This window comes from Calonectris borealis, chromosome 1, assembly GCF_964195595.1.
Source record: "Calonectris borealis chromosome 1, bCalBor7.hap1.2, whole genome shotgun sequence".
NCBI lineage: Eukaryota > Metazoa > Chordata > Aves > Procellariiformes > Procellariidae > Calonectris > Calonectris borealis.
In genome coordinates this window covers 110,473,572-110,545,660 of record NC_134312.1, presented here as the reverse complement: position 1 = coordinate 110,545,660, position 72,089 = coordinate 110,473,572, and the positions used below count along the sequence as shown (strand labels likewise).

The 72,089-nt window shown below is 41.3% G+C and overlaps 1 protein-coding gene across 3 annotated transcripts; it reads left to right on the top strand.

Moving 5' to 3' along the window:
* Positions 1 to 41,420: 41,420 nt before the first annotated feature.
* Positions 41,421 to 61,264, top strand: C1H21orf91 (chromosome 1 C21orf91 homolog). Of its 3 annotated transcripts, none has more exons than XM_075170491.1 (5): positions 41,421 to 41,739; positions 42,227 to 42,356; positions 55,769 to 56,302; positions 59,667 to 59,729; positions 60,211 to 61,264. In XM_075170491.1, the coding sequence occupies exons 2-5, from the start codon at positions 42,233 to 42,235 to the stop codon at positions 60,369 to 60,371; spliced, it is 882 nt and encodes a 293-aa protein (XP_075026592.1). In that variant the 5' UTR covers positions 41,421 to 41,739; positions 42,227 to 42,232; the 3' UTR covers positions 60,372 to 61,264. The 3 variants fall into 3 exon arrangements, with proteins under 3 accessions (XP_075026592.1, XP_075026583.1, XP_075026575.1); XM_075170482.1 differs by having other exon boundaries at positions 41,421 to 41,744; XM_075170474.1 differs by having other exon boundaries at positions 41,421 to 41,762.
* Positions 61,265 to 72,089: the final 10,825 nt, after the last annotated feature.

Sequence of the window (72,089 nt, the reverse complement as noted above, 5' to 3'; positions counted from 1 at the left end):
CATCTGGTCTCCTTCACCTAGCAAATGCGACACACCAGAGAGACTTATTTTGAGCTAATCAGGCCCTTAGGCTATGTCTGTACTAGTAAATAAAGGCACAGGCTCAGGCTGAAGCTCTGGCCTGCGATTATCCAGATTGCTTACTGTGTTTGTGTGCTCCCCAGCACAGCTTTTGCCTGCTCCCTCCCAGACAGAGGGGGGTATGTCTGAGGAAATATGCACGCCCAGTGCACTTCCAATATGGAGTATAGAGAGGGTCTACCTGATTTGGGTCCCTCCATCCACTACAATCCTCCAACATTGTCCCATTAGGCTTTGCACCTTTTACGTGTCCTTATGCTTTGTACCAGGGCAGACAATAAATTTTATTAGCATCATAAGACAACACAGCCCTCACGTTATTCCAGATGCTTCAGACTGAAAAATAGTATTATTCTTTTGTCTTAGGACCACAGAGGACCATGTGGAGCTAAAGTGTGGATGCAGCCAGGCCATGCCACTGGCCTAAGAGCCAGAAAATGGTCTCTGGCCTGTTTTGTTTAACAATATGTGCAGGTTAATGCAGTTTACCGTGCATTTTGGTCAATTACAAGTAGTGCTGGCTTCTTGCTGGTTCGTGAGTATACCTTCTTCAGAACTGAGATTTTTCTCTGTGTTGTTTGAGAGTCCCAGGCTCTGACCTTGTAGCTGAGGAAAGCATGAAGTGGCTGCATAGCAAAAATTCAGTTGTCGCAAAGCATATTGCTACAACACCTAACTTTGATCATCTACTTTTCAAGTTCAGAGCACATTCTTGTGAGCAAGACTTAAATATTATGGATGCATGATCAGTATATTGCATGAGTATTAATATCAGTGGTTGCTAGGGTAGTATTTTGGATGTAGTCAAAGGGTCTGCTTTAGCGTAACTCTCTTACCTTCTCCAGCCCATTCATTAAGAAGTTATACAGTGACTTCAACATAACACCTCTGAGTTGAATCCCCTCAGTTTCATCTTAAATTTTTGTAAATACCAAGTTGACATTCCCATCTTTAATATTTACGCTATTATTTACTCTCTCATTGTTAACCTAATTGAAGAGTGTGAGATCCAAATAAAGACTGCAGTGCTCACTTAAGTATTTATACTAGCAATGTAAGAATCTTCTTACAGAAAAGGATCTATCAGCCACCGACATTTTTAACGTCACATGTCTGAAAGATGTGAAGATTATGGCTCTCTGCTACCTCGGAAACAGGGTCCTAGTGAGGTTCTCCCTGCAGCTTAGCAGTGACCAGTGTTCCAGCCCACCACACCATTTGCATTACAGGGAAATATCTTGAAGACATCTTTTTAGGGACCCTTTCTTTCACTGGTCAGGTAAAGCTATAAAGGCAACTAAATGGCTTTATTCAGCACATGCTTCAGCTGAAAACCAGAAGACATCACATTATCTGTCACTGTGCTTACATGAAAATATTAATGGAAAACCTGGAAACCAAGAACATTGTTCCTCATTTTGTGCCATATAAATGGCACACTTTTAATAGGTTCCTAAGCATTATCTCAGATCTTAATTTTTATTGTGGGGAATTGTTAAGCTATGACTATCATTTCAAATCCAGCTCAATAAAATATTGTATTGTAATAGTCAGCATAACCAGAGTGGCAGGAAAAAAGTAAAGAATAAAAGTAGTATCAGTAAGTTTCTTAAATTAAATCACATCTTATGCTTTCCAGATGGGAGCAGGACAGTAATTCCAATCTGGTTATATTTTTTACCTATTCAATATAATTAAAAAGAGTACAAAAATAATGTGTATCTCTCCAGGCATATGTGCTGAAATGAAACTGTTCGATAATTCTTACTTCTCAGCAAGAAAACGCCTCCTTTTCTGATAGCCACTCCGATTGAAATATTTTTAGGCTAAAGAACTCTATATATCTCTCTCATTGTTCAACTAAGAATTAAAGTGGGCTGAAAAATTGCCTTTTCTATTGTAATCATAAATAAAAGATCAGCATTGTTCTTGTAGAATATTTGGAGCATTGTGGACCGTACTTCTCAAGAATCAGATAATTTATAACTTGCAAATGTCTCTCATGGAAACCTGCTGCAGACAATTCACCTGCAATTTAAAATTAATAGCATATACAGTTAGGAAAGATTGACAAAGGGTTGGATTAATTATCTTAATTCTTCCTTTTCTACTCTTTAGTTTAAAAAAAACAACTCAGATCTCAACAAGAGGTCAAAATTTAAAGAAGGTATGATATATCTCTAAATTTCTGATCCTCCCAAAGGAAGGCCAACATCAAACGATTAAAAATTTCAGAGTACATTCCAAAGGAAGAAAATGAGCAATAGCAGTGCAGGAAGTTATGAGGCCAGTTCTGTGCAAGAAATTTGTAGTCTTTGCGCAAGTTCAGAGACACGTGTCTTCTAATCAGGCATCAAGCCAAATCCCAAGTTTATAGTTTCATTTCTGTGTGCCACACTGGTGATACACAGCAGTTTTCAGCTTTTCTAACTGGTCAGCTGAGACTTTCCCCAATACGCCAGTCATGATCCACACTTGAACCGAATTCTCATTTTGCCCTTTGGAGGTAAGGAGGCCATCAAAACTTGTGGCATTTATGTGATCTCCAAGGTGCACTGGAGCCTGAGCCAGGCCACTAGACGTCGGGTGGATAGGGGCCTAGGGAAGCAGAATGATGTTGAAAATTGAATCGAGCTTGTGTCAGTGCTGTACACAGGAGGATACTGTATAAAAGAGGATGACAACTACCAAGGCGTATTTAAAAGAAAGGACTTCTTTGCTGTATTTTGAGGGGATGGAAAAAGAGACCTGCCTAAGCCAAGGTTTCAGGACTGTGGATTGCAAGTGGAGGCGTACCTGCCTGTTCATCCCGAGTTAGATGGCTAGGTTGAGGAGAAGAGAAAGGGTCACTTATTTGGGCGCTCCCATCCAAGGCAGGTTACTCTTCCCAGGCCTTTTAAAGATCAATCAAATACTGTCTCGCAGCCATGGATTTTTTTGAGGACATCAGAACAAGTTAGATGCCGTAACAGCAAGCATCGCAACTCCGAAGTCTTTGTGTGGTACTTACTCTCTTTGATTTATTAACAGTGAGTGAGTAAAATTGATAACCAAATACTGTAAAAAAAGCATAATAGAAGGGAATATGGGGAAACTAATAAATGAAAAAGACGGCTGTAATGTATATCAAAGTGAGTGACTTAAAGTAAATAATAAAGGCAATAAAATCACCAGCGCAATTTTTCCATTAAAGTTATAATTAAAATAAAGGAGTGGTTCATGATACTTAATCTTAAATGTAATTAACATTAGTTGGCAAGGGTTGGCAGAATGATTACTATTTATAAATGTGCCTCTACTATAAAAATGAAAGTGATGGAAAAATTAATCTTTGTGGGCCTGGTAGTCTGCCTTTGAAAATTAGTGTAGCTCCACTGGCGTGAACGGACTCCACATTATGCGAAATCTGTGTGGCTAGCCCTTGCTGAAAGGGACCTGGGGGTCCTGGTGGACAACAAGCTGAAGATGAGTCAGCAGCGCATCGCTGCAGCAACGAAGGCAAAATGGATCTGGGCTGCATCTGCAGGGGCATTACTAGTAGAGATAGAGACGTGACCATCCCACTCTACTCAGCACTTGTCAGGTCACACCTGGAGTACTGTGTCCAGTTCTGGTTCCCACAACTGAGAAAAGACACAGACAGACTGGAGAGGGTCCAAAGGAGGGCCAAGAAGATGATCAAAGGGCTGCCCCATGAGGAAAGAGTGAAGGCATTAGGTCTTTTCACCCCAGAGAAGAGAAGGCTCTGGGGGACCTCATCACAGAATTCCAGTACTTAATCACAGAATTCCAGTACTTAAAGGGTGGCGACAAAGGGGATGGTGGCTCTCTCTTCATAAGAAGCCACATAGAGAGGATAAAGGGCAACAGGTACAAATTGCACCAGGAGGGGTTTCATCTTGATATAGGAAAGAAATTTTTTTTACAGTGAGAACAATCACTCACTGGAACAACCTCCCCAGGTACGTGGTAGAGTCCCCATCACCGGACGTTTTCAAGATGCGACTGGACAGGGTGTTAGATAATCTCATCTAGGCTCCCTTCCCCATGAGAGGCTGGACTAGAGGATCTTTCAAGGTCCCTTCCAACCTGGGCTGTTCTATGATTCTATGATTCTGTTATTTGAAGGTCTAACCCAAAATCTAAAAATGTTTTCTGACAAATCATGTATCTGAATTTCATTGTGAAAATCATGCTGCAAAGCAATGATAAAAACAATCCTGCTGCAATAAAAGCATAGTACTCAACAATATTTGCCAAAAAAAATAGTAAATTTGAGGTGAAAATGTGAATTATATATAGGTACACTAGTCCTGAACAAAAAATAACATGCAGCAGGTTACTCATCATGTCTCACAATGGCAATTTTTTTCTGGGGTGTGTGTTTTTGGAGAATCATTTAAATAGCTGACAACTGAATCTTTTGAAACATCTGTACACCGTTCTGAAGGACCAGTGTTTTCTATAATCTAGCATGAGCAATATAAACATATTTAAAGGTATCACATAGTGTTCACTTGATGAATATTGAATATTAAAAGGATTTTCATTTTTAAAATATCCTACTGTTCTTTTTACAATTCTGAGTAGGCTGAGGTCTCTATCTTTATCTCATAGAAAAAGATTATCCTTTCCCTATTTTCTACTAACTAAAAGTAGAAAGAATCCAAAGAAAACTGTGCTTTAGGGTAAAAGTGACCCTTTTTTGACCAAATCTTCCTTCCTTTCTTAAAGAATTTTGCTGATGCCAAGTCTGATGTGATGGTGTTTGTAGCACAAAGCTATTTTTAAAGCTGGAGGGAATCTGGAGAAGCGATTTCATGCTATTGCTAAGAAAAGATTTGTCTTTTCTCATTCACATGACAAATGCCTAGCAGATGTGAGAGGATTTTTCCCTTAGATTATAAATGAAGATGCTCCCTCATAACCCATAAAATAACAAGATGGCTGAATGAAACCCAAAATACATCTGTATAGTACATCTCCCCCTTTCTAGTGCCCACATTTCAGGCAGGTGACTCACAGTCAATTAGCACCTCAGCACAGCACCCATCCCCTGGCAGGTGGATGGGTAGGAAGGTGCTTCATGCTTCATTTGCAGTTCCTTTTGTCTTGCTGTTCCGTTACACCTCAGAAGTTGACAAGCACAAGCCTAGCCGAATATTTTTTGGCCTTTTCTTCCCCTGAATCCCTTACACTGTTAATCGACAGACAGTGATTTTCAAGCACCCACCTACTATTTATTTTAGGAGCGTTATCCATTTATATAAAACACAAACAGGTTTATATAGCTCTATATGCAGTTTCTTAAACTTGCATTAACTCAGACATGAATTGGCTTTTAAGATATTACTTTTCTGATCATAAGGGAATAAGAATTTGGCAACAGGTACAGAAAATTAGGCTTTGGTATTAAAAAGCAAAACAAAACAAAACAGAGAAAGGGTGAAAAAACCTGAAGACTATATGGCAGTTCAATACCATTTATTTTCCATGGTTGTCTCTCTCAAATATTATTTCATATAACAAGATTCCTAATCACAGTTCATTGTAATGTTAGCTTTGCCCCAGCACCATCTATGAAATGTCTCTTCCTTATATGTGTTTCTTCCCATTTTCATTCTTGTTTGTGTTGTCTACTCAACAAAGCACCAAAAATACTAATTTAAAACGATCAGTTTTAAGGATGAACTATTAATATGCATAAGCATAAATAGATCTGGTTTGGGGAGCTGAGAATCAGGGGGCCTCTCACTTAATAATTAAATAATACATACAATGCCTATGTAGAAACATAGTAAAACATAAGTTCTGGGAACAAGAACAAAACTTTAGGCATTCGTACTTTAATTAATAACATAGATCTCAAAGGTGTCTGTTACAATGTGCTATCAGTTCTCTAACCAAGGCTTTTGTAGATTCTTCGGTCATGATAAGCTGCCCTACATGGGTGTGCAGCCAAGAGAAAGGCTATGTTCAGGCTGTAGCTCAACAATACAATATATCCCACTTGAAAATTCTTTATTCTGCATTAAAACCACCTCAATAACATGATATGAAACTCTGATCCATTATAAACTCACTCCCATGATTCAAGTTTATTCAAAATATTTGTGTAAGTTTAGCATACCATGAGGCTTCATGTGAGGCCAGGTATTGCCTGCCTGTTACGCTATAAGTTTAGACCAAACCAGATGTCATTTGTCCTCCCATATCTGTTGTAGACAACCTGTTACCTCCTCCTCCCCGCTGTGCCCCGTACGTCCTTTAGAATTTCTCCTGTTGCAGCTTGTGACCATAGCCTCTTCTCCTTTCAGTGTGCACTTCTGAGGCGACACTGGCTCTATCTTCTCTTTAATCCGCCCTTTACACACTGAAGGAAGATGTCTGACAAAAGTAAGGAGCACAAAGCCTGGAGAAGGGCAGGAACATGGGATGAGGAAGCAGGTCTTCTCCCTTTCAGCCGTGTCTCACCTGAATGATAGATTCCATTAGATGATTTCCAATTACCTACCTAGAAAGGCTGTTTTAAAAAGAAAGAGAACAATGCCGTAATGACTGAAGACTTTATCGTAAGTGGGAGTTGAACTGTAAATAAACAAGGTTAAAATCAGGATCCTCAAACTTGGAATCATAGAATCATAGAATCATACAGGTTGGAAAAGACCTCTAAGATCATCGTGTCCAACCGTCAACCCAACACACCATGTCCACTAAACCATGTCCCTAAGGGCCTCATCTACACGTCTTTTAAATACCTCCAGGGATGGTGACTCCACCACTTCCCTGGGCAGCCTGTTCCAAGGCCTGACCACTCTTTCAGTAAAGAAATTTTTCCTAATGTCCAATCTAAACCTCCCTTGGCGCAACTTGAGGCCATTTCCTCTTGTCCTATCGCTAGTTACTTGGGAGAAGAGACCAACACCCACCTCGCTACAACCTCCTTTCAGGTAGTTGTAGAGCGCGATGAGGTCTCCCCTCAGCCTCCTCTTCTCCAGACTAAACAACCCCAGTTCCCTCAGCCGCTCCTCATAAGGCTTGTGCTCCAGGCCCTTCACCAGCTTCGTTGCCCTCCTCTGGACACGCTCCAGCACCTCCATGTCCTTCTTGTAGTGAGGGGCCCAAAACTGAACACAGGATTCGAGGTGCGGCCTCACCAGTGCCGAGTACAGGGGCATGATCACCTCCCTGCTCCTGCTGGCCACACTATTTCTGATACAGGCCAGGATGCCGTTGGCCTTCTTGGCCACCATAGCACACTGCCGGCTCATGTTCAGCCGGCTGTCAACCAGCACCCCCAGGTCCTTTTCCTCTGGGCAGCTTTCCAGCCACTCTTCCCCAAGCCTGTATCATTGCCTGGGGTTGTTGTGGCCGAAGTGCAGGACCCGGCACTTGGCCTTTTTGAACCTCATACAATTGGCCTCGGCCCATCGATCCAGCCTGTCCAGGTCCCTCTGCAGAGCCTTCCTACCCTCGAGCAGATCAACACTCCCACCCAACTTGGTGTCATCTGCAAACTTACTGAGGGAGCACTCAATCCCCTCGTCCAGATCGTTGATAAAGATATTGAACAAGACCGGCCCCAGCACTGAGCCCTGGGGAACACTGCTCGTGACCGGCCGCCAACTGGATTTAACTCCGTTGACCACAACTCTCTGGGCTCGGCCGTCCAGCCAGTTTTTTACCCAGCGAAGAGTATCAGGCTGGCTTGCAAACTAGATGTATCAGGCTGGCTTGCAAACTATTTAACTGCATCCATTAGGGCAAGTAATAAGGCTAATGAACTCTGCTAGATTGTTTCCTGTTTCAAGGTTAGCTTGATCATTACCAATTTGATGATCTGTGCACAGCTCTTAAATTCTGCGCAGATACACCTTAAAAACTAGATCCTCAAAGGCATTTAGATACTTAATTCCTATTTGTTTACAACTTAATTCCTATTTGTTTACGTTAAACATGTAAAATTTTTTTAGTTAGATATGTTAATACTACAGAGAAGTTCACCTGAAGGGCTAGAGTCAGGGTCTATAGCTGATTTCCAGCATTAGAGACTGAGGACGGGAGCAGCCGGGAACACTATTTGATAAACGAAAGAATTTGATAAATGAAAACAAACCGTACTTGCTGGAAAAGCTCGGGATTTTTCTCCTGGTAAACATATTAAATGTGGTAGTAACATGAAATATTGCCCAGTGTATGTCCACTTAAAATAAAAAGGGAGGATGTGGTGGTGCATTCATACCCCCCCTTTCTTCCCTGAGCCACTTGTTGATCTGGGCCGCTTGTTGATCTCAAAGGAGGAAGGGAGGAACTGTGGGTTATTTTTCAGATATGATTTTTGTCCCAAAGCCTGGCATTTTACTGCTGGAAATGACTAAAGCTCTAGCAAGGATGACCTGGTAGTTCAAAGGGGAGGAAGTGAATGCAAACAGAGGAAAGAAAAGCCCCACAGCCACTCTCCATCTGGTCACTGCTGTCGAGGCAGAAACAATCTCAGCACCCTGGGATATGACCCATACTCTAGGGAAGTCCTTCCTTTAACTGGCACAGGTAGAAACTCCAGGCTGTCTCAGGCTGATTCCTGTTTCACTTTTTCTGTAAGCTACAGCAACATTGTAAATCAGTTTATAAAACTGGCCTGGGACCCAGGAGTGCTGAATTTGTCCCAGTGGATCAGATCTCACGTCCGTCTGATCAAGAATCCAATTCCTGTCATCAGTATCAGGCATTTTGGAGGAAAGCAAGAATCACAAAGCAGGTCCGTACCTGTGACCTTATATACATATCATCACCTTATATGTCTATCATCACGGTTTCAGCTGATTCAATATTAGTTTAATCGCTGAAGCACAAGGTTTAACATGCTTTCAAATTTGTTATTCTTTTTAATTGTAACAATATTAGAGACACAGGGGAAGAGCATCCTTTTAAAACCACCTAGACAGCAGATTTTGCAGAAATGTGTCAGCTTGATGTGTGAGAAACCCGTTATCCAAACATGCCCGATTTACGAATGCAAGTCGACCTAAATCGACCCCATCCTTTGAGCCCATCACTAGCCAGGACTGTAACACCCACGCACTGTACCGCCGATCCGCACACAAAAGCTACCTACACCCAGCAGAATTCAAAAAAGGGGGCTGGCTCAGGTTTTCCAAACACCGGGGAGCAGAAAGGAGCTCTTTTTCCCCTCGGCAGGCGGCTGCCGGTGCCGCAGCTAAGCGTGGGGTCCTGCTGCCCTCCCGTGGGCGAGCCGCGGCCGCTCCTCCCGCGGGGGGCTGGGCGGGACGGGCCGCGGGCCCCGCGCCTCGGGAAGGCGGGCGAAGGCAGGTGGGCACAGGGAGGTTTGCCGTGCAGAACAAATCTCGTCTGGGGGAGTGCTCTCCGCTCTGCTGTGGCTGTGCTCTGCGTAACAACAGCTTACTTATACGATAGGTGGGTTCATTATTAAAACAAAAAACAAAAACAAACAAACAAACAAAACGCCCAAAAAACCAAAACAAACCAAAAAAATCCCCACAACACAAATCTGTGTTTTAACACTGTTCCTATCTTGGAAACATTCAAGATCTCTTTATGTCATTGATAACAACAAAAGCTATGCATTTTGCTTTCACACCTCTGATTAATCGAGCAGCACCCTTGAAATGATAGAATCCTAGAATCATTTAGGTTGGAAAAGACCCTTAAGATCTTTGAGTCCTAACCTAATACTGCCAAGTCCACCACTAGAACATGTCCCTAAGCACCACATCTACATGAGTAGGAACTTCTTCAAAGTACAATGAACTTCAGCGGATCCAGTCTCCCACCTTTTACATGAAAGACAGGAGAGGCAAGGGGGAGGGAGGGAGGTCGGTCTACATGCCACATTGGCACCTCTTTTAAATACCTCCAGGGATGGTGACTCAACCACTTCCCTGGGCAGCCTGTTCCAGGCCTTGATAACCCTTTCAGTAAAGAAATTTTTCCTAATACCCGATCTAAACCTCCCCTGGCACAACTTGAGGCCATTTCCTCTCGTCCTATCACTTGTTACCACCTCGCTACAACCTCCTTCCAGGTAGTTGTAGAGAGCGATAAGGTCTCCCTCAGCCTCCTCTTCTCCAGGCTAAACAGTCCCAGCTCCCTCAGCCGCTCCTCATAAGACTTGTGCTCCAGGGCCTTCACCAGCTTCGTTGCCCTCCTCTGGACACGCTCCAGCACCTCAATGTCTTTCTTGTTGTGAAGGGCCCAAAACTGAACACAGGATTCGAGGTGCGGCCTCACCAGTGCTGAGCACAGGGGCACGATCACCTCCCTGCTCCTGCTGGCCACACCATTTCTGATACAGGCCAGGATGCCATTGGCCTTCTTGGCCACCTGGGCACACTGCTGGCTCATGTTCAGCCGGCTGTCAATCAGCACCCCCAGGTCCTTTTCCTCTGGGCAGCTTTCCAGCCGCTCTTCCCCAAGCCTGTAGCATTGCCTGGGGTTGTTGTGACCCGAGTGCAGGACCCGGCACTTGGCCTTGTTGAATTTCATACAATTGGCCTCGGCCCATCGATCCAGCCTGATGTTGCCTCTTTCTGTAAGTTTTGTTCAAAGGAACAAAAATGCCCAGTTTTTCCATAGGTACCTGACCTATAAAGATGCCAGAAACTGATCGTAGTGCAGACATCCCAAAATATTTAATCTAATTTTAACTCTGGGAACCTCTACACCTTTATACCTCTAATATTTGAACTACTTCAGCTAAGGTAAGAATCATATCACAACATTTGTGGAAACTCAAAAAAGTTTACTTTTGTTTTCTTTCAGTCTTCTTATATGTTTGCATTTCCTGCTTCTGGAGAAATAACAGATCTGAAATAGTATGGGAAACTTTTCCTGGCCTGGACGACATACAGTTTCACTGGAAAGATAGCAAGAAAATCTTGTTCTTGAGCTGTTTCTAGGCCAAAGGTATCTTTGTTTGTTCCAAGCTTACCTTGATTTTAAACTTCATGGAAATAAACCACTGTAGTACTATAGATGAACCAGATACAGGACCTCCACATCTTTTTGAGAAACACCCCAGGCATTTTACAGCTGGGATGCCATGAGGAAGTGAACCATCTGATAGAAGCTGAAGGACCAGAGTTAGTCGGTGCTTTTAAACAATACAGAAATGCATACCCAATTTTCTTCCTCTTCTTTACTTGTCAGGGAGCCATTGTTGGTTTAAGATCCCAATGCTGCAAACAGAGTGATTTAAACAGTCCATACTGGACTAAAAGTAAAGCTGTGCAGTGTTTAGTAGATTAGCCTGTCGCCTCACTCTTAGTGGGCACACGTCTGACTAAATTGATCCATTCCACATCTCTCTGTGTGTGAAACAATAGGCTTTCCTTAGTTCACAGAGATGTTGCAAGATAAGGGATATTAAAGACTGTGAAATTGTCAGCATAATTAAGGTCACTTACATAGATACTGATGGTGTGAATTCGCAAGAAACATATTCCTTCTGTGTAAACTGTTAAAGCTGAGAGCGGGAATACGCGCTGCTTAGCACACAATGCTACTGAGTACTACTGAGGAAGAAATAATAGGTAGTATTAATTTTCATTGGTCATTAATATATAATGTTAAGGTATTTCCCAAATTATTCTGTTGACTCAGTAAACTGAATCCCTTTATATTAACTTAAATTAGCCCTGCAGGTCTTTTGGCTCAGAGATGCTTCTGCTGGCTTCCTGTGAGTGTTGCCCATTAAAGCGCTTCCGAGTGTGACGCCTGATGCCTGGCCGCGTGACTGCTAATGGAGCACACCTCATCTGCACGTCTGTGCGCGTGCAATTTCTGCTCACACACAAAGCACCCAGAGGAGCATGTGCTTGAAGACATACCTTGTGCTTGTTGCTCATGCCCCGTGGGAGCATTTCCCTGATTGCTTCTTCCACAGGCCGCTTTTTTTCTGAAAAAGAGCGCGCCCTGGTCTGCTCCTGTTGCTCTCCTGAGAAAATAAAGAGCACCCAGGCTTTCCTTCCTGGACCATTGCACACCATGCTCCTGTGCACCCTTCCATGACTTCTTCTTCATTGAGTGATAGGTGCTGGGCGAGTGACAGAGCGCTGGGTGGGCGCTCTGACCTGGCGTCCAGCCAAGGTCAACCCACCACACTACCCAACCTATATTTGTGTTATCCTGTGGTTTTATTTCTTTTATTGCCTTTCCTAAGTTCCCGTTGCAGTGAAAAAAACGCAAAGACTGCCAGAACCACCCATCTTATTATTTTTCTTAAATGCACTTTCAGTTAATAGCAATATATAAACTAATAAATATTTCTATAGCTCTGCGGAGAAGATTGAGTGCAGTAAATATTTCAGCAGAAGGAAATAATACACTCTAACAGATCAGCTTTGACTTTCCCTTATATTTTCTATGAACATCTGACTTTCTCAAATGCTTTTTAAGAGTTTGCAAAATATTGATAATCCTGAGCCATCAAAGTATTCGAGTGTCTGTTCTTTCGCCTTTCGAGGGTTTCTTGGTTTACTTTTTCCTTTCATTTAAAACACCTTTCTAGTAACCTTCACTTTGACATTGCTATTCTTTTGGGTAAAAGGCATCATAGATCAAGGTATAGATAATAACCGTTTTCTAAGGGACCTAAATTAAAAAAAAAAATGCACTGTACCTCAGCTCTAAAGCTTCTGTAAAAAATATTAATTTTATTTTGTTTTGTAGAGTTCTACATGTTTCTATAACGTATGTATGGGATGAGATTAACAAAACAAAAATGCATCTTACAGGACCAGCGATGTTTTATAATAGCGTGGAAACCTGCACTCATTTATGAATTTGTTCTGCTGTAACACATCAGCTTGTTTGTTTGAAACCTGAATGTAGCACCTTGCCTATCCACAGACACAACTCAAAAGACATGTATCAAATTTGTAGATCCAAGTGACAAACTTCAGTCCTGGTTCTCCAGAGTTTGGATCTCAAGTTTTGATGAATCCCAATACCGAAGGAAACCAGTAACCCGCACAACTGACTGTCAAGTTGGACCTTCCCTGAAAATCAGGCAAAATCCCAGCCCCAAAGAATAGAGAGGTGAGAGTCTGGGGCTTTGGATACAACCAGATACATATCCAGATCCACACCAAGTATCTTATGAACATGCCCATAATTCCTAATAACAGGACACTTGCTGCCTCAAGCCTGGTCTTCAGCCCCAGAAAACTGATGTAGTTCCATTTGTGTCTTAGCACAACCCAACCAAATGCCAGGTGACAGGTCTGTATGAGACTCTGAGCAGTGTCAAAGAGATCGGGAACACAAGACCTACAAGCTTACACTCAAGATTTGGGTTCTAAACTCCACAATGTGCTTTAAAAAAATATTGTACAATTTTAGACAAAAATTTTCATGAAGAACTTTACTCTGTTTCATAGGTCCTGTTTTGAATTATGATGTTAGGTATTCTGGCAAATTGTGCCACAGAGTGAAAGTCCTGTCTTTTTGCATAATACCAACTGTGTTACAAGAGATGCTGCCTCTCAAGATTTTTGGACTGGGAAGAAGAAATGTAGAACTGAGGTTGTCTTAGAAAAGGGGGTTTAAGTGGTTAACAGATAAAAAGAGAAAGCAGGTGTTATTTTTCATGACAGGTGAGTTGCCTGTGGTAAAGACGTTCCAGTTTGGTTTTGCTTCTCTTTTTTCCTCTGTTGTTAATTTCAGGGATAACTTCTTGTATCATTTCTCTTCATCTTCTTGTAACAAAGCAATTTGTCAGGAGCTCTAAATCCAGGAATCCCCTGCATCTAAGGTTCAAGATGGCTTTCTAATCAACCCATCCATCCTCCGCTACCGTGACAGAAAAGGAGAACTGAAAACTATTGAACGTCCTGTACGGTAGCCCAACCCTGTATGGTAGCAGTTTTAGGGGTTGCTTAGATTAAGTCCCATGCTTTCTGTCATCCTGGAACTTGTTGGTTGATCACAAGCTTGGTCTACAATCGATGTGCTCCATAAAAATGTTTTGCACTTCTGTCTGGCTTTCTTCTAAGGATTTTAACACACTTTCTTTATTTTATCTTCACAGCCAACCCTCCAGTTGCTAAACTGTTGTCTACATTACACAGAAAAGTGTGATAGAGATTAAATCTGATTTGCCTGATTTCAACAGTTTTCTTGAGGAGCAGAATCAGCATTCATGTCCCAAGACAATAGATCTTATTAATTTATCTGGAATTTACCTTCTACTAAGACAGTCATTTCCCTGGTGGGTTGTTTTTTTCCCATGTTGTTACTGAAGTAATTATTCATTTCATCCACAGGAGGGCAGCAAGAAGTTTAAAATCCCATATGATACGTATTTGTGATGTTCCAGGGAGCTATTCAAACTTCCAATTTACATTGCAAGGAAAATTTCATCCCAAATCAGCATGAGGAGTCAAAACATCATTCTTTTTTCCTGAAATGAAAATTTCTGAGAAAATTGAATTTTAAAATGTTGAAATGTTTCATTCCATCTTGGTCTGACAGTTTCTCCTTTTGGGCACGTCACAGTTTGAGTGCTTGGAGTCACAGTCTTCCATGTGGAACAGATATTCTGACTTTTTTTCCCATGTTGTTTTAACAAGAAAAGAAATGCAACCAACGCAATTAAGACCATAGATCATAAAGGCCCACAGAAGCACAGGAACCCAGGCTTGCCTTTCACGAGGCATTTCATCAGGTCACACAAAATGGATCATCGGAAACTGTCTAAGAATCCAAAATGCTTTAGCTCAATCTGTTCCAATCCAGCATTAAATATTTTCTGGAGAGACAATTTAAAAATGGAAGAAAAATAAAAATGTGCCTTAAAGAAAGCCTCAGTCAGTGAAAAGTGCCCTGCCCATTGAAAAATATGATTATACAAAATCCCTAAAGATGTCCATTGCAGAAGATGATTTTCACCAATATTCAGCTAACTGTACTTTGCAAAGGCTGTGAGATCCTGTGACCACCAATGTTTAGGTTTATTTTAATACATGTGCATTCATAATTCATATTCATGCTGTTGTACTAACATAAAGGAAGAAATTGAGACATTATGGTATGCTGGGATAAAAGGTTTAATCCACTTGGGATTATAAAACATCCTCAGTTATACATGTATGTTTTTTAAGGAAAATTAGACTGGCAGGGGATTGTTCAAATGGCTTAGACTACAATTTTTATTTGCATCTAATTACTTCAGGTTTATGTGGTATTTTTAATGAAAGAATATTTGCTTTACTGGTTCTGGTAAGTCAGAAATTATATATCATGCTATAGCTCAGTCAAGCCATAGCTCAGTCAAGCCATAGCTCAGACTATCTTAGTTTACCTTTGGTGCCTCTCATTTTTGTCAGTAAGTTGAGGCAAAGTAACTTATGATATACTTAAAGGAACACTGATGGCTTCTCAGAACCAAAATCCGTATTATAAATATGTCAGAGTGCTATCAAATCACTTATTCAATCAATAAGTACACAAGTTAGAAAGGGCTATGGTTTATATATTCTTCCATATTATCCAAACAAATATTATATGAATTGCAATGGAAGTAAAACCACTCCACAAAGAAGAGTTATGGAAACTGAGCTGCATTTTTTATATTGCTGTAAAAATTTGAGCTTCTGTTTGGTTGCTGAGCTTCAGAAAAGTCACAAGCCGTATTGATTCATCTGCTTGATCAGGAGGGACTTTTTTAAGTAAATTGGGCACAGACAGGTTGTCCCTTAGCACCAAGGTTTGTCACAGCTCTTGAGCATTCCTGGATGCTGTAACATATCCCCTCTTACAAGATCTGATATTGGAGAAAAAGCACTTTGCTTTTGCTCTTAGGTATACAATAGTTAATCCTTTTTACAGAGGTCTTGCATTTATCTCCAGACTAATTACCATTAGCTGCAGTGTATTACTGGAAGGTAACTCACAGTGCAGAAATAATGTACCTGGATGGCTGAAATGCAATGTGGTTATGTCAACAGCAAATGAGCAATGTTCAACCCCAAGAGCGGTAATGCTACAAATGTACTATACAGTACAAAATAATTCTACAGATAGTTTGGATCAAGCTCTGCTTGCATTTGCATAATTTTTGCGATGGTGACATCCTGGCATCAGAAGAAATGAAAACAGATTCACTTATCTCCTGATAGATGGTTAGTAATAAACAAACTAATGAAGCCCATGTATGCATCACTGTGCTTTCATTCATTGAATGCCTATGAAGGAACATCTGCATTCAAGCCAAGATCTTTGCTTGAATGAAAAATTATCCCCACTGGAATCAAATGAGGCTATTTGATATAAGTATAGAAATCAATTTAATATCTCTCTCTGCCGAGGGACTCTGGGCCTGGGCCTGCTGCTGTTGAACTCATTGGGTAGATAGGGCTCATTATCCTGTCCTTGTAGGAGATTATGGACTACTACTACAGAAGTCCTGCAGTCCTGCAGAAGGCTTCTCATTGGCACTAAGACCTAAATGCTCTGATAAGTGACTTTCATTTCTGCACAGGCACAATATTACACACTTTTCTAATGCTATTTCCAATGCCAGAGCAAAATCCTGCCCTCAGGCTTTTGGGCTACAGGATCATGCTGCGGCTGTGTGAAGAGAGTTTATCCTCGATATGAATTTTTTCTCTTCCCACTGTTTCAGTGAGAGAAAATTGCAATTAATCTACTTCAATTTCAAAAGATAAAAAAGTAATTACAAAAATTATAGTAATTGGGGCATTCAGCTGCGCTTCAAAGGATATTCTTTTCTTTAGCATCCTTGCTGAAATGTAGTTCAGACTTCCTAACGAAACGCCTCCCCTCCCCCATCATTAGTCTTCTTAAAAAATGAATCTTAAAAAATTATTATGGCATGAGTATGAAGTCACTGAAATCAATGGCTCTGTTATATTCAATGGTCCTTGATCTTAAGAAAAAAACAGCAGGGGGTTACATAAAATTAGATCCATATAGTTGATGTTGAAAATGAAAGTATCTTTGAGCTTCCTGCAAACCTAGGGCCTGAACTGAAATTTCACTGAAATTACGGGAAATTTTTCCTTAAGTTAAATGACTTAATGTAATGTAATGTAATGTAACGTCCAAAAGTGTCATGAGAATAGTGCTTCCATGAGCAATAGAACTATTAAGCCAGGTTTCCTACGGAATATGTCCTTTTCCTTTAAATAATCTCTTCTCACTCTTACAATCCCAGTGCCTCCCCCATTTCTTTCCAGTTCCCTGTGCCAGTCCACTGGGCAGGAGATAACGTGTGCTGCAACAGTGCACTGATTGCTGCCAAAGAAAACAGATAACAACACTGTTCTCTTGCATTTTCCTTGGTGGGAGAATGAAGGTCTCTCCTATTTTTGAGCACCGGTTTTCACCAAGGTAGTAGGGGCATGGTATATTTGAGACTTTGAGACTTTTTTCCTTCATTTTGGTCTCAGTTAGTAGGTTCAGAAATTACTTAATGATGATGATGATGATAATGACGATGATGATAATAATAATAATAACGATGTAATACAGTTAAAAATGCTATACACACACTTCTAATATCTACCCCTTTTTTTTTCTGGTGTTATGCTACACTGTCACTGCCCCTCTGATTCGCAAGGTCAGTGGCTTCGGTCTGGGTGGAGGGGTATAGTGAGCCATCAGCATCCTGACTCCTTCGCCAGGCGGAGTTGGATGTTGATGGTGTCTTCCTCCTCCCCTTAGGATCTGCTTAGGGTCATGTTTATACGTTTGCTAACACTTTCAAACCTTGCTTTTTCTTCATTGGTCTGCAGTTCATGTTACATTTCAATTTACTATATATAGTGTGGTTTACACAGTTTAGACGTTTTTTCTTTGTGCTTTTTGTTACGCCCAAAACAGTTTTGTTTAGCTCCAGATCTGTATTTCTGTGGGTGGGCTGTGTACAGCTGCAGGATCTCCAGGGCCCCCCTGCGTCCCATCTCTGACCATCCCACGCCTGTGCACCTCTAAGCAGCGTCCTGTGCTCCACTTCTCAAGGCCTCTGCTGCCGTACCAGGGCTGAGTTTCCCTATACTGTGTCTTTGTGTTAGTCGTAAATATCTTGTTCTGTGCAGAATAACTGCTTGTGACTACTGTCTATGTAAAATTACAGTCATACCATACAAAGATAACCAAAGACAAAAAACATGAGCACAGCCTCCTGGTCATTAGAAAGATTGCTGTTACATCTAAAACATGTGAAGACAAAGCTCCAGGCAGGTCAAGACAAGTTTAAGCAAAACAAATCTGACAAGCCTTCGTCCTGAGGTCTTGCAAAATCAGCACAAATCCTGTGGCCAGTTACTAGCAACAGGGTTTTTACCAAGCTACTAGGCTGCAGTACAGTCACTGAAAACTTTTTTCTTTAGAAAACCAAGGTAACATGGAGAAAAGGAAGTAGTTAATTTCCTTTGTGAATTGCCTGTTTTCTTTACCATAGCTCTATATATCTTTCATTTGTAAGTGACTTTCAGTGGGAAAAAAGCATTTAAAAGGCTGGCACGGGTAGGAAGCTAGCCTGAGTGCAAAACAGAAAGCAATGTCTAACGGAGGTCTCAGAGGCATGGCAATGAGATGTAGAACAGCCAGAAAAGTCACTGCAGCCCTTCTCCTCACTTTTCCTTACATTTAGTGTTTGCAGGTTCCCAGTCAGCTACGCTCCTCTGGTTTCACCTGCAGGTGCTGCTCCCTGGTTTCGCAGAGGTGCCACACAACATCAGAGACGACTTCTGGGAACTGCAGATCTTACTGGACCACCTTCACTCACCCCACTCAGGCTAACTTCCTAGATCCGATTTTTTCACGTATTCAGGTATAGCCCAGACCACACGGGTCATGTCTGAACCTGCCAGAGGGCCCACAGGGATGCAGGATGCCCAGGGAAGAGAGAGCAGGAGAAGCCGTGAGATGTCCCTGGCTTGCTTTAGGACTGCGGGCAGGCTACTGCAGCCCAGAAAAGGCTGCGGAGCCCAGGTGTGCCTAGAGGTGTTTTGAAACACAGGGAAATACTCCAGCACGTAAGAGCTTGCGTATCAGGTGATCACGCTGTAAACATGTCTTGGGTGCGGGGAGCCAGTGGAAACAGGAACCGACCCTCCTCTTCCACTGCACCGGTATCCATAAACCCCCCTGACACCAGACCGAGCCAGTGAGACTGCCTTTTTTTCCCACCTAAGGCATAACTGGCTGCCAGCTGGAGCTGCCATCGCCTGAGCTGCTTTTAGCCTTTCTGCTGCTGACCCACCGCACTCGCTGGCTGATCGCTGCTCCACGCTGGGCAACGGGACCTTCCCTGTGAGACAACACCTCTGCACTGCCAGGGGGGTGTTAAAAAAGGAGGCATGACCAAGCATCGGCCTCCTGGGGAAGAGGCACGGGCAAAAAGCTCCCCAGAGGCTCAGCCCTTGAAGAGACCTTTGAATCAGGAGGGCATTGCAATTGCATGCTATTAATTTCCTGCTGATCCCATTTCCATAATTGGAAGACAGATCTGTTGGCCCTTAATACGGATTTTTATGCTAATCCTTCACAGAGACTCAGGCAGCTGTATAAACACTTTAGGTAGATGAGGGCAAAGGAACTGGTCTGGGAGAGATCCCTGGCAGAAAGAAGCTGCGTATTTCCTTGGCATTTATTTCATTTCCTACCTGGAATGTACTTAAGGACTAATAGGAAATAAACATAGTTATAGGAAGGAGCGGTTGACTGTGAAACTACTTAAAATTAATAGAGGCTGCTTTTCATGGCCTTTTGTGAGATGTAAGTAACATTGTTGAGGTTTCCCGTATCCTCAGAAGGTCCATTTAGACTGAGAGCTAACTCCCTGCAGTTTTACGGGCTCTAAAACCTCATCTCCAAAACTAGCGAATTGCCAATTAAAAGCAATGGCAACTGCAGCAAAGAAGCCATGACAGGTAGTAATAAGATCTTCCTTGTTTAAAGAAGAAAATGAAAAGTGCATTTGGTTTCAAGAAATGGTGATCCTCATAAGACGTTAAGAATAGCTTACCTCAAGCTCCATGTGGAGCAGATGGAAAGAAAAATAATACTTAAGCTTTGGGAATAAGTCCCCTGTGGGGCCGGTCTGCTGACAAGATCTAGTTCATCATCTGTGGAAATGTAAAAGTTATGTCACCACTACAGGGAAAAAATGGAGTGAGCCCCTGTTTTAGAAGGCAGAGCCTTGCATGTTCTCTAATTTAGCTGCAGTAAAATTAGCTGCAGTCTTTATTCTCTCATATAAAGTTGTGCTCCAAAATCTAAAGCTTTTATCTAAAACAACAGATTATGTTTCTGCACCTCTGCTGTGAAGAAAGTCTTTAAAATGTCACTTTAGTCTAAACCAATAGAATATCATTCTCCTTAAGCAGTAAATATGATTTGAAAAACAGACCCGATTTTCAGTTTTACTGATTTTTTTTCACACTGCTGAGGTGTTGTAAAGGTTCCTTAGAGGGCAAGGACATGGTCCATGCACAGAAGATTTCCTGTTTTGAGCTCGGCTAACTGTTTTCTGCCGGCTTTCCCTCAGTCATCCGTGTCTGACGCAGAACTAAAGTACGGTGCATAATGACCACGCATGCTTCCAGGAGTCCACAAGCCTTTCCTTTGCAAATAGATATCACGAGACACATCATTGTTAAAGTTTCTTGTACACAAAACATGAATTAAATTAAGATTTGGGGTTTTTGGTCTCTTGCTCCTGTTCTTTGCCTCTAAACCATTCACCACAGTCTGCCCTTCACCAGCTTCAGGAAAAAAAAAAAGATCGCATTGGTCTATCTACTCTTGCAACTTACCCTACCAGTAGCTGATAGTTAACTGTATGACTCTATGACCAATTTTGAAATGCAGTAATCACTTCTCCTGTGCTCTTATTTTTATTCACTATATTATGCAGAAAATGTGTCGTGCTGAATTTGTACATCATTTTCACAGGCAATTTGATGTAAATTCATCACTTTAAAGTAAAAATTAATAAATAAAATATATTGCTATATTAAAATTCAGCTCAGAATTTCCTGATGTTGTAAGCATTAAATTTAAAGCTCCTTCATAATAAGTTTTTTTGATTTAATTACATGTGATGTTGTTTAAACAATTAATTTTTATTTCTCCACGAAGGCCATGTTCATAAAAGGATGTTTATTACGTCCCCAGCCTGGTGCCATGCAGAATAGGAGGAAAACAGTGTGAATGACAATTGCAGTGTTATGCTTACAGGAAAACACTATAAATAGAGCAGCTAAACTCAGGAACACACCTGCTGCTGTGCTTTCAGAATTTAATCCTCGTACAAGGTGCTGAGTACGATGAAGTTGAAAGCTCATAGAAATCACTACACATTAAGATGATCCATGCCTATATTGCAGAGTGAGGCACGGTGAGGGTAATGCCAGTGTTCCTGCAAAACCCCTGAAATGTGTTATTTCAAAGCATACTGAAACATTGTGTGCTGAACTTCATGGCGTGTCTCACAGTGCTTCCTCCTGCATGCTAAAAATAGAAGACCAGAAGACGGCTAGTGAACCATGCCACTGTCTCCAGTGCAATATAAGAGGTGCATAAATGTGAATTTCTCCCATAACGCTTCCAAAAGCACCAGCTCTTCCCAAGAGTAAGTTCCTTTGGTAACTGTCAGAGCAGAAATTCCCTCAAAACCAATATTTAAAGCCACTATGTAGACCTTCACAGAAAAATCTCCATCTAGGTACCTTCAAAAGTTCAAAATTTTCTTTTCTTGCCTGCCAGTTTTTCAACCGGTACAGTGCACTCATGCTCTTCATTAGGATTTGTAAGCCTGCCCTTTAGCTTAAAGAAAAAACAATATCACATCAATTCCCAGGAACTGGGAATTAAATAAAAATGTCAGGTGGTATGAGAAAAGGGAGGCTGAAATGTGAAAAAGAAAAATTGGTGAAAGGGAAACATATATTGCCTGCATCATATAGCTTCATCTCCTTTTGTGTGTTTGCGTATGTGTATGACATGACGATGTTAAGGACAAAGGACCTCAGAAATAAGACAAGAATGGAAAACTTCAGTCACTGAATCCAACACCCTGCTCTCACAGATATTTATATCATTTCTTCCGTAAACTTGTGAAACTTCCATCTGAAAACTGTCTAGGTTTCTCGTCACACTGCTTTAAGTAACTTATTTTTTCTGATTATTAGAAACATTCTGCTAGGCTTCAAGCCAAAATGTACTGTGTCAGTTTATATACGTTTGTTTTTATATAACCACCGTTCTTCGGTGTTTGAGCCTTTTCCATCACATTCATCTGTTCACTGTACTAAAAAGGAGCAATCCTACCCCTTCAGGCCTTCCTATTGCAAGCTGAACAGAACAAAAGCTTACCTTCATACTTTTTAAGAAAGGACAGTATAATTAATAGGAAGAGAGACATATAGGGCAAAATCCTAGTTCTGCCTGGAATAATGGCAAAACTACTGTTTAGTTTACTAGGATCAGAATATTATCCACCACAGCCAGTCAGGTGGTCCATAAAACACTCATGGTCAAATAATCAAAGAAGGACAAACCAGAGAGACTGTTAAATGCAGAGTAACATATTAATCTTATTATGAGGTTGTGTTCAGTAATTTCTAAGGGTATGAAAGGGGAAGTGTAACCAGGACTTCTCTGCCAAGTTAGAGGCTAAAACCCTTATGAACCATATGAGACAAGGGAGCTGTGAATGCTTTCTGTTAGTTTTTTCCCAGGATGGAAGCAGGGTTGGAGCCTTTCATTCTCAAAAGAAGACGGGGTATGGGTACAGGTGGCTCTGCATGGAGACTATGGGCTGCCGCACATGTGTGGGGCACACAACAACTACATTCAGTCTTAGGATCTGCTCACACTTGAGCTACAGGCAATGTAAATGCACCGAGTTCATCACTGTGCGAGTATTTCTCTCATTTCCAAAGATTTGTTGTATTTTCTGGTAGTTGCATTGGGTAATTTTTAGAAAAAAGAAGAATTTTCAATACCTTAAACTTTTTGATTTGTAAAAAAGAACAGCTGGAAAACATGTCTTGCATGTCCCATAAAAAGAGGGTGGCATGTTCCAAATAAAGAGTTGATAAATAATAGCATGCAAATATTCCATAAATAATAACAGCAGCTCTCCAAATCTAGTTTTCTTTTGTTATAGTTAGTCTGGCCTTCATTGCAGTAGTGAAGATTGTCACTAGGAACTGTAAATTCACTCAGGAGCTAAAGAGTGTCTGAGAGTTTTACAGTATTGATTGGCTGTTTTGTGGCGATCACTAGTATATCAAGCCCAACAGCTATTACGCCTTCCCTTACTTGACAGGGTCCCGTGAAACCTATCTGGAAGTTTACCGAGTTCTCATTTCCTAAGATGGAAGAAATCACATTTAGAAGAAACCCACAAGGGACTTCCAAACTTGAGGAAATAGCACAAGTCAGGCAGTTAAGAAATAAAGCAAGAAAAGGGGGACATAAATAAAAAGCTGCTGGCAGAGCTGGGTGCTATTGTGCTTCATTATCAGTTTCCCAGTGCGGCAGGTCAGAGTTGAAGGAGGAAGAGAAGGCAGGTTACTCTGACTGTCATCCCATGAGTACGCATGTGTCATCTCGATTTAAAATTAACATCATTTGGGGAGATTAATTTGTAAGTTACACAGTGCTTTACCCTAATCAAAATATGTGAAGAAAATTAACACAAAGTCTTTAGTTCTCCTCAAGGGAGACATTTTTTTAGTGTTGTTTCCAGTTGATTTAGCTTTTAAATGAGTAAGGTTATAATTGGTAATTAAGCTGGCTGCATTTTGGGCATACAAATGAAGATGAAAAGTGGAGTTGCAGCTTCTGAGGGGAAAACGAGAGTAAGCATATGGGAAGCAAATGAGGGTAATATGACACAACTCACAGCTTCATTAACATCAGCATGCAAGTCAGGCAGGCTCTCCTTGATGTTAACACTGTATTTGCTGAACTTCATCATCGGGTGACAAGTTCTGTAACAAGCCTAAAGAAAATAAAGCGGTAAAGCATAGTTACTAGATGACAAAAAGCCTAAAAATTAGATACTCACAAGCCTCACGCATATTCTGAAATGTAAAGATGAGCCAGAGTCACACTACTGAGATATGGAAGAAGATCTGGAGCTCTGCAAAGCTTAGACGACATACGAATCAGGGTTGTGTCTGCTAAGTTATAAAGCAGCCGCAGATACCGCTATTCCTTCTGTTTCGTCCAAAAAAACATTTTAATTTTCCAGCTTTGGTCAAATTTTCTGCATTAACACACTGATTGAGAAGCCAGGTGATTTGCAGCAAGAAACAGCAAGCTCCCATACATCCAAGTGACAGAGCATACAGAAAACTGAGAAAGATAACAACTGAATAGACTGCTACCCTTTGGGCCAAAATCCACTGAAATGAATAGGTGTCTTTCCATTGGCTTCATGAGGTTTTACATGAGTGGGCTGTATGTGTATCTGGCAGCACCAAAATTTGGGATACTCGCGATAGGAGAAGTCACTTCCCAATAGCGGACTGTGATCTTCACTTTCTTCCAGCTATACCTTACTAGTCCTTCCAACTATGTTCTAGTAATTTTGGTTCATTCTACCGTTGTTCAGGCAGGCAGTTCTCTCCAGATTTTGGCATTAATGTCTCTTGGGTGCTTTTCCCAACGTCAGCAGTCAGGAACAGCTGCATTCCGGATCCGGCTATGTGCAAAACCTGTAGCAATTCAGAGGACGAACACAGTACCTTGGCCTCTCCTACACTTAGTAATAGTTTGATTCTACTTATGAAATAGATTTCTAAATGCTAAAAATCCAGAGAGTCTCCAGGTCAACAATCTTTTTCTGCTAGGTTTTTTATAGCTTGTACAAAAATATGCCCTAGATAAATATATCAGGAAGGATATGTGAATGAGTGAACTAGATTTTTAAAAAAGCTCTAACCAGACATATTAAAACCCGTCAGAGCATCAGGCAGACTTGTGAAATGTTAGGTCTGAATCCTGCATGTCTTGTGAATATAAACAGCATCTAAGTAAACCTGCACTGAAAACTAAGAGAAGTTTCATTCAGATTTTGTTCACAGTCCTCAAGATTTCATCAAGCCTGTTGTTACCTTTCCCTTCAAAAAAAAAGAGTGGCAGTGCTATTTGACACACCTGTTCACTAGTTTACTTTGCCAACAAACATCCTAAGGATTAAATTTCAAATAGTTTCTCATAGTAAGACCATTTCACAGGGCTAGCATGTATCATTCCACTTTTTTTTTTGTCCCAATAAAGTTATGCTTTAAGGTTTTTTTCTGTATGGGCAGATGGGAGAGAGAAAGAGAGAGAGAGTAGCAAAGAGGGATGGCAGTAGAGTAAGGAAGCCAGAGGAAGAAATAATGAAAATATCTCACCCCTGGACACATTTGTGTCTGCTTTTTGCAGCCAGTGTCCTTGGCTGGTACAGAATTGACTTTCAATTAGTAGATGTTGCATCACTGTGATGTAAGAGGTGGCCTTGAGGGTTGCAGATAATGTTAACAAGTTAATAACTGTGTTGCCAAAAGATATGTCTGGTCATTTTATGGTTCAAATTACGTGCCGATTTGGGAGGTCACATACTGTTTTACTGAAAAAGAGCCAGAGCTGCATGCTAGTTACTGCACAGCTTGCTCAAATAGGTCAGCACTACAGTGCTATCACTGTGGCATGTCTATCCTTTCCATACAAGTATACCTTTTGTTTACTGAAATATAACTTTATACATGACATATATTTACAGCTAGAAATCTCCCATAGTTCCATCTACCTCTAAGTCTTCTGATAATCATGACAACCCAGCATTTGCAAACTTTTATTCTTTTCTGAATGTTCTGAATGTATATCATAGTAGCATGGAGAATTGTTATGCTTCTGCTTCATCCATCCAAAATGGTGTGCCTTTTAAGTTGTTGCACAGAAGAAGGAAGGATCATTCAAACTATACAGAAAATTAGCAATGATTCGGGATGATGATAAATATCTTTATCGTATCGGCCACATGTGTGAGTCACTGATCACAACATGCAAAATCTGAAATGCATGAAAAATATAAAAATTGGTCTGCTGTCAATTATGTGGTGAAGTGACTGAATGCACTAGCCTTATTTAACGGATCTTTAAAGGAGAAGTCATAAATTTCCTATTCATGACACCCAGTGTTATTAGGACATCATGTATTTTGCAAATATGCTACTGCAAATACCCTGCTATTGAGCAGACTCTTTTGGCTGCTTGTATATACGAATGGGCTGCCCTGGCTTGAAGATTAAACAAATAAACCAATAGGGGATGCTGAGGGCATCTAGGCTGAAGAGGATGTTGAACTAATTGTTACTGCAGACATTCCCTTACAGAGACAGCTGTGTATGTAGGCAACAATTTTTTAATTAAGTCTCTACCCATTTTAACATGTTCTATGTTATTTTAATGTATTTCTAGGTGACTTCTAAGATAAAGACATTTTGGGCAATAAGGATAGTTTTTTCTCCCAGAAATTCTGAAACAGACAGAAAATTAATGACAATATAGTAGATGCTGAGAGCAGGATGATAGCTGATGTCTGAAAGAAATTTCAAACTACTGTCTTAAGATGCAGAGGCAGGGAGCTTTGTGGTATGGTAGTTTCATGAAGGAACTTGGTGCTTATTCTGCCCCTTCCCTGACAATTGGTGAGACGGTACTTGGAGAAACACGGCTCTCAGCTGGCTGCTCCCCAGCCAGGAAAAATAAAACAGAAACCCCCGCCCCAGCAGAGATGTAGTCACTCTTGCTTTATTTGAGGAGCTTTGCTGCTGATGGAAGTGGAGCTGGATGGCAAACATTAAAGAAACAGCTCAAAGAAGCTGTGTCACAGCAGAAGTTTGATCAGTTCAAGAAGGGGCCTTGAATTGAAGTTTTCCTCAGCGTAAAAAAGCCTACAACTTTAACAACACATGCTCCTATTCTCTGAAATATCTTTTTTCAACTAATGCATATATAGTGATACAGTTCTGTTCTAGAAAACTTATCTTTGATGAGTGCCAATACACAAATATAACATTTTTACGTGTATTTTAATATTACATGCTTTACACATTACACAATAAACTACATTAGATAATAGACATTACATAAATATATTTCTATGTCCCCTAATATCAATATATAGCTATGGGACTAATATCAAGCTAATATCCATAATCAATTGAACCAGATCATGTAAGCCTAATTCTTCATTACCCTGGACTGTGTGCAAGCACTGGTATCAATGGATGTAAACACTGCCAAATTAAAATGGTACATTAAGCACTCACTCATTTTGATGACAAAGCCTTTGGCACAAGGTAATGAAAAATGCCTTCCCAGTATTGTTAATATTTGTTGTAGATCGCCTACTATTTATTGTTTTGTACTATTTGTTAATGTTTATAAGACAGCAAGTATGGTGTGATGACTAGACAAGCAACATTCAAACACTGCTAAAGTCCTGGGGATTTTGTAGTTTAAGTCCTTTGCTGGGGTTCCATGTACAAATGAGTGAAATTATTATCATTTTCGATACACTGAATCCACCCAACAATATCCAAAAACTAAACATAGGCATTTTAGACTAGAAATAATTTGCATATTGTTGACAGTGATGATGATTAAACACTGGTGTGTTTACTAAGTGATACTTCTCTATAATAAGGGGAAAATGGCCATCTTAATAAAAATTGACAGTCTTTCTAAAGCCCACAGCTCTAGCAACTAATCAATCCACACGCTTGAGAAAAGCATTTCTGGATTTCATTCCCCAGCCTGGGCTGTGCACGATGTCAGGCTGGAGTACCGCAAGCATCTTTCTTAGCACTGAAGATCCTACAGAGAACTGATCTGTCACAAACAACGGGAATGACCTATAGCTGATATTTCTCCAATGACCTGAGTATTATTCTCCGTATTTTAGATGGTCTGTGCTTTAATGCATTATCTTCCCAAATCACCTGGTATGCAAGAATATTAAGCTTGTTAAGTAGATATATGATATTAGCTTTGTTTTTTTAAAATTTCTCTTCCAAAAAAAGTGAAACTTATGTGATCTGGAAATCTATCAATCCTAATGGTTTTAGTAGCCCTAAGTATAGTATTTAATATAATATTGGAAATAGGGTATAGTAACCACCAGTGATAGCATGTAAATAGTGCTATAGCTTTTAAGAGTGACTAAGACAATCGAGCATTAGCTAACATAAGCAAAAGTTATAGTAACAGAAAATATCCGAGCTGCAAGACAAATGTGAGTTCAGGCTTCCCACACGCACAAGATAGATCAGAAGCAACAGCCTGAAGGCCAAGTAGCAAATAAACTTGCCACCAGTTTGGCAGGGGTGAATTTATCTTATTTATATTAAGACAGAATCATAGAAAAGAATCATAGAATAGTTTGAGTTGGAAGGGACCTTTAAAGGTCATCTAGTCCAACCGCCCTGCAATGAGCAGGGACATCTTCAACTAGATCAGGTTGCTCAGAGCCCCGTCCAACCTGACCTTGGAGGTTTCCAGGGATGGGGCATCTACAACGTCTCTGGGCAACCTGTGCCAGTGTCTCACCACCCTCATTGTAAAAACAAAATTATTCCTTATATCTAGTCTAAATCTACTCTCTTTTAGTTTAAAACCATTACCCCTTGTCCTGTCGCAACAGGCCCTATTAAAAAGTTTGTCCCCGTCTTTGTTATAAGCCCCCTTTAAGTACTGAAAGGCTACAATAAGGTCTCCCCGAAGCTTTCTCTTCTCCAGGCTGAATAACCCCAACTCTCTCAGCCTTTCTTCATAGGAGAGGCGTTCCATCCCCCTGATCGTTTTTGTGGCCCTCCTCTGGACCCACTCCAACAGGTCCATGTCTGTCTTGTGCTGAGGGCTCCAGATCTGGACGCAGTACTCCAGGTGGGGTCTCACCAGAGCAGAGTAGGGGGGCAGAATCACCTCCCTCGACCTGCTGGCCACACTTCTTTTGATGCAGGCCAGGATACAGTTGGCCTTCTGGGCTGCGAGCGCACATTGCTGGCTCATGTCCAGCTTTTCATCCACCAGTACCCCAAGTCCTTCTCGGTAGGCCTGCTCTCAATCCCTTCATCCCCCAGCCTGTATTGATACTGGGGGTTGCCCCAACCCAGGTGCAGGACCCTGCACTTGGTGTTGTTGAACCTCATGAAGTTCACATGGGTGCATTTCTCGAGCTTGTCCAGGTCCCTCTGGATGGCATCCTGTCCCTCAGGCGTGTCAACCGCACCACCCAGCTTGGTGTCATCTGCAAACTTGCTGAGGGTGCACTTGATCCCACTGTCTATGTCTATGTCTATCAATGAAGATATTAAACAGTACTGCTCCCAGTATGGACCCCTGAGGGACACCACTCGTCACTGATCTCCATCCAGACATTGAGCCATTGACCACTACCCTCTGCATGTGACCATCCAACCAACTCCTCATCCACCGAACAGTCCATCCATCAAATCCATATCTCTCCAATTTAGAGAAAAGGATGTTGTGGGGGACCATGTCAAAGGCCTTACAGAATCCAGATAGATGACATCCGTAGCTCTTTCCTTGTCCACTGATGTAGATAGTATAATCATATCTGATTACTCTATACAAATTAAGATATTTTTATATTATTGATTAAGACAATATAAGGACAAGTGAAGTACCCCAGGTTTTCCTCTGTTCTTAAACGTAAAGTTCATGCAGAGGTTCCCAACTGCAGATGCCCAATCCTGTCTGACGTCTGGTCATTGAACTTAAGAGAAATTAGATCAGATTTCTGTCCCAGTGGGTAATTTTCTTGTCAGTGTTTTACTGGAATTAAAATTTTTACTTTACTAAATAATACAACTTTTACTTTACTCTTGGCCTACTTTTCTTCTTTCATGTTTTGTTTTTATTTTCATTCTAATTTCACATAGTCATCATTTGTTTACATTTCATAGTACTGAAGCACATTAATTTCTTATGTCATATCTGTATCACATTTCATTATATTGCATGATAAGTAAAAAACTTTTCATCTGTTACCACAAGAGCCAGAGCTCTCCAGGGAAAGTTTCCAGGTCACATGTGATTTCCTGATTAACTTCTGGGGACCAACAGATCAGAGTGCCTCACCACATGTTTGTGAGTAGCTATGCTGGTCTGTTCAAAGAATGCATCTGTCTATTCATCCTCCATAACCCCTGATAATAATTTTTAGATCTTTCTCCAATTTCAGCCATATTTGTCAGAGAGACAAAAGTCTCACATTTTGGGGGAATTTAATGAAAGGGGGCACCTAGGGTGGAGAGATCTTAACAGTGCCCCTACACAGAAAAAGAGTACAGTGTGAGATTATAAAGCATTTATCAAGTACTAGTGATGTGTGAGGAGAGAGATGTTTTGAATGTTTCATCGCTAAGCGCAGAGCTTTATTCCTTCCTACACACCAGAGTTTACTCACAAGGTACAAAGCTGTAGGAAATTTCCTTAGTACCAATGCTCACAGAACTCTACGCTAATTCTATTTTCTGGGTATTTCAGTATGAATGAAGTTTGGCATGAGGTCTGGCGGTAAAGATGGTAGTTAGCAATCCATCTTTGGTCCAGTTATAGAAGCAAGTACCTTACCCAAATAGATCAAAAGTATAATGCAAGAAATAAAGCAAATTAATTTCATTTTATCTCAGAAATCTGTCTGTGATGTGACAAGGCAAGCGGGTACAGTTACCCGTGCTGAGGCTTTTCTTATCTCCTAAAAGTGTTCTCAGAGCTGTTCAAGAAGTACAAGTATCGCTACAGACTAAATTATTAAACTAGATGTTTCCAGACTTCCTAACCTGAGGTATCTTTTGTTTTCTTCAGTAGTCTGGCTTGCGCTTCATCGGATATACCTATTCTGAGTGTCTGCTCAACAAATAAAAATTTGTTCAACAAAAGCCTAAGGCATGTGTTGAAGGATAAATTTAGCAGCCATCACTTCAGAAAGGTTGAACCACATGACACTTCCAAAATGACAAGGAGAGTAGTAGGTGTCTGTTGCTGCTTCTGAGAGACGAATCAAATATTAATTTGATTAGGAGGGCAAGACTGTGTAACACGGGATTTCCACTCTTGGATCACACAGCTACTTGAGGAGACAGACGTACACGTAGCAACCACAGCCTCTTCTCTGCTTTGGAGAACTCTACAGAGCAAGAGCAAGGAGAGCCAAGAACTCGGCACCCCTGGCGCCTGTAGTCTCTTCCCTGAGGCTACGATGGTCATGGTGATGGTCATGGTGATGGTCAGCAAATCTCTTCCCACATGACTGTCAAACATTGCTCTTGGAGCTTCAAGGGAAAGGGTGACCACTAAGTTTCCTTTCCACACCACACATTCTCTTTTGATCTTACTGTGGAGCCCTTCACTCTGTAAAATGGAAGGGGTGGTCAAGCCCCGCACCATTCATATCATAATGTCAGGAACCTAACTGTGACTTCTCAGCAGAAAGACAAGTAGAGAGGCATCCCCAGAAAATGATTCAGATGAATCCAGATTTCTGTAGTTGCATTTAAAAAAAAAATTCAGAATGCTGTTTTAAGATATTTTAGGGTTAAAAAAGAAACAGACATAATGCTCATTAAAGAGAACCAGCAGGCATCTGATTTGAAATGGGATTAGTTCCCCAATCCTGCTGTGCTGTTTTCATGTACATGGATGGATTAACAAAACAGGTTGGGTTTGAGCTTTTTTTTTTCCCCTTCATTTGAGTTCAGGACTATCAGTCACTACTTTTTCCTGACTTTGCTGACTAAAACTTTTAATGAATCCATCAGTGGAAACTAGGCCACTGTCAACAATGAGCCTAATACTAACTGACACTCTTTGGAGATTAAGGCTTAGCCCATACATACAGTGATGTGTCATTTTAATTTTAATTAAGTAAAAAGACACAACCAAACACAGCCTTTACTTCTCATTAAGTTTAATAGAGACAACATGTATATTGGGCAGCTGCATGGGGTACCACCTGCATTTTTCAGAAGCTGATAAATTGAATCAGTAAGATAGAAATTTAGTGTGTTCAGGGATGGGGTTAGGAAAGCCAACAACCACCTGGAGTTGAATCTGGTGAGGGATGTGAAGGGCAACAAGAAGAGCTTCTACAGGTACATCAGTAGCAAAAAGACGACCAGGGAAAATGAGGGCCCACTACTTAACGGGGCGGGCGATCTGGTGACAAAGGACATGGAAAAGGTCATGGTATGCAATGCCTTCGAGTACCAGTAAAGACCAGCCTGCAGGAATCCCAGGCCCATGAGACTAGTAGGAAAGTCTAGAGCAAGAAGGGCTTAACCCTCAGTGGAGGAGAATCAACCTGAACATACCCAAGTCTCTGCAACCTGATGGGATGCACCCATGACTGCTGAGGTAGCTGGTCCATGTCACTGTGAGGCCACTGTCAATCATCCTTGAAAGGTTGTGGCAATCAGGAGTGTTTCTGAGGACTGGAAGAAAGCAAATGTCACTCCTATCTTCAAGAAGGGCCAGAAGGAGCATCAAAAGAACTACAGGCTGATCAGCCTCACCTTGATGCCTGGGAAGGTGATGGGACAAATAATCCTGGAAACCATTTCCAAACACATGAAGGACAGGAAGGTGACTAGGACCAGGAAGGATTTATGAAGGGAGAATCATGCCTTACCAACCTGAGAGCCTTCTTCAATAAAATAACTAGTTCAGTGGATGAGGGAAAAGCAGTGATGTTCTTTATCTTGACTTTAACAAGGCTTTCAACACTGTCTCTGATAACATCCTTATAGAGAAACTGATGAAATATGGACTAGATAAAAGTACGTGAAGTAGACTGAAAACTGGCAGAACTGAGCTCAAAGAGTTGTGATCAGCAGCATGAAGTTTGGCTGGAAACGAATCCCTAATGGCGTACCCCAGGGGTTGACGCTGGGCCAATATTGTTTAACATCTTCATTAGTTACCTGGATGATGGGACAGAGTGCATCTTCAGCCAGTTTGCAGTTGGCACAAAACCAGGAGGTGTGGCTGAAGCATGAGAGGCCCTTCAGATGGTCCTCAACGGGCTGGAGAAATCGGCTGATGAGAACCTCATGAAGTTCAACAAAAAGAAGTGTAAAGTCCTGCACCTCTGGAGGAATAACCCCATGCACCAGTACAAGCTGGGGGCCGGCTGCCTGGAAAGCAGCTTTGTATAAAAGAAGCTGAGGTTTCTGGTGGACAACAAGTGCGCCATAATCCAGCAACGTGCCCTTGTGGAGGGGAGAAGGCCAACAGCCGTCTGAGCTGGATTAGGCAGAGTATTGACAGCAGGTCAAGGGAGGCAATCCTTCCCCTCTGCTCAGCCCTGGTGAGACACACTGACAGTCCTGGGTCCGGTGCTGGGCGCCCCAATACAAGAGAGATATAGAGCTACTGGAGAGAGTCCAGCGGAGTACCACAATGACTGAGGGCATCTGTCCTATGAGGAAAGGCTGAGAGAGCTGGGACTGTTCATCCTGGAGCAGACAAGGCTCAGGGGGGTTCTTACCAATGTGTATAAATACCTGATGGGGGGAGTAAAGAAGAGGGAGCCAGGCTCTTCGCAGTGGTATCCAGTGACGAGACAAGAGGCAATGGTTACTAACTGAAATATGGGAAGTTCCACTGAAACATAAGGAAAACCTTTTTTTACTGTGAGGGTGGTCGAACACTGGCACAGGTTGCCCAGAGAAACTGTGGAGTCTCCGACCTTGGAGATATTCAAAACCCAGCTGGACACAGCCCTGAGCATCCTGCTCTGGCTGACTCCCCCCGAGCAGGGGCTGGACCAGGTGATCTCCCGAGGCGCCCTCCTGCCTCAGCCGCTCCCTGGCCGTGTGTGTTTTAGACGAGAAATGCTGCAGAGTGTCGTACCCAGAGGACTCTAAAATTGACAGCCCACATCTATTGCACAAATTCTCGTGATGGGGTTTTCCTTTCTCACTTTCCATCTTCTCTTCTGTTCAGGCATCTAGACTGAATTAGTAGTGGTCTCTTCTAACATTGTAGCATGGCACTACCTCTTCCTCCTGCTGATGTAAGTAGTTTCTGAGTGTACAGTTTCTGCAAATGCACCAAAACATACCCATCAGAGTTGAAAGAAGGCAAGGCTATACCAAAAACCTGGACACAGTGATCCTAACAGCCATGCTACAGTGAAACTCTCTTTGTATGATAGACAAAAAGTCTTTATAACAAGGAACGTCAGTGAAGCAAGTATTCTGGTAGGTTCACTATCTGCACTAGTGCAAATTCATATTGCTGCAAAGTGCTGCTTGCTACATTTCCTCTGATGCCCTACTGATTTTTTTCACCGAAGCAAAAACTTGTAAGTATGTGTGTGCGTTTGTATATACACATATATATATATAAAAACACATAAATGGTGACAGCAACAAGAGGCAGGAGTAGCAGCAAACAGTGTCACTGAATAAATGAGTTTCCAAAGAGGATGTTTCTGCTGCTGCAGTAATTGGAATTAGTGTCGCAGTGAACAATTTAGGTACTTCAATCACGTATATGTTTCTTGAGGCAAGCATTACCATCACAAAGGCATCCTACCACTTGGAGAATTATTATCACCAGAATACAGAGTGTAGAGAAGAAACAATCCAAAAAATGGTATTCACAAAATAAAGCGGCTTTCATTTTTCACAAGTTTCATTAAATGTTTTTAGTGTGTTGTACAATTTTACACAGGTAGTTGATTTTTCCATCTTTTTTTTCTTTTTGGTCTACTGAACTTTAACTCTAGGAAATAAAAGGGGGAAGGAACCACTTAATGGATCGGCCCCTTCTGAGGGGTAAAAGAGCAGTTCCAGGATTAAAAAAAAAAATGGGAGGACAGTAGCATGAAGATGCTGTTCTCCTTGTGTTTGCTGCTACCGAAGACTGTAGTACAAAGGCAGTATACTCTGTATTCTGATAGCACAACTAATGCTATCAGTTCTCCAGGTGAGTACAGAGCATTTGCTAAGATACTGAAACACCGACATTCTTCCGAAGACGCACCTTAATCTGTATAGCGAATAGTGATATACATCTTTCTGCTCTCTCAGATAGGTAACTATCTTGTTGTATACTTTTCAGGTGGATATTTCAACATGTGGAAAGCCATTAAAGACCACAAAAGTTTTATAACGCTGTAGGTATATATGTAGGTTTCATAACGCTGCGTTGATGTTGTTATAATATATTATTACAAAAATTCTCCTTATCAAAAATCAGGGCTTTCTGTGCTACTCAGTGGCCCTCACGTTTGGGGAGCCAGTGGCACTCTGGCACTCCCCAAAATTTCTCATGTAATATAATGTATCGATTAGCCAAAACTTTAATGAAACTTTTACTCAAGCAACATGAGACTGCAGACTACTTAAGGTGGTTTTCAGCAGACCACAGTTTGGCAACCATAAGGCTTTGATAACAACTGCATAAGCATTTGTAATAAAAGGAAGACTAGAGTTTACAGGTTTGCAAAAATACAAGGAGTAGAAGAACTGGGTAAATAGCATTGGTGAAGAGAATGAAGGGTACAGAGCACAATGACTGCACGTTACATGTTCAGCTCTGGGCAACAGCTCTAGGCAACAATGCAGAGATCAGTCTTGGGTGAGATAACAGCATGAATTCCTTGAAAGTTTGCGAGGAACTTCCCCCAAAGGAGGAGGTATTTTGTAAATAGGCCAAAGGTGATTGTATGAGAAATACACTAATGAGACAGTGAAGACTAGTATTACTGACAGAGAGTACATGAGGGCTGATGCTCAATGCCACAATAAAGCTGATTCAGTACAGAGTCAATTGATCAGAAACTCTGAAGAGGACAATGAGTTTGCCTTTGATGCTGATGAAATGGAAAGCCAGGAGAGAGACGTAGACACTGCGTCAGCAAAGAAGATAATCCTCACAGTGCAATTCTGAATGAGCTTTCGGAGAACGCAGTGGAAGTCGCAGGAGTTAGAGAGAGAAGTTGGTAACAGCCAAGGTGTGAAGTGACGGGGGCGCTCAGACAGTCAACAAGGCTGAATCTCCTAATGGACACGTAGGAAGAAACAAGATACTATAGACACAGTCTTCATGTATGGATCCAGAGACACTGTTATGCTGCAAGCGGTATTCAAATTAAAGGCCTAAATGGCTGGAAGGGCAGCATGGCATTCACAATAAAAAGAGGGAGAAAAAGAGGTTTGTGAGAGAAAAACCAGGACCTGAATGTACTGTGCCGAGCATAAGCTGTGGTAGCTGCCCTCAAGGAGGTGGCAAAAAGATTCTGATTTGGATTGGGCGCAGAAAGACAGGCCAGCAATAGAGATGAAGAACCATGAATCACCAGAATAAGATGTGAGTCAATGCCAAGTTCACGGGTAAGAGAACTAGAGACAGGGCTCACAGCTGTGAGGACTCTGGGGGATGTATTACAGATCCTGATGAAAAGCTGATTTACAAGAGAAATAGCCAAGAATTACAAGGCACATTAGACAAAACCCAAAAGCCAATATGAAGTCTTGATTTTAGAAACGATGGAATGACTTAAACTGTCAGATGATACTGAGGGATCAAGGGGGATTAAGGTGGAATAGAAGGGCTGGGATTTGGGCAGGAGGAAAGTGTGCTCCATTTGGGACAGCACTTTCAGTGACTTGTAGGCATCCACAAATTCGTAGATTGTGGTGACGATCAAGGAGGAAAACAAGGCTGTGCCAGAAACAAGGCTGTGGCAGTAGACAACACATTCAGTTAACCTTGAAAGAAAAAGCGTAAAGAGCTTTAAAGAGCGTTGTTGATCATTAAAGGGGCAAGAGGCATTGTAAAGGATATTTAAATATATGGATGAAGAAGGAATGCATAAACACCACTTAGAAATTAAGTGCTATTTCATCATTATAATTAATCAATGAGATCTTGTTAGGATTAGGAAATCTTGTGTGTTCTTCCAAATAGAAAATCAGGATAAACTAGTTACTAGGAAGTCTTTTACCAGAATGTGAAGGCAGAGAAGTCACCCCCCTCCTCTGTCTCCCATTCATGATTGTTTGAATAGCCACATACTGATTTATCATGTCTCTGATCCACTGTAGCCAGCAAACTGCTGTAAGTTTTTGTTTATAAGACACGAATTGTTGTTGCTCCACCCTCGCATGCTGTGACTCAAGGAGGAATTTTAGGCTGGCTCAGCTTCCTCCATTTTGTGGCTTATTAGATGTACACAGTTGCAGATTTGTTTTTCTAACCTCAGAAAATATAGGACATGACTTTTCAAGGAATAATTTTTCACACTAGTTGGATATTTAATTTCAGGGCCAATCATGAAGCCAAAAAACTTAACAATGAGCAACCTCTCCTTTTCTAGCTGGTTTACTGAGATGACATCTGTGAATTAGACCAGTGATACCATGGTTAGCTTTTAAAATTTTCCTTAGCAGTGTCTCTTCAAGTTTGGTGCTGAGTCTACCGAGTGTCCAGAACAGGCCTACACCTTCGTCTGTCACTGATTAAGGAACAAAACTAAATTTCCACAGGAGAAGATCTCAGCTGAACGAAGGCACGCAATTCAGTGAGTGCAAGAAGAAGAAGAAGAAGGTATAAGAGATGAAGACTGGTGGTGTGCCATAGCATAGACAGGAATGCTTTACAGAATGAGCAGTGGAGAAACGGGGTGGCTTCATACAGCAGAACAGGATGGACATGGAGGAAAGGGACAGAAGGAAAATGGTCGTAAGGGGAAGAAGAAAAGAAAAAACGAAAAAGGCAGGAGAAGAAAGACTTAGGCTGTCTTTACCCACATAGTCATGCAGTTGGCTTAAATAGTCTCTACTACTGCTTTCTACTCCTCCTGCCATCTTGACACAACCCCTGCTGTACCACAATGAATGTCCGGGCAACCATGCAGTGAACTGGACAGGAATCTGACTGATATTGGTTACTTTTCAGCACATAACCCAACAAAAATTAAAAAAACAGGGGAAAAAATGATCCTGCCAAAAGGAGGATCACGGGATCATAGCCTGGAGGGAAGGTATAGCAAAGGGACTGGATAAATGAACAGAAGGACTAGGAGCAAGAGATAAGACTGGTGATGTTACATCGAGTTTGACACAATTTCAGCCTGCTGGAAGGTCAGTCGCATTCCCACCCCAAAAATCCTTACACCAAATCTAGCAATAATGTAGCTGAAGAGATGGTCATTTCAATAAGCTGATCAAGAAAAGTTCTGGGGGTTTTTTTAGGATTTTTTTTCTTTTGGATCACCTCAGTGACTCAGGTCACCTTGCAGCAGCCATAAGGTCATCAGATCCAACACAAAGAAAACAGCAGGGAGAGGGAAAGTGGAACTACCTCTCTTCAATTAGGTTTTACACCACACACTAAGGGGACTAAGACTAGTCAATAAGGTTTCAAATAATACGTTATAGAAAAGGTTGCACACTCAGTGAAGTCGAAAGAGGACTAGGAAAATAAGAAGACACAACAGATCACAAAATAGAGGAGTAAAGACAGGGGGTACAGCAAAATATTCCTATCTATATTTGTTCAGTCTTCCAGGGGTGAAAGATAAAACAAACTAGGAGAGGTTAATGAACACAGAAACAAGAAATCTGTAAAAAAAGATAGCAACAAGTAAAAGAAATGAGGAAAAAACCAGCAGAATACAATAAAACCCAGAAGAGTTGGAGAAAATATAGGTGTTTATTAGCTTCAGAGAGAGAACTGCCTGAAGAACATGAAGATCTGCCAGAGTGCCTGGAAAAGCCTCAGTTGCCTGACTTACAGAGGGGAAAAAACGTCCCCAAGCCCAGGGGCAAGCAGAGTGAAGAGAGCAGAGAGGGAAGAAAAAGAAGCCAGGCTGATTTTGAAATGTTACTTTTTAGATGTTTTCAGGGCGGCAGACCTACCTCACCTAGACTGTGAGTTTCAAATTCAAATTCTTTATAAACTTTTCTTTCCTGAGTCTCTTTTAATATACACACAGAAACCTGCACAGATACTTTCATTTGAGCAGTGCCAATTCGTTAGCTCTGCTGGGGATTTGCTGCAGTATTTCTGATAATGCCCAAGCCACCCCACCTCTCCCTGGACTCTTGTTTAACACTGTGTATTTCACTAAAAATGTCTTTTAGCTTTAGAACTTCTAAACCTTCACTCAGGAAACTGGGAGCAAGTATGTCTGTAAAACACTGACACAAGCTTTAATTTCTAATTTTTAGCTGTTTGGAGTGAAGATCCTAATGAAGCTTAAGCCATGATTTCATGATACTCATTTGCATCTATGCATTACCCCTTCAGCTGCCTTGCCACCAGTGCTTACAGGGCTGCACTGTGAAGAAAAGGAGTGAATCGATCTGAGGTAGAATTAATTTTTTTTCTTTTAAATCGGTGATCCAGTCCCCTGTGTCATCTCACAAACACTGAAACACAGCGAGAAAATAGTGTGGGAACACGACGAAGCAGCTGGGGGAAGGTGAAGCAGTGGGAATTATTAAAACATGATCACTGCCAAAGCCTTCCTAATGAAAATGCAAACTCAGTAGGGAAAAAGAAACATAAAAAGACAGAACAGATTTGTTTGCTACTAAAAGAACTTTCCAATGTAATAAACTGTTAGCTAAAATAACGTGCACTGATGAAACAAGGATCTTGGGAGGAAATACGCATGTGTCTGTATTCATATAAACCACATCACAGGCAGCAGTTAAGATTGCACAGACAATCTTCATCTTGGCATTTACTAGTTTTTTTTCATAACTTCGCACCTGAAACATTAGTTTTCTTTCATTGTTTGTAATGCAATGACCTCTGTATTTTAGGGTAATTTTTTACAAGAAAAGCAAGCTCAGTTACCAAGAGCCATACTGTCTCCCATATGTCATTTATTAACAAGATTCATGACCTTTTTGCCATTGCATTTCACAACTGCTGCTGCACTGCGGCAAAGGGCTATTGAGACTCAATAGCCTTTGTGTCTACATCAGATTCTGGAGGGGAAAACACTCCAGTATGTATAGATTTACCATCTGTCCAGACTCTCCTTTCTGTTTTTAAATCCTCTATCCCAGGCTCACATCTTTTTTTCTCTCTTAATATTGCTTTTGCAATGAAGTCAAGCTGCTGCTGCTGCTTTGCCACGCTTCATGCATATCAAAAAAGCGGACAAGGATGGGGCAAAGGAAATGCAACCCCTCTCCCAAGTCCAGTGTCAGCCAGTGAGAGAAACAATTTGAGGAAGCTCTGGGATGAAATATACTCCGTCATCCTCCAAAAGAAGCAAATCTAAAGCTGAATCGCTACTTAAGAGCTGTGAAGGAAGGGACTCTAACACACCATGGGATTTCTTTTTTCTTTCTTTTTGATAAAATTGAAGAAAATGCCCCAAGAAAATACAGTGAAAGAAACAATAAAAACTGTAGAGAGACATGTGTTTTGACAGAGGAGATTCTGGAAGATTACTTTGCTCTTTCGTAAGTCATCCTACTTTGACACGTAGGAATGTGTGTACGTAATTTCCGTCAGTTGTGGAAATTCCCAGGGCGATACCATCTGCCAGTTGTGGCTTCACCCACCAGGCGCAAGCACAGACCTGGCCTGGTTTTACTTTCCATTCAGATCATCCTTACAGCCTGCACTTGGTATTTTCCATCACGTGGAATACATATACGTGGGACCTCAAGACTGCTCCTCTCTCGTCCACATTCTCCCTTCTCCTCCTCCTCCTCCTCTTCTTCCTTTCACGTGCACCAACTTTCAATCCTGTTCAACTTTTCTCTTTCCTTCCTCCGTCGGTACCTGACGTGAAAAACAACAACAATCCCCGAGGAGCAACTTTTATCTCCTAGAAAGCTCGGGTCAGAGGAATCCCACCCTGCGCCACGACAGGGCACAAGCTGAAGTCCAGCCCGGACCGGCCAGCCCTGCGCGCGCCGGGCAGCCCAGCCCGCCCCCGCCCCCCAGCACGCCGCCCTGCCCTCGCCTCCCCTGCGCAACCCGCCTTCGCGCTTCTAACAAAACCTCATCTGCGCGAATCCCACGCGTACGCCCTACCACGTACCACCAGCTAATTAACCGTGAGCGTACGCGGGGACACCCGCACGACGAGGCCCCAAAGGCGGTACGAACACCCCCACGCCCCTTACTCCCACCCCCCGGGGCGGGGCGGGGCGAGGGGGCGGGACGGACACGCCCCGCCGTGCGGCGGGGGCGGGGCTGCCGCGGCACCGGGCGGACTTCCCCTCACCCCTCCCGCCCCGCCCCGGTTCCCCCGCGCGGGGGAGGTGCCGCAGCCGCGCTCTGGGAGAGCCCAACTGCTGCCGGGGCGTAGGGGAGCTCCCGGCCCCTGTGGCCGCACGGAGGGGCGGGGAGGCGGCAGCCACTAGCTCCTCCCGCCTCGCCGCCCGCCACCGCTCCGCTCTGAGGCCGCGCCAGCCGTCGAGGTGCGGCGGAGCGCGGCTCCAGGATCCCACGCCCCCCCCCGTCCCGGAGGAGCCGTGGTCTCGGCCGGAAGCGGGGGGCGGCGCCTGGCGCCGAGCTCAGGCGGCGGAGGCGCTGGCGGCCGAACAATAGTGGAGCGCGGCGCTGGGGCGGGCGGCAGCGGCACGGCACGGCGTGGCACGGCGGTGAGCGGGGCCGGGGCCGGGGCCGGGGCCGGGGCCGGGGCCGGGGCCGGGGCCGGGGCCGGGGCCGGGGCCGGGGCGTTCTGGCGGGGGCGGAGGAGCGAGGGATGAGGAGCCTCGGGATGGAGCTGGGGGAGCGGCACGGGACGGGGCAGCGTCCGGGGGAGGGAAGGGGTGCGCGGGCGGAGGGGCGGCGGGAGGGCTCGGTCCCTGCCGGCCCCGGCCCCGCCGAGCGGCCTGGCCGCTGCCTGCACCGCGCCCCCCGCGCTCTGCGGCAGAAACTTTGCCGGGACGCTCCTTCCCTCGTTTCCCCCCGCCCTGGCCCGGCGTGTCGGGGCGGGCGGGACCGGGGCTTTCGGCGAGGGGCCAGAGCGGTGGCGGGGGTCGGCGTGTGGTGCTGCCCGCCGCCTTGGTGGCGGTTGCAGTAAAGGGTCCCGTCCCTTGTCGCCCCCTCTCTCCCCCCTAAGGGCACCATGAACGAGGAGCAGTTTGTGAGCATCGACCTGGACGATGACAACGTCTGCAGCGTCTGCAAGCTGGGGACCGAGAAGGAAACGCTCTCGTTCTGCCACGTGTGTTTTGAGCTGAACATCGAAGGTAACGTTTCAGTAGGAGTCATCTGGCGCAAGCTTCATCCGTAGACCGCCTAGCTTGGAGCTGAACACAAACGGATCTTGCCTGAAAGCTTTCGTAAAGGCTTAGGTTTGAAAACATGTATAATTATATTTAGAGAGTTTTGTTGCTGGCCAAACTAGTTTGTTAGGTTCTTAAATAGCTCATTGCCTGTAAAGGTGGGTGCCCTAGGTGCACTCGCGCCTGCTCCTCTAGGTGTGAAGATGTACCCCCCTTTCAGGAGCGTCTGAAATGCCCTGGTGTTACTTTCACCCTCTGGAATTAGACCTCTGGTGTTAGTTGAGATCGGAAGGAGTTTTTGTTCTGCCTTTATTCAGGGTTTTTGTTCAATAGTTAGAGGGGTCTATGTATAAAACTTATTTTAAATTGCAAGTGTAATAGGATTTTTTGGAAGCAGATGAACGTTTCACTTTCACTAGGAATACTCAGAGGATTATTTATTTTTGCTTTCATAAGGTAATAATAATTGATAATACTAATATGGTAAAACAGGGTTCATTGTCAAAGCTTCTTAAAGTTTGCAAATTATAAAGTAGGAATTTTGTCCGTTTTTTAAAAGACTAATCTCGTAAGCATCGTCTCTGGCCTCCAAAATGGTATTTTCAGAATTTCAAACCTTGTTTTGCTAAAGAATTTACTCATCTTGTTGCTCTTATTCATGTATGAATCAAGTGTTGGGCATGAATGAGCAGTAGATTGGTTATTTCCCTTTTTTAAGTCAAGTAAGATATGTAAGTATTGTTGCTTGATTTTTCGGGCAACAGAGTGATTTGTTCCAGTTATATAAAGTGGTATTTGCCAATTGTACGTGCATGTGACTACCTAGAGTAATCTGTATTGGTATGGAGCAATTGAATATGAAGATCTTAATACTGTTATATGAATAGTCCCACTTCTCGATGATAGTAAGATTTGCCGTGTCTCTGATATGTATGAGAGTACACTAAAGGTCTTAAGATCAAGTCTTTCTGAGGGTAAAATGCTACGACTTGTGAGCACTGTACCCGGTGATCTAGTTGCTTATTCTGAACCCTAGAAGCATAAAACTGACTGGATTGTAGAGGGCTGGAAGGATATGTATGCCATACACTATTTCTGCTGTGCATCTGGCTTTTAATGCATATATAGATAATAAAATGTTATTCTTACCTTACAGAAATCTGAAAAATGCACTAGCAAATTGGAATTGCTTTTAAATACTGACTCAGTACTGTGTTTTGATTTAAAAAGAAAAAAAAAGTGATGCCTTTAAGGTCTTTGTTGCTGCTAGAGGCAATATATTTTAATCTGAACACTACTTTCATACTTCAGTAGTAATTTGCCTGCTTTATGCTTTTGTTTAGAAGAGACATGCTTGTGTATTTGCACTTTTTTCTAAAACTCAGAGCAGCTATCTAGCCTAAGACAACCTGTCAGTCTGCTTGAGTTTTCTTACTGCTTTAAAGTGATAGGCTTATGGTTCTCAGTATAAACTGGAGTTAAGATGTTTCTCTCTACAGGCTTTAAAATTAGAAAAAAACATATTGCCGTAATGAGAATTATGTACTTAGATTACATTCAGCATCTAGTTTTGTTTTGGAAGTGTTGAAAAAAATAAAACAGGATGGATTAAAAAATTGCTGGATGGTTTCTATGCTCCGTTTGAGATAAGCTGTGGATTTGTCCAAGTTACTTGTTATGGATATTACTTTACAAAATTATCATGTGTTTTAGCTGGAACAGCTTTTTTTTTTTCCCCCTGGAACTCTAAGTAGACTTGATAATAGTAAAGACTTAATCTGTGCAGCAGACTACTATGCATAATCTTCTAAAGTTTCAGTTAATTTAAAAGAAGACTACTTGAACAGAATACTGATGAAAGCTCACCTGAAATTACATGAACCATTATATTCTTAATCTTTTATTTTGCATAGTAAAAGAAAAGTGTTAATATCTTTGATCAGTGTAGCATCAAAATACCTCAATTTCTGATATTCTCTTTTCTGCGTACCACTTTGAAGAGATGTACTGTTACTGCTTTTATAGGGAGAGGAGGCTTAAGGGTGGCAGAGGTTGTGTAAGTGACTTTATAAAAAATCATTATAAGACTTTTTAGCTGAACCACTGCGTGAGCCAGCCCTTTACCATATCCATGGTCACGCTCTTACTACTTTTGTCATACCTATTGCATTCCTGTATTTTCCTGTGACAAAGACTATGGTTTATATACATCTAAAATAACAATCTTCTGGCAGCCCTGCATAGGGAATGAAATGGATAATTCACTAACTCAGAATGTTTTACTAGATGTTTTCATACTAACCTCCTGCATATATTTTAATGAAGTTCAGGTGCATTACAACATAGCTACTTGTTGAACGGAATCAACTCTAAGTTGCACGAACTCTGTAGATGTGCTATCCCACACTTACAAATAAGTGTCATTCTCACTAATAGTTTGTCTTTTTATTTAACATCATATTTAAAAATCCAAGCAATTAAAATATGTATATGTATTTTTAAGTAATTCAGGAAGTGAAATAGGCTATTCTAAAAAGACACTCGTGCAACAGCTAGGACAGTGCTTAAGGCTTGCGCATTTTTCGTGTTGATGTGTGTGCGTAACTCCTCCCTCAGTGAAGTAGGAAGTAGCTGCTGTTCAAGAACAGGCAGGCTGTTTGTCACAGCTCAGCATCTTGCAGGATGCTTAAGTATTCCCACTGTTTGCAGCACCCTGTTAACTTCCATGTGTTAAGAACTGTCTGACTTAAGGGGAATGTGTGGCAGCTCTTCCATCTTTCCTGACCATCCAGTCCTCACTAGGAGGTGGGTCAGGATAGAAGGGAGCATTGCAGATGCGTGTGCAAGGGCAAGTGGTGGACCTGGCAGTGTTAGGCTTACGGTTGGACCTGATGATCTTAAAGATCTTTAACAACCTAAATGATTCTATGAGTCTATACATGAAATTCTGGAAGTAGGTTTCCCAATTTCCTTTTTTAAAAGGGTGTCATATTCTGGTGCTTTAACAAAACTCATGAGAGGAATTCTGTTCCCCTTTGTGCCAGCATCTGGTTGCTTAAAGCTGTCTATGGTAAATCCACGTACTTGAAACTGATCTAGCCCAAGGCTTAACCACCTGAACCCCTTCCGAAACAAGACTTTCTCAAATGTATATAAACATAACACTACAGAAATATAATTTACGTAGCTGCACTTAATTGCATTATAGTTTAGTATTGGTGAATCTTTGTATCTTCTGACATCTGTGAGTTCAACAGATGTTGAACAGCTGTACAAGTTTGCTTGTGTGTAGATGGTAATGTTGTTGATAGTCTTGGTTAAGTAAGATGAGTAATTAGAAATGAGCAAATCAGAGACCATCCCCATCTGTAATGACTCAACAGACTTCTTCCTGGATCAGTATTGTGATGTGTCTCAGCCCTTACCTTTCTGACATTGGGGTGTTTTTTTGTAACCTTTATGACGTTTGGACACTAGCTCAATAATGATACATAACTGGGGGGGGGGGGGGGGGGGGGGGGACGCGGAAATTGAGTTATTCTTATAGTCCTTTATAGAGAAGACTGCTATACAGAAAGCTTAATCTATGATCTGCTTTAACTAAATAACTGCTGAGTTTCTGAATGAGGAAGTTAGTTACTGTGTCATAAAACCTTTGTTTTTTATCAGAAATCAGGTCTCCATCATAATTGTTTTTAATAATAGATTTTTAGTCTTTTAATGAAATAAAATGATAGCTTAGCCTAAAATGTGATTATGCTTCTCACTAAGTTCAGTTAATTCACAGAAACCACTGGTTTGGATGCAGTTTGGAGTTCAGCTATGGTGTCCATCCCAGAATTTATTCAGGAGTGATATATATGGATTATAAGGTCTGTTTCCCTGAAGTTGACTGAAAGAGTGATAGCAAAGGGAGGACAAAAGGGAAAATGAGCATGTAGAATAAACAGAAAGCCAAGATGCACGTTTAAGCTTTCTCCTATTACACATCATCAGCCTTTCTTGAACAATGAAAGATTAACTTTCTTAGAGTTTAGTAGTGCTAATCTTCAGTCTAAACGGTGGAGGGGGGGAGGTGGCGTCTCTTGAAAGGACGGTATTTTTGTCCCTGTTGCACTTGCTCTTTCAGCTCACTTAGTTTGAGGGTTCATGTTCAGGGAAGCTGAGTGGACTAAGCTACAGATAAATACTTCTATTGCAAAACTAGCTTTTGTGTCTGAAGGATTACTGTTGGGTGATTTAGCACAACAGAATACTAATATGATTCTTAAACTTTAAAATATGCAAACTACTTACATAGAAAATACTAAACTAACATTTTGAGAAATGAAGCTGATTCTGTACAGTGGTTTTAAAGTTCTAGATGGGGTTTAGAATATCCTGGTGGTGTGGGTCTGCTGGAGTTTAATGTTGGTTTTTGTTTGCCTTGTGCAGGCGAGGTGAACATCAGCAGAGATTGTTGTGTACTGTTTTGTTTTTCTGAGTAGGTGTCACATTAGTAATCTATGGATTGAAACAGGAAACGTTTTAAATTCATATGTAACTAGATTGCATAAGCCAGGAAATCATGTTGTGCATTAGTTTGAGACAAACAACTTCTTCTTCTTAATTTCATTATATGGGAAAATTATTAACTGAACTCTGATAGCAAATGTATAATACTAACAACAGATCTGCAGTTATAACTGGAGGGTGGGGGGAAAAATATATGAACACATAAAAATATATGTGTGTGTATGTATAAAAGCTGTCTGTATGTGTATATATCCACAAAACAACCCCCTGTGCCTGAATACGGTGTCCCTGCAAGCTGCTTTGAAATTCTAGTTGTAGGGTTTCCACATAAGAATGCGGTGCCGTGCGGAGATACCTGGCTGTGCTCTAATTCTCCTGAGGAGGCTGTAACCATCTAGCCGTGTTTCGCAGAGCACGCGGCGGCGGCTAGAGGGCTAAGCAGTTGTGCTGCCTGTGGTGCTGCTTGGAGTTGTTTAGATATCTTCACGAGGAAATGCATTGTGCAATGCTGATGCGTCCTTCGTTGATGCACGCTTTGTGACCCTCTGTGGGAATGTGACCCAATGCCTGTGGAAATCCCAGCTTCAGGAACTTAATACTTGAATGTATTTGTTCAAACATCGGAGTTGTCTCTAAAGGTTTCAAAGTTGACAGTCTGTAATAATTATGGTGTAGCTTTACATTATTTGTCACAGATAATGTATCTATCTTAACCTGGTTTTATGCTGGTGTGTCTTAATGCAGAATTATTTAAAAATCTGTGAGTTTCCTGAAATTCAAGGGTTTGTAACGGAGACAAAACCATAATAGAAGGGGAAAATCTGATTGTTTGAGCTGATTTTTATTCACTCTTTTGCTTATCTGATGCTGCTAACCACGATAATGTCTTGGAGAATGCTAGGTGACAAGCAAACTGGCTTGCTTCCATTTCTGTTTAGAGTTGAACAACAGCTGAATACTAAATGACAGTCTGTATCCCAGGTCTTGCAATATAAAAAAAGAGATAGTGTAAGTACTGGGCGTCTATTCTCCTGATTTATGTTAGGATAGTTACATTTCCATGGTCCTTTAAAGTGCTGATAGACTCATAGCATTTGAGGCAATTTCAGGATCAGGTTGGTGCATCCCAGTCTCCAGGTTGAGACAAAGATGCTATAAATAAATCTGTCTTATTGCATAGCTTGTTTCCTGTCAAGTTCTATAAAATCTTGTGTAATATCCTCACTCTGTGTTTTTTTTTTAAAAAAAAAGTTTTAACTGTTAAAAGCTGTAAGCCCTCAAATTTTACTTTTTTCCTTCTTACACCCTGCAGAAGAATATCTCACTAAAATAAAATGGGTTGTAAGGTGTAGCTGAAAAGATTGGAAACTGCTGTTTTAATTTCATTCTGTTCCAAAATATTACACATCCTTATTTTTTTCAATGTTAATGAAATAATAACCAATATGATATATTATTCTGGCAACAAAAGCTAAAAAATTTCATCATCGCCCTTTAGGCTAGACAGATGAGAACTTGTTTTAAGGTAGCATTTGCAGTCCAGGGGTATGACTCATTTCTGCGAACTTGAAGGGACTTGGGGAACTAGCTGCAGTTTCCAGTAAACCACTTAACTATAAATTCGAGTCCAAACATAGTTGGAGATGCTATTCTTAATCTTCTAAGGGCCGTATAAGTACCGCTGAGTAATAGTAGAGCTGTGTGGCTACTAAAAGTACATTTTTTAATTATCTGTGTGTAAATTTGGGAGGTTTGTACATGCAAACAAGTAGATTGAGCAGTTACGTTACTTACCTGGCATCTTCCAGAATGCAGAAATACTGTCTCATGGCTTCCACTCTCTTCTAGGTCAGTTTATTTGATTTTTCTTACAAAGTGTGAGACATCTTTAACATAGTGTTCTTGCAGTAAAGTTTTCATCAGAATGTATTGGCTTGTCTAATGCAGTAGTAAACTCTCTTCTTAGATAGTAAAGTAGTTTATAGGGAACATGAATTTTGAAAATGTGTTTAAAGGGTCAATTGGATCTCTGTTCTGTCTTATATAGGATGTCTTTGCTATGTGCTAAAATACAAAGGAGCTAATAGAAATGCTGTGGGAGATGATTTGTGTGCACACCTCATGTATGGAATGCACTGGCTTTATCATATGAAAGTGAGGAGAGAACTTTAATTTATGAACAAGATAATATCTAGTCTTTACCATGTATCTGGTTTTGGAAGTTAATGAATGGCACTGGCATTTTCCTTCTAGCCAGTCTAATAAATCGTAAGATTTAACTCTCAAATGAAACTGCATGCATACACTTAAGAATAGCAGTTGGCTTTAAGACTTGTCAGGCAGATGTATTGGAGATATATGTCTCTAATGATCCCATTTTTCAGTGTTGGCAGAATTGTACAACTGAAGAATATCAGTTTTCCCCACCCTTTGTCATTTAGATGTGTGGATGACTTGCTATCTTAGGTCATCATGGGCTGGTTTTATTTAATGTATTTTGAACAGGTCTTGGGAGCTGCTCTTCTGTTATAAGAACCCCCCCTCTTTCAGCACTTCTAACGAGCAGACTAATACGCAGCAGTGGCTTAAAAGAGATGAACACAAGCATTTAATGTTTTCTGAAGCATTTCCCTGTCTGCTGCAGGTCTTAGCCCTGTACACTAGGTAAACCAAACTTGAGCTGGTCTGGTCTTAGCGTTCCGCGTGGACACTAGCAGTTGTTCAGGAGCTGTTCCGTGAGCGGGCTAACATCCCTGTTTCACGAGCGGCACTGTATGTGTGCGGGGTGGACGGTGGAGGGGAGCAGCAGCTGGAATGTGTAGTGAAAGCCGGGGCTCTTAAAGTAGGCACTTTTCACAAGGGCTCTTGCTTACTTGTAGGATTAAAGGAGAAAGCATAGGTTCCTATAACAAATCTTTCTAGAGTTAACTATTTAGGATGAGGTGAATTGTGCCTGAGAAGCATTTCTTCACTGGCTATGAAGGCAGCCTCCACAACTAGCTAAAACTAGAGGTGGACCTTGTCTAACTGTTCTGACTTAAACAGATAATTTCACCCATGTTACCAGTACTGTACAAATTTGTATTATGAAGTGCATTCACCCTCCTTTGACTGTCCTTAATAACCACATATACTTTACACATTTATGGAAGCTGTATGTATGGTGGACGTTAGCATTGTACTGAGAAGGCAGCTTTTCCTTTTCCTATGGTCAGGTATAAATCTTACCTATAAGTATTTGTAAATTCTTTAAACGAATTTTAATGTGGCTTTAGTTAATGAATGTCATCGTACAAACTTACAATTGACTATTCATGTGTCTAGAAGTATTCCTGTTAATTTTAGTTTACTCCATCTTAAATTCTGGGGTTTTTTTTTCCTCTTCAGCTGCTCAAGCTATGATTGTTCACCATTGCAAAAACAATTAGTTTCCAGCATTGCATTATAAATTGCTAAGAAGGGAATGCAGGCTTTCTTTGACATTATTTTCAACTGATGGAGCTGAAAGACCAAATAAGAATGTTTTTAAAAAAGGAATAACAAACAAATGAAAAAACCCAATGTGGAAGGTAAACAAGCAGGCTAATGATCACTGTTTTTTTAATGAAAACATTTGGTTTTGAGGGGATGTGAAGTAGTCTTGGTATTCAAGAGCATTCCTTTTGAATTGAACTTGTTCATTATTATTATAATCTCCAAATAAGACAACTATTCTAGCCAGCTTTATATATAAATGTGAGCAAACATTTCAACTTAGTTCTGTATCTTTATCATGAAGGAAAGTTATACATAGTCCTCGAAGAATCAGTTGCAAAGGCAGAAATAAAGTCTTTGTAGATTTCTTCCCTTCAAAAAAAAAAAAAAACCCAGAACTTTAATATGATGGAAACTGATTTACTTTCAAGTACAAATGCTTTAAAATGGGGTAGAATTTATTAAGATGTGATCACACACCTGGTTATATGGTAAATATTCTCCCTGCTGTCTGCTACTTTGCACTTACGAATAACTAGAAGTTACAAAAATGTGTATTACTTCATAAACTGCCTGATTGCTAGTCATTCATTTACAAAATTATTTTGCACGAGTGGATTAGGACTCACAATGTTGAGAACTGTACCGGTATAGAGGAAGAGTTTCTGCCTTGCATAGCTTACAAATTGAAATATTCAGAAATTTTTTTTTGCCTAAATACTAGGCTCTTAAATAAGCAGCCATGTTCTTAGAAGTGCTCAACATACAAAGATATTGCTGGGTAAAGTGATACCATTCATATTTCATCTAGGAGACATGAGTTACCAGAATCGGAAGCAAATAATGGATGGTAAACACTTACTTACATTCTTTTATGATTTGTCTTGAGGTTTGGCATCATCCTGTGAATCTTGCTCACTTGAGGAATGATCTCTGGTGTGAGCTTGTTTCCCAACAGCATCTGCTGTCTTAAGTTAGTTAGATACGGTCTTCTAGGTGTTATTGAATTTTGGTGGGGTTTTTTTCCCTGCAGATGAAAGTTTCCTGCTCTAGATGGTTGTGGGCTTCTTGCTGCTTTTTCAGGTTCTTTTTCCTTCTCTGAAAAAATACGTAAAGGGTAGGGCATACTTGGACGTAGTCTGCAATCCTATTCTTGGGAAGTAAGACATGGGACAAATGTACACATACATACAATTGTGAAAAAAAAAAAATGTTGATGGTTGTAGGATTGCTGACTTGAAGAGCCAGCCAAAAAATAAAAAGGTTGAGATGGGTATTAGCAAACAGGAACATTGAGACAGAACTGAAACCCTGTGAAAATCCCCAGAACTGACAATAACTGTTTATCAAAATTACGATACTACTTCTTGTAATGCACAGAGGTCTCATCTTGCTTTATTCGTCTCGTTGAGTACAGTGTTAAATAAAGTAATGTGTCTTCTAAAACTGAATCATCTTTATATATCATTTGTTTGATCCATGCCAGTTTACGAGCTGGTAGATTTTTCTGCAGTTGTGATGAAGGGAAAAATATTAAGTAATCTGAGTGGAGTATTAAGTCTTACTGAAAAGAAATAGGCATCTTTTCCCACCTCATAAAGCTGGTGGTATTGCCCACAGAAGGATTTGTCTAAAAAAATGTACTCTTACTTGCTGTAATACTGGTACGTCATTACTAGTTTGTGCTGGCACAGCAGCTGCTGTGAACGCTCAGCTCTTGGGATGCAATTCCAGAAGGTTAGTGGCTGATGTTATTCACATCCTCTGGAAAGGACTAATTGTCACCTTGGTACGAAAGAAAGATTGAGGGTTGTTTTGTTGTTGGTTTTTTTGTTTTTGCATATGTTTGTAACAGTAGAAATCCAAACCAGTTATGTGAAAGCTGAAGCAAGTCTGTCAGCAATTCTGCAAAAAAAACGGTTTGGTTTGGTACGTTTTCTGTGCCTTACTATATTGAAGAGTATTTAGATAGACCCTTTTTTGTTTATCTTCAGTGGAGTAAGAGATGGGGAAGGCTGTAAATTCTGGTCTTGGCCGGGGGGGTGGCATATTCTTGTATACTGGAAGTGTTTTGTAATAACTTGGTCTATGTTCAGAAATAGTGACATTGTGGCTAATATGTGACACATAAATAGCAAAACTTAGGCTTTTGAAGTAACATTTTTTTCTTCTGTAGTAGTTGCTAATTTCAGGCATACCCGATATTACTGAGTTCTGATAAAATAGATTTCTTTGAGCAGCATGCCTCTGGAGTGGGGAAGTTAACAGTGTTCAGAACTCTTTTAAAAAAGATAAATTTGTCAGAAGGAAAGACTTGAGTAACCTTGAGCTTATGGCTTAAAAATGAGATGGGGCTTCATAAAGTCATGCTGCACTTCTTTTTTTGTATAACTGAAACTATGTGGTGTTTATTTTGTGTGGTCTCACATCCTTGTCCTATTGGACAAGTAACATGTTATTCTCATGGAAATAATGAAGCAGAAAAAGCCTCAAACAAATTTTTTTTAAGTGAGACTGCAGTATTCTATCATTTGTTGTGCAGGTGTTTCTTTTGTGATTGCCACAGAAGTGATAGTGTGTATATGTGAGGAAATGTAGTCTGACCTGCTTCTTCAGATGTGCCAGGCAGAGGACTTAACTGCAAGAGGCCATGCCTCTAGAACCAGCTCTGGAAATACTTCATTACACTTGCAAGATTCAGGTTTTTTCTGTTTTTAATTGAAACAGTGCAGTAGTTCTTTCCCTAGTTTTGGGGAAAGAGGAGATGCAGGGAAGAATAAGAAGTGAAAACTTGGTAGGTATTTTGAGATGGGAGAAGGGTGATATCCTGAGAGCAAAACAGACGTTAGTGCCTGTTAGCAGCCGTGAGCTAGAAACAGTCTGTGCAAAACTGCATTTGTCCCAGATTCACTGTCTGTGCTTTCTGCAGTTCTCTTCCCTCTTCTTCACCGAATCTTCAAGTATTTGCTTTAGACAGGATTACTCTGTCCTGTGATCAGAAGGCATTGGCTTCATTCATTCATCTTACAGTCAAATTGTTAGGTGGGTTCCTGAGCGTTACTGTATAGAAAATTGTGTAAAACTTGTTTTTCGGCCAACCTGATGACGTTTTCTCTAAGTGAAAGAAAGCGCTGTAAGCACCAGCAGCGTAGCATATAGAAGAATCACTTGGGTAAAGCAAGTAACGTTGGACAAATCAGTCTGTTTTTGTAGGGTTTGCAATGTTATGAATATACGCCTTGTAACTTCAGTTGACAGTGTTTGCTCTTCCTTAATGGCTTAAAGATTTAAGGGTTTCCATCATGCTACTTCAGTTAAGCAGACTTGCTGTATTTAAACTGTACTGATAAGTCATGAAAACAAATTACTTGTCTTTCCTTGTTTTCACTAGAAATGTTTATTTTGGTTTTTTAAAGTCTCTGTAGAGATAGAGAGGGAAAATAGCCTTGCAAGTAGGCAGCAGATCATGTAGAGCTTAAGAAAAGTTAGAGAATGTCGATTTGCTGAAAGAGGTTGAAAGGTATTTTGAGGTGTAGAGTGAGAATCTTGACTCTGTACCCATGAAGACAACATCTGTCTTTGTACTTTGCTTGGGAACTTCCTTCTTAAAAGGTGCCTCTGGGTAGGGTATGGTTTTTGTTTGTTCTAATGCTTAGTTCATGGGCAGAAGGAGTGTCTGTTTTCATGACCTTACCTTTCTTCCCTGCTGCTAAGATCAAAATAAATTCCACTGCTGTCCTCTTTCATTTTCCACTCTTTTTGTCATTTTGCCCCATAAAGTTTGTGTACGAGTCTTACAGACTTGATCAAAACAGTAATGCTCTTGAGTTTCCACGCTGCTCAAAGAGTGGAAAATCAAAAATTTGTAATGGCTACTCTCAATGTTTGAACTCTCCAACTTGAAACACCAGTTACCAGCAAGTGAGATAATCAAATTTAAGTGCTTGGATTTGTTTTCAGTAGTTTCCTGTTAAGAGTTTTACCTTTGTAGCTTAGTTTTGAGAGTAGTTTGGGATTTTGCAGAATTTAATCACTTAAAAAAACAACTTATCATTTGTTAATCATTTGGGATGGGGGACTTAAAGTTTACTATTAAGTCAGATACAACTGAGAATTGTTGTAACATGTAGCTTTCTGCTAATTGCTTGGTAAAGTCTCTATTACCAAATCGTTACCTGTTGCATTTCATGGTTTTTCTTTTATTTTCATCACTTTTATCTCCTTCTGTACTAGGAGGTAAAATGGCTGCAGCTTGGTTCATGTCGCCTTTTTTCAAAGATCAAATTACATTATCATATGTTGATTTAAATATTCTGGCTTTAGTAAGCATTGAGCACTTTCAACCAGTGGTTCACAGGTATATTATTTGTTATTTGAAATGAGGAACTTGTTTGACAGAAATGTTTTTCATTATATTGGGAACTTCCCAAGTAGTGTACTGGGTGTTGAGATAAATGTTGAACTGTTCAATATTCTGGAGTTGGATACTGAATCTACTGCGTAGGTGAATCTGAAGAAAAATAAATACCCACTGAAGTTGCAGAAGGTAATTTTGTGCTGGAGTACTATTAACTTTCTGAAATAGTCATTTCTCATGCCATCTGTGTTCACTCACCAACTGTAGATCTTCACAGATTGTGTTCCTTTTTAACATGTCAATCACTATCAATTACTTTGAGTTTTGAGTAAGTTACCTGCTGTAGCTATATGGAAGTCTTTGAAGGAGGACAAGCAAAGAGGAGAATAAGCATCCATCTTACATGAAATTAATTTCAGGACAGTTTAATGTTGGCAAGTGCCCACAGTATTAGAACTTGCTTCTCTAGCTAGGCTACAGGCTCATACCAGTGCAAAATAATAAACTAAGACTGAAGTCTGAATTATGTTTGACCACTTGGATGACACAAGCCCGCACACTGCTGTATTTGTTGAGCAGACGGCTCATAACGTTATCCATAGAAGATGGGAGCACGAATGACTGCTCTCAAAATGCTCTTCAGTATTGTTCTGTAGAACTTTCTGGTATATAGTTGGGATTATTTTACTTCTACATCTTAGACATTTGTGTGTAGGTGTGATGCAATATGTACAGAGTTAGCAATTTGCTTCATCTGTGTTACCATCCGAGAGGCACATGCAGGTAATCTGTAAATCCTGCACTAGAGATAGATTACTGTGTACAAAACACTTTGCATGCTAAGGACTCAAGACTGAGTGGAATTTCAGAAAATTTTAGAGTATGACATATCCTGGTTTACTTCAGTGATTAGGCTGTTAATAGGAAAGCATTAGTTAAGTTTTTGTTTTCTTGGTTGCTTGTGAGTAAAGATTTTGAAAAATTAGTTGAGTATACAGTAAGTGAACTTTTTTCTATTGTGTCTTTACAGGAGTACCAAAGTCAGATCTTCTACATACAAGATCTTTAAGGGGGCACAGAGACTGCTTTGAAAAATTCCACTTAATAGCAAATCAGGACTGCCCACGATCAAAGCTCTCTAAAAGTCCATATGCGGAAGTAAAAAACATCTTGAGCAAAAAAATTAACTGGATCATACAGTATGCACAAAACAAGGATTTAGACTCTGATCCTGAAAGCTCAAAAACATCTCAACACCAGCTTTTTAACTTCAGACATCAGACTGATAGAAAATTACTCCCACAGTTCGACTCCCCAGTACCTAGATACACCGCAAAATGGATAGAGGGGAATTCCGGAGGCATCTCGAGCTGCTCACAAACTCTTTTGGAACAAAGAGAATCCACTGATTTCAGACTTGGTGTGTTACAAGAAACAGGTGCTACCTTCTGTTGCAGCAGTGTTTTGTGGTCTAATCGCAACCAAGCCCAGAAAGCTGAAAAAGCTGAAGGTGGTTCACTCACCAGTGTTCATACAAGGCATCCTCAATACAGCAGGGAAGAACGTAAGTATATATCTATTTACATGCAACCTAGCAGGCAAGTGCATTCTTTGAAATATCTCTTGACCGCTTAATGTCCCCACAGGGCATTAATTCACAGCCTGAAATGCAGCTTTTGACAGTTTGGAGTTACTGTAAAACTTGTGAAGAAAAAGGCTACATAGCTAAGCAAATAGTGTGGAGGGTATGGTTGGTGTGTGGGTTTTGTTTGGTTGTTTTTTTTAATTTTCCTGTTAGTTATATTCCAGTGTGATACAGGACAGGCCTAATATACGCAAAAAAAAATTACTGTTACGGTTGATTGCAGTCACTTTCATGTGTCAGTCCTGGCAGTTGCACAGACCTGCCTGTGGAGATTGCTAAGCCCCTGAAAACAGCTGTTTTATTGAACTTGTACGGTGCCTTGAGTTACGTTTTACAGAGAGCTGCCCTAAGCAATAGGGGAAAGTAGAGGTAAGGTAGCAGAGCAAACTTATGAAACAACATAAAAAATCAAACACTCTTAATAGTAGCAGACTTCCCTTGTGCATTTTACTAGATTTTTTTTTTTTTTTCTTCTGCTTATTGAGCATAAGAAGATGGGAAGGCCCTTATGCCACCATGTCCTCTGAAAGGCTGTGCTGGTAGACCTGAGCAGTTCTTTTGATGACTGTGGTGATACTGAAAGCAGCAGAAAATAAGTTTTACCGTTATTTAAGAAGAAGGTGACTAGAAGAAGTATTTAGAGAAATCTAGGATATTGTAGTGTCTCTGGAATTGGCCTACATGAAATGTGCTAGGAGTAAGCTCCTAAAGATCTCTGCAGTTACCATCCTGCTTTTAGAACGGTGTCTGGCCCTAAACTTGAATACATCCGCTCTTACTTCTGTAGATGAGAAAAGTAGTTGGAGAGGGTTTGTGAATTTCAAAAGACCTGAGAAAGAAGACAAAAAAGCTGGTAAAATATTCAGTGGAAAATGAGGTAATGAAAAAGAAGGTAATAATGGAATTCAGAATGTCGGAGGAGAGAGTAAGAAAGAGGTACTGTAAGAAGTTGGAATCTGTTTCTTTAGGCTCCCATTTTTTTAACAAAGTAACAAACCTGTCCTTGCAAAGTTCGGTCATTTCACATTCTTTGTAAAAGGATTTTATTTAACTGCTGTATGATGCTTCACATTGCATTTGTAGTGAATTAGTAGTCTTAAAGCCGTAAATCAAAACAGATATACTGTGCTGTTTGACCACCTGTCCTCTGGAGTCATAAATTGGGATTACATAAATCAGGAGAGCAGTTAACAGAGGAATTATGAAAGCTTGACCTGGTTTATGGGGTTATCTAACTGAAGTTAGTGACTTGGAATTTCTCTCTCTGATCTCTGATTTTGGGACGGGGGAACATAAAGTTCTTTTGAGCACAATAACAGATTTTTTTTTTATTTCTATCATCACTGCATAATGCACTTCTGAGGCATTTTTGCTTTGCATTATAAGAGTGGTTTTTTTAATCTTTTTACAGTATTTAGCTTTAAAAGACATGCATTTGGAGACTCTATGATTATATAAAGCTTGTATTTTAGAGAAAAACTTAGGCTTTCTCTGCCAGAATTAGGTGCCACCTTATTGCAGTACCTACACTGTAACAATTTAGCATTCTACTAAAAAAATACATTGTTAATGTGGCTGTAAATAGCTTGGTCAATATTTCTTTATAATTTACCTCAGCCATAGATAGAATAATCTTTTATTTAAATTTGGTATTCTGTTCCTTCTCCCTTTCCCTTCTGTATCAGAATTATGCAGCATGAAACAATCCTGTCCCGATACACAGGAAATGTGTGAACCTGCCTATCTGCTACAGTTGATAAAATGTTGATGAAAGTAATGAAGAAATGGGAAGTAACATCCTACCACTGAGTATAGGAAGGGGGGAAAAATTCTTGAATTTCTTTGTAAAGCTGTCAATTACTATATTAAATCCAATCAGGGTTTTCATGGAGCTTAAAAAGTGTTAACTTAAAGGATGGTAAGATGTGAGAAAGGCATCTTCTGTTCTATCGATAGCTGAAGGTAGGAAGGAGCACCACTGTACCTGGCTGTTGGAGGAGAAAGATGGACCTGTTTCTCTCTTAAATGGCCTTATGTCTTGAGTAACAGGTAGGTTATCTTAGCTATTGCCCACTTCTTTGGTTTGGCAATAGCAAGAGAAAGTTAATATCCTGTAACTGCAAGATGTGAGAAGGGTTGAAAGAGAAGGCTTAGAATAATTAAATAGTCCTGTAAGTAAAAACCATCCTTTTCAGAATTTATGCTTTAAACGTACAGTATAGAAAATGCTTGCGCTGAGAAATCTCTGGACAAAAGCTGCACGATTGCAGCAGTTTTTTTTCCTAAGTATGCAGTGAGAGCTTTGCTAAGCTGCAGCATTGTTCAAAAACAAAATTTAAAAATTACTGGGTCTTACAGCTTGTTTCAGTACCCTGTATCCTCCCGTGGTGATCAGGATTGTCATTTTTCACTCTGCTGCCTAGGGCATCTCAGCGGCAGGCATGGCACCAACCTGCACCCACCACTGCTGGCTTGAAGGGTTTCTAGGAAGCAGGCCAGTGCTTCCTTGCTTGCTGCTGTTGGTCAAGGGCAGTGCAGAATACTTGCACAATTCCCTCCTCTGAGGTTGAATGTATATTTTCCATGAGGATGATCAATGTGCTCATAACCTGAGATACAGAAGGGCTTTTGAATGATGCAGAGGGTCTTTTAGTTCTCAATAGGAACATAGCACAAGAAAGTGAGAAGTAAAACCTATTTTTATATGTTGGTCTTTGTATCAAACTAGGATTTTTCTTCATTTGTCACCGAGTCACTCAGTGGAAACTGTATACATTATTATTGTATGTATAAAGCTCAAAACTGATAGCCAAAACAGGTAGCTGTGTGCTGAAAATTCTGTCCAGAAGCCGTTTCCTGTAGGCTTGCAAACGTAGCAGGACTTATCTCAGAATTGTCCGCTTGCCCACAATTGAACAGACATACTTGCAGGGGTTACGCTGTGGAAACCATGTCTTGCAGTCAGAGGAGAGTAAAGCATTTAAAAGCGTCAAGCAATTTACAAACAAGTCCGATTCTGGACATTTCTGTTTTGAGGGCTTGAGTTTCCAGCTTTTTGACGTTGAAGAAAGGGCTTTCCCGTGGAGTAAATCCTTATCTATGTCAACATAAACGAGAATTTTCGAACTTTCCTCAGATGACTGATAAATAATGTTGCCTCTGACTTACTGCCACACATCTGTTGATTGTTGGGTTCAAATGATGACAATTTGAGAAAATGGCAGTCTGCTTAGGGATGCTTATGTGACTTCGGTAGTAGTAATAACTGATTTTACTGTTTCAGTGACTATGATGACTCCTGGAGAGTTAAAGCAACTTAATGAAAAACTGCTCAAGCAAATCCAGGGTGAGAATTTTTCAATACTCTTTTGTTTTGGGTTTGTGTTTCTTTGTAATAAAAGATCTTCTTTAAAAAAGAAATTGCGATGGCTTTCCTGTCAGCTGAGTTTTGAACGGAAATCTCTGTATATCATGTTTCCAGATAAAAAAAACCCAACCTTCTAGGTGCTTTTATTATGTAACCTCCTTGGGCATTGCAAACTGGCGCTTGAATAAAGTATTTTCTTTTAAGTTTTTTGACTGGAATCAACTTCATTTTGAGTTACAAACTGATCCACCTTGGCTCAGGTCACCTAAAACTGTAAACTGGTGATCCTGTTCAGTTTACAGTGCATACACCAAGCTGTGCTGGAACCAGAAAAAGTGGTGTTCTTGTGCATCCGCCCGCTTAAATGTCTGTGCCTCTGTCATAGTAATGTTCAGCGCTGCTTCTTAACTGTGTGAAAAGTACGGGAACCAAGTGCTTTAACCTAATAACGTTCTTGCAGATGTGTTTGAAGAGCTGACGCAGCAAGTTCAAGAAAAGGACTCTTTGGCCTCAGAGCTCAACGTCCGTCACATTGCTATCGAGCAGCTGCTGAAGAACTACTCCAAACTGCCGTGTCTACAGATGGGACGAGCAGGGATGAAATCAAATGTCCCCATATAAAGGGGATACAACTTCTATCTCCCTATAGAGCTAACTTTCCCTAACAGCTTTGATAACCATTAAGTACAGCTGCACAGATATTTAGAAGCTTTTGAGGAAACTTGGGCAGCTTTCTCTTTGCATTCAATAATCCATGAGAAGTCTTATTCCACTTTGGTTTTAACAAAAAAGGCAAATATTTTAGATATTAAAATCTACTGTAATAAGGTTTGTTCACACCTAGGGCTTTTTTTTTCCCATAACTATACATGACCCTTGAAATGAATTCTGTGTTTTGTTGATAATAAAATTGTTTCTAACAAAGAACGACCTGAAGCCTGTAAACCTGCCTCCTTCATACAGAGGAAAAATAAAAATTTGAGTTTTGATCAGGTCTGATCATGTTACATCCAAAAGAGCTTTAAGGGGAGAACAGTATTAATGAAACTCATGTTTTCTTATTTATTATGAGCAATATTTTATTATTGAAATTTTATACTAAATAAATATCACTATTTTAGGTACTTTTCCAGATCTCTTTATAAAGTGTCTGAATTACTCTGTGTAATGTTTATGCCTTGTGTATGATTGTTTATCCTTTTTCAGGTCTGTATCTTTCATGATACAATTAAAAAAAAAAAAAACTTGTTTCCCAAAGAGATGAATTTCACATGTTAAAGAAAAAAAATGTGGTGGTGCATCACTTATTTTTATTAGCTTTATAACTGAAGAATTTGGTTCATGAGATGTTTTAAGGAAAAAAAAAAAAGGCACAGCACTTCCTTTAAATTAAAAAAAAAAAATCCCATACTTTGGTTTTAATGCATAGAAGTTGAAGTTGTTTTATATGTGTGAAATTTTCAATGCTGAAAAATTACTTTGAAGAAACTAAATAAATTTGTAATACTACATTACCTTGTTATGAGGTTTTTTTTATAAAGTTGGATCAGACTATGATAAAGTGTTTTCACTTTGAAATGCAAATAGTAATGACACATTATAAAACAGAACAGCGTCTGCTTTTTTAAAACTTCTGTCAGTTTACCATACTGAGAAATCCTAGTTAATCTTTGCCAAAAAGACTGTAGAGCTGCATTTGTGTAACTGAAAGTTGCTGAGTTGCACTGAAGAAGTCAGGGGTGGGGGGAGAAACTCCCTTCCCCACACACTAATGTTAAAGTCTTCGTGCTTTCTGATTTTATCACTTCAAGTGAAAACAGGGAGTAATTTATATAGCTGAGCTGAAAGAATGACTAGTATGAAGAAAGGTTAAGATTTGATTTTAAAATCAAACTGAGAAGTAAGCTGAAGTTCAGACTAGGTTTGTTGATTGCCCTCCCTATAGTGGTATCTGGACTACATAGGACAGGTTGGTTAATTTTACTTTTTTTTCCATAATGCATTTCTGGAAGGGCCTTGAGAGGGGTTTGGAACAGCTTGAGAGTATGCGTGAGAGGGGACTTGAACTTGTCCATCTCTGAGTGTTTTGTGGTTTAGGAGGGGGAAAAATGGTTAGTGTCGTTGCTTGCATATGCAAGTGGGCCTATAAGCAAATATGCACTAGCTAATCCCTAATTATAGTTGTCAGAAGAGGGATTAATCTCCATCCGCAAGTCTATAAACCTGATTAATGCAGAACTAAGGTAATTGCTAGTGTAAGGTGAGAGGAGAAATACTGTTGTTACTTGTATCTGTGAAGATGACCATCGTACAGTCTGAGTGAGAATTCCCCGGGTGTCTGATCAGACCGATGAGGGGCTCAATTCCACGTCACTGAGAGGGAGGAGAATTAAGCTGTACTTGTACTTTTGCTGTTTGCTCTTGTGGGAACTAAAAGCATAGCATCTACAATTTAAGTCCTTCCTACTACATTTCTGTATTTTATTTTTATTACATTAGGTTTTCGATCCAAACAAGGTTGTCGGGCCTTATTTTCGTTTTAAGATGGATTATAATTAGGAAGGGTAACTTCTGGGGCACATAAGCTGTGGAAGCACAAATTCTTTCTTATCATTTGCCTTCAATACAATTGTGAGTCAGGGGAAAAAGAAAGCATACACCTAGCCTATGTGCTTAAAAGCAAGTAACTATATAGCTGTTTCTTCTTAAGCTTAAGATGCAGAGGGGGTCAGCATGTACCCCAGGTATCTGGCAGCTCTGAACTGGAGTTGCTGCTGCACATCTCCGTAGCCCAGAGGAGTTCCAGAAGATAGAAGTGGCTGTGTTCTTGGGTACTTCAGTTTAACATAATGTGCTGTAAGAAAATGCTGGTACTATCCCACGCATGGGATTTCTTTCCTCATTGCTCTCCTGACTTGCACTGGGAAAGCTGTCTGGTGTAAATCTTGCATTAGATCTGAGTTGTTTCTCTATATGAAATGCTGATCCTTCAGATACGAGATGCGTGTATTTTGAATGAGTAGTGAACAAGATTTATGCAAGGTGTGAGGAGAAGACTTGCTTTTGCAAAAGTGATATTTGAGGCTATGAACACCTATCAAATAAAATCCAATTTGAGACTCTTAACAGCTTAAAACTTAGCAGTTTTCATTTGCATTATAAGCTATCGCTTATTTAAAATGGTAAAAGGAACTGGCCAGAAAATGGCATACTTAAACAGAAGGATCTTAATGAAATGCTCTCTGAAAAGATAGGCAGAATTGCTACAGATGGGGTTTTCTGGGGTTTTTTGCAATTGCAAAGTGGTAAAGGGCAGAAACTGAATTCCGTTTTTTAAGAGAGGAATATATTACCAATAAAAATATTCATCTAAAATGAATCTTAAAACCTTTTGTTACTTCATTTGTATTTCAGTGCCTGGAGACTACAACAGTGAGAACACAGCTGGATCTAAGGCTCAATTAGACAGTAATTAAATTCACAAGGAGGAGTCTTGCTTGATCAAAATGAGATCTGTATGAGTATAAAAGAGCGTACTGCAAAGTTAGATCCGTTTAAGAGCTTAATCTATTATTTCCTTGCAGATTCTTTCTTTTTTAGGAGCAACTCGGTAACTGCATTATAAAAATGTTGCTCTCCCTTTTTCCTATCTTGACATCTCCCGTTGGGCAGGGGTATTCTGTTAGCACCCCCAGTGACAATGCGTGCTCTGGTTTCCATGCCGACAGGCCATTTCCCGAAAGTGGGTAGGGGGCTTGAGGCTTGTTGCTGCTTTTTAATTACTCAAACCCTAGGAACAGAATTGACTTTTTTTGTTTGTTTTTGTTATAAATATTTCTGCCGCATTAACACTCTCTAGATAATGCAACTGTTTATGTCAAAATTGGAAATGCTAATTACATGTAGCAAATATGTAATAGGTTGCACGGGTGGTTAAATTTGTTTTGCAATTACAAGATTTAGGCTGACTTATACATACTTAAATACTGAGATTTAATTTTGAGGGAAATGTAATAAAGCAATCTGTTAATTTCTTTTTCAGATTAACAGATTGCTTACTTTATTAATTTTTCCCCAGGACTTTTGGTTCTAAGAATGAATAAAATGTTGTTTCTGTTTTTTACTGGATATAAAATTAGTGATGTATAACTGAAACAACATTAAGGCAACTGCGTCTCTAGTAATAGCATTGAAGCTATTAAAGTCAGTTGGATCACATGTTAAGAAAACTTTCACACAATAGCTGTGGTTCCAAAAAGTCTCAAAATCATTTTTCTGGCTGAAGAAAGAAAGGGTTTACATTCATAAAGAATACAAGTATATCTATTGGTTTTTAAGACATCCTTTTTATTGTGTTGTGTGAAGCAGCTATCTATTCACTTTTGCAGTGATTAAATATGTTAGCATCTGTTGGCTTAAAGTTTTCAAGTGGTGATTTCATGAGGACGTTATGTTAAGACCGTGTGTTGGAATAAAGGGAAGTAGGAATGCCGGTAGCCTTAGTTCTTTAGGAAGATTAAATTCTGTGGTAGGGTGGAAAAAACAAAGATGCTACAAAATTACTGTTGTTTGGTAGTGTAATGATAACACAAGTCAATCGTGGATCCCACTGTGAAATGAAAGGCAGAACTTCACTGGGTTTTTCGCCTCCGTTTAATTTGTATCCCATGCAGTTCCCATGCATGTGCCATAGAGTCCTGAAACCTGCAATCATTTGTTTATCTACCATTTGCTTAAACGTTTATTTAAAGGACTATTTTCCTCAATTACTGAGAACGAATTGATTTGCCAGTTGAAGGTGTAGTTACGTAGTTAATTCTTTTCCACAGGCCCTTCCTAAGGTAGCCACGTCAGACACCTCCTGGTCCTTGCCTGCAGTAGCATCCTCCTCTGCTCACTGTAGTCTCCACTCCTGAGTCGCCATGAAAAGCCTGAGAAATGCCGTCGTTCTTCTGTGAGCATAAACAACAACAAAAAAACCATAGTTAACTTCTCAGTACTTGTAATAGCTGCAAATTTCCTCTCTGCTCCTCTGACACTCACCTGGCACTCTTGGTCACCCGCCGGTACCTTCCCTGCTCACCCCCTCGCCGTTTGGCCGCCAGCCCTCCGCGGGTCCCGGGCACAGCTGCCTGACCCCAGCTTGGGTTTCAGAAACAGTGCTGCCATGCGAGACAGCGCCGTGAGAAAGAGGAGAGGTAAAATTGCAGGCTGAAGTAGGATTGTTGACAGAGCAATTTACTGGTAGCTCAAGGATTCAAGAGGAAAGCGTGAACATGAAAAGGTAGAAAATGGGGAAAAAACGAAGGGTGTCGAGCCTGCAGCTGGCAGTCAGTCAGGTCATTGGTGTCAACAGCATCGGTGGATTTGGTGCGTGAGTGCGTTTCAGCAGTCCCCAAGGTCTGCGGCCCTGTTCTTATCCCCCATCCCCACCACCCCTCCCCGACCGATGCCTGCCTGCTCGGCAGCGGCTCTTCAAGCATCTCTCGGGGCACCAGCACACAGTAAGCCCTGCTGATCTTGTGCGGGGGGGAGAGAAACAATGAATACTTGCTTTGTACTTGTATATATCTCACTTGCAGAGCCCCTGTGCACGGCTACGGATGGCCAAATTTAGTGACTCAAGCAGTGGAAGATGTCTGCGTTTGTATGGCAAATAGAGTCTTTAGGTAGATGCAGGTATGTTGTTTACGCTGGCTGAACCTGAGATAGATAAGCACACAGCAAACGTCCTTGATACTACATACGAGTATCAATGCTACAGGTCAACTATTTCAGAGAGGAAAAAAAAACTGACTGCTATGTACGGGTCATAAATTTTCAGTGAAGGTGATCACTTATAAAGTTAAGAAAGTTTTGTTTGTGCACAAATGGAGACAAAAAACGTTCCAACTGTGAAATTTAAAGTTAAATGTACACCAGATGTGCTACTGGTACACCTAAAAGAAAAGGAAAAAAAATTGATATTTCATTTGCAATAGCATACCCATGTGCCCCTATGCTAGCAGAAAGAACGAATATGCACATTGGGTTTGCATTTCTCATCTTTTGAAGTTATGTGGGTAAGCTTCAACTTTTTTGTATATTAAAAAGGGTGACAAAAAAAGGCGATACTCCTTCATGTAGTCTGTCTAATGGAGGGGCCTGAGGGAAGATCAGGTCAGGCAACATGCTACCTTTTAATTACGTGCACCTGATTGTGAGGTGAAAAAGAGCCTACCTGCATACCAAAGAAAATGTTCAATATATGTTATTTTAGGGAAGATATTACTTAGCAATGATGAAAAATGTGTGTGAGTCTTAATAATCACCTAATACCTAACAACAAGGGAAGGCTTCTGCCGTTCTATGTGTGTCTGTCCTGTTCTCTCACTCTACCCCAGTAACTCCGGAATCTGTTAATTTTACCTAAACTTGATAAAAATTTGATAGAAAGCTAAAAATCTCAAAATCTTTATAAGATGGTGTGGCTCAAGGAGATTTTATGAAGCCTCCACGGGTGTTCCACTTACGAGGAAAGAAAGAAGTCTGCAGGCCAGGGTGACACCAAAGCGTCGGCAGAGGGAGAGCGGTGCGCGTGTGTGTGTTTGGGAATGCCCCAACCACAAGGAAAGCTTTGCTGGGTGCTTCGGAACAAGGAGGAGTCGCAAGGCTTGGGCAAAAGGGCTTCGCTCCCCCACTGCTGCAACCGTGTTGACTTCTCGAGATGCTCCGATGCTGGTAACGCAATCCGGCGGCGTCCCCTCAAGCCGAGATCAACACGCCGGGTTTCCGACTGATTTCTTGCTGTGGGTTGAGGCGGTGGCAGAGCAGCTCCTGCTGGGTCAATGGGACAACCCCGTGATGTCATCTTTGCAGAATGCATCAGGTCTATAGATCATCACGCCATCAGAGAGAGGCATTGAATGAACCAGTGACGTTTCACTTGAGAGCGGCAGCAATGTCGCTGTTACACTTGTGCAGGGGCACTTGACCAACTGCGTGGAATAGCAGGGAAACACCAACTTACCAGGATGGAAGTTTAGCTGCAAGCTTTTCTTTTTAAAATTACTGATGTCGCACACAAGAAACAAGGTTAACGAGAAGAGCGGTTAATAAATTTTCTGCAAAACCACCAGGAGTCTTTGGAACACTTCTTTAGTACGATCATAACTTCTCAGCAGGTCTAAAATCTGACACAACCCAACAGTGCCTTTCCCAATTCTTTAAAATGTAGTCTGCTATTAGTCTAGCATTTAAAACAGACTCTCATTGTACCGTTCAGTTTCACTCATAACAACAAAAAAATAATGTAAGTTCAGTTCAAACCTTAGTTCCGAAGGTACTATATTGACTCTAGATCAAGATGCCTCTGAGTAAAATCCTCAGCAGTAATAAAAGGCCTACCAAGACTGGTCCTGGAGCAACTTATACGTGAACCTCTGTTGCAACAGCTTCAGGATCTTCATTGTCATCTTCATCCTTATTTCAAAAGTAGATTGCAATGCTGAAAGACTAAGCAGAAATAGGTTTTTGGATAGAGGTAGCTTTTGCAATCTAAGTTGCATGGTGCGTCTGTGTGGCTATATTCATAAAATTGATGAGATGATACATTCACATATATCTAAAATGAGAACATGGCTAAGATTTTTTTCTGCCTCTTATTTGAAAGCGTCTAAACGTTTGTTGTGCTTTTCTGTGTATTTTGAATACACGTGAGTGAGTGTGTTGGTTCTGTGGTCACTCAAGCACGTAGCAGCCTTCATTGACTTCTGGTAAGGATACGCAATACCTCTATATATAGCATGCACATATGAAGTATTTATAACAGTGCATGTTACAAAGCATGAATCATTGTATCCCATAAGTGAAGAAACATGGCTAAAGATTGGGATTATTAATCAAGAGTACCCTAACTTTTTTTTTTAATAATACTGGTTTGGTACAGGTTCCTGAGCAGAACAGTTCCAGTAATTCCTCTTTAAAATATTTTTTCTTCCTGACATAGCAGAAAAAATAAGTACGCTGTGAAGCCAAATGCCAGCTTTAAATGATAAGACTTCTTTAATCCTCCTAAAGAAAGATGAAATTATTGAAAAATAGTTTCATGGTTTTCACCTTTTCAATGATTTTTGCTAATCTGCTGAAGCTAAAAAATACTGTGGTAAGTCAATTTGTAGGGGGTTGGGGGAGGAGAGGTAGCAGTTAGTGGCTTCCAGTAGATACGTTAATTAGAATTCAAAATCCAAGGCAGCCAGACTTCAAAATGAAAAGATCACAGACTGCAAATTATTCTGTTTAGAGCTTTGCATTGAAATAAACAATAAGGGACTTCTTTGCCAAGGTGGTTTTAAAAAGTGATCCTGAATAGATGTTTATGTAGGCTGCACTTTTGAAAAATAATTGTGCTTCTGTCTAACTAGAGGTTTGTTTGAAGTGCCATTGCTTTAAGTTCTTTGTGTGGTTACTCTTGAATGAGGCTTTTGTACAGGTGACTTTATTTAAGGATAGACGGGTCTTTCAATTGGAGATAGATGAAGGAATAATACAGTGTGAATTTGCGATTAACTTTGGAACATGCAATATTTCTCCTCCTTCAGCACGCTATAGGCTTCGACGAGTTTGATAAGCAACAGCATCCTCCATAATGCTGATGCAGCTGCCATTCAGAACAAGCTGGACCGTATTCTTTGTCCAAAACGTAAGACCCAAACGTAAGACAATTTGTAACAATCTTTTGATAATTAACCGCTGCCAGCAATGTGCAGCAAAAGGCAATGCGCAGGGCTGTGAGTACCGCAGCTGCGGATGCTGGGTTAGTGGGAGGGGAGCGGGTGACTGTGGGAAGCCAGGCTCCCATGGAGTCGTGGCTGGAGTCACGCTACTGGGCTAAATGGGATGTTGCTCTGACACAGCAGGGCATTTCTTACGTACGTCTCTTTCCAGGCAGATTAGTTGGAGCACACCAACAGCCAATAGCCCTGTTTGCTGTGGCTGCTGCTATTTCTCTTTCTTCTCTCCCACTCTGCCCAAAAAAGACATTGTAGATATTCCTTCTTCCTTCAAAAACATGCTTTAAAAAAATCATCCCTCTGTAGAATCATAGCTGGGGGGGGGGGAGGGGAAGAAAAAAGTTTTTAAAAGTGTTCAATCCAGCCATGGGAAAAATGCACTCACCTACGCCACTAACCAGCAGGCAGGTCAAACTGGTCTCCACTAGTCTGAAATCATCCCGTATATTTTTTTCCCAGCAGCACATGAGCACTTATTTTTATTACTGTATGTACTTATGAAGCATTCCCTTACAGCAGTTCCATCCAACCTGCTCAGTTCTCAAAAGTTGTATTTTCTCTGCATGATCAACTCTTGAGAAGGAAAGGAGATTCATTTTTGAAGGCACTGTGGTGCTATATATTGACAGGCAAAGGAAAGGGAAGGAAAAGGCAATGCCTTTTTTCCCTTTGCTTAGCTTTTTAAAAAAAGATATTAATAAGATTTCTCGCTACAGTAGCTAGCAGGTGATCATACCCGCCGAGGAGGCAGTCAGTGTACATCCCCAAGAGGCACAGGCTGGCCTTCAGCGAGCCCCTGTCAACATCAGCTACCTTTGTAGTCAGCTAACACTTTACCCTGAGCTAAGTGAGATGAGGAGGAGCGGGAAGAAGTCTGGTCTTTTCCAGCCCCCACCCCTCTCAAATTAAGCTGTAACTCTGCCTCGCTTGAGACAGCTCCGTCTGGACCCCAGGGGTTGGGTTGGTGAGCAGCAGGCGTGGGACTGACTCCCTCCAGCCTCTCCGCCCAGCAGAGAGGGGCAGACGGTGGCGTTGGCGTTGTGCTGTCTCTCAGCGCCCGCCGCCTGTCCTTGGGCTTGCTGGGGAGAGGGCTGGGGGCGAAGAAGAACAGCCGGTACCAAGGGCGTGTTTTTCTGCTGTGTGAGAGTGTCCCGATAACGCTCAGAGCCCGGGCGCCGCGGTGCACCTCAGCAGAGCTGGCTGAACCATTTCAGCTCGGCCAAGGAGACAAACCCGCCCTGTTGCTCGTGAGCAATTTCACTTGTTTTCTTTCAATGTGACAAATGGCCAAGGTTGTTGGCTTGCACTTATTTTTGTACTTGTTAAAATAACACAACACTTAAAGAAGAATTTGAGTTTTGGCATAGGAGTCAAAGACATCATTGATCCAACAGGAAAAGCAGACCAGCTATTGCTGCCAGTAATGCGATGGTGTCCTTCAGTGCCAGAAAAATAAAACCAGTAGCCAGATGCTTTCATCCGTTTCCTTAGTACTGCTCCATCCTATTAAATCACAACAAATCTGTTAATTAACTGCATTGATCAAAATTGTCTAATGTTTAGATTCAACATTTTAGTGTTCAGTGGTGCATCATGGTTAATGTAATCTCTTTGTTAGCTCTAGTTTTCTTACACTGCACATCATTTAGCAGACGAAGTTTTCCACACAGGAAAAATCAGATGACAAAAATATTCTTCTAAAAGCAGATAATTTATACTCAGTAATAGTGTAAATAAAACACCTGTATGTCTGCAAATCTCAATCACAAGTATATTCATTGTTTTATCTGGCCAAGGCACTTTAAAACAGTTCCAGTAGTGACAGCGGGGGGGGCCGATTCAGCGTCATCTTCCACAAGACGTGAGCAGGCCCTGCTAAGGAAGTCACCGTGGGGATGTGTTACTTCACGTTGAAGGTCAGCTCAAGGCGTTGCCAATTTAGCTTCAATATTCTTCATGCTGTTGTCAGAGAGGCAGATCCTAGACACTGCATAGCTAAGTGTGAAATGCAGCTTTTCGCCCTGCTAAAAGCACACAGCTTAATCATCATTTATATTATGTATGTTAACCTTTGACTTTGGCGCATCACTTCTTCAGCACACAGTGCCGTTTTCTATAAGGCTTTGTGAACATTTCAGTTTTGTTTGCTGATCACAGACATTTTTTAAGCTGTGGCTGGGGCAAGACGAATCTTTTTCAAAAACTTGTTTGTAGCTGCATATTATCTCTTGAAAAAAAAAAAACACATTTTACGTAGCTGATATAAGCAGGGAAAATGACATTGCCTAGCGTTACAGTTTTCAGACTCATCTGATCGTAACATATTGCCTCAGTTGCTAGTTTGGCTGCTAAACATCTCCCTGTTGGTGTACGCTCCTCCAGACGAGGTGTCTGCTTCAGAGGCTGTCCTTTCTTACCTCCAAATGCCGGTAGCCGTAGCCCTGACGAGCTCCTGTGTGTTTGCGCGTTGGCAGGAGGACACGAAACCGTCCCTGGCGCCAAGCCGTTGCTGGAAGGAGGCCTCCTCCCACCCCTGTGAGGCTGCGCCCAAAGCTGACCGGCCTGCGCACCTCCGAGAAACCCCTCGCGCTGTGGCCGCCGCCCGTGAGGTCGCCATTTCGAGCGCGGTGGCAGGGCTGTCCACGCCAGGCTGAGCCCTGCCCAAACCCCAGCAAGATGTCTCTGGGGTTCTAGCTGGGGCGTGCGAAAGCGGCCGTGTAGGTCACCTCCACCTCCTGCCAGCTCAGCGCCGGGTCTGGCAGGGGGAGGGGACCTTCTGCCCATGCAGGCCTTTGGCCACCGACGGGGACGGGCGAGGGACATCTGTTCCCATCCCGTTCGTGCCGTCCCGCAACAACAACAATCATAATTCACGGCGTTAAAGTCAAAATTAACCTAGCTCGTGTTGAAAGAAAGCGAGTCAGAGACCAGCTGAGGTGAGCAGTTACTCTGCAAAGCTGAGGAGGCTGCAAGGACCTGATGGTGCTGGAGATGGGCTGGGACCAACAGCTGCTTCTTGCTCTGGGTGGGGCTCGGGCTGAGGGGGGACTGCAGGCGGGAGTTACCCAAAAACGGGTTAGAGGCTGGTCAGGGCGAACAGAGCCTGCTGGCACACACCAGGCCCCCATGTTGTTTCTCAGTATGGCCATAGACGGGTCAAACGCTGAATGAGGTTAAAGGCACTATCTCTGCTTGCCCGTTCAGTGAGTCCCATCTGTCGTGGGAATGAGGGGGAGGAGGAGGAAAGCATAGGAAGAAAACATATGTGGTCATCTGAGCAAAGACTGTCTCATCATGACTAACCACAAAGGGACAAACTACGCTGCGCTGCTAACTTTAACTCTGCCACGGCAAACCAGAACACTCCATTTTGCAAACTTGGCGGCACATGCTGTGTTTTCTACAGTGCCTTATTGCTGTTTTTAAGACAGGAAAAAAACCACCATATTCCCTTCTTGCATCATATTCAGATGCAGCAAGATCAGACCTATCCAGAAACACTTATCATGCTAACATCTTCACTTAGACGCACGGGAAAGGCAAATTCACAGTGCTCTGACAGAGCCCT

What these genes read in the sequence shown, in the direction of transcription:
- C1H21orf91 (XM_075170491.1), top strand. Translation starts at nt 42,233, where the DNA reads ATGAACGAGGAGCAGTTTGTGAGCATCGACCTGGACGATGACAACGTC. An exon ending in TTTTGAGCTGAACATCGAAG is followed by an intron (nt 42,357 to 55,768) that starts GTAACGTTTCAG and finishes GTGTCTTTACAG; the next exon opens with GAGTACCAAAGTCAGATCTT. An exon ending in TCAATACAGCAGGGAAGAAC is followed by an intron (nt 56,303 to 59,666) that starts GTAAGTATATAT and finishes TTACTGTTTCAG; the next exon opens with TGACTATGATGACTCCTGGA.